Raw genomic sequence first — 71,362 nt, forward strand, 5'->3', positions numbered from 1 at the left:
TGTCCTTCTTTCGTGATATGCTTTTGTTGCGTGACGGATAAAGTCGCCATTTATAATTTAAAAGTTTTTTATTTTGTTTATTTATCAAATTGAAAATGACTATACACATCCTTTTCAAAACATTAAACGTAACTACTATACAAATCTTGGCTGACTATTAAACGTAACTATTTGCCTGCAAGGCCGCAAACACTTGCATGCATACAAAATCTATGTCATAATCAAGTTTTATAGGATTGAACGGTTGAAGAATAATTGAATGAAGCTTGTATACAGAGATTCGTACCGGGAAGAATAACAACACCATATGCAGGTGTATAAATTTATCAATAAAAACAAATTTGTAAAGAGCGGATCTCTCTAAAATCTTAATACTTCATCTATATTTTAACGGACACACCATATTTTTTGCTACTTTTCCATGAAATATCAACATCAATCAGCCAATCATATAAATTTAAATACACTTGACAAAAAATACTCTTGTCCCGTTTCCTCCATTTCTAAATCTTTAATTTCTATTATAATAATTTTCAATAAAATCGAGATCTAAATCATTTTGGGTGTGATCTTGTTACCGTACCCATATTTTGGGATTGTTGATTGTCCCAAATTTTTGGGTGTATGTCTTGTTGCGTTTTTGATTCGTTGTCATGTTGCATTAAGAATGATTTCTACGGTGTATTGAGAGATCCGGGCAACCCGCTTCAAATTTGGAATAGTGGTATTTATCGCGAGAGCTCACCTCGCACAACAAAGGATTGTTCAATATATGGGGCATGTGTACCCCAACCTCAGTTGGTGTAACTACTGGATATGAACACTGATCTATCACCGGTTTTTTTATGTGCGCGGGTCAATTGTGATTCTACTATTTTCAGTGATAGTGGTGTCGACTGGATTGCTCGAGAAACTTTTGTAATCATTTTTATTATCAAGAATATTTATATTCTATCTGTTAAGCAATCTGAAAAACAAAACGGCTATTTGTTTAGCTCGGTTTTTGTTTTACAATCAGGCTGTATCTGGGTTTGTCCCGACTGTGTTCTTATGTTTTATGTTCAATAAAATTTTATTGTTAGTAAAAAAAATACACTTGACAAAAACATTCATACATAATACTCAAGTAAACTCTAAAATAATCCAAATACAGATTATAGAGAAAATATTAATCAATCAAATAATTACCGTCCATAGTAATTTACTTTTTGTATTCATAGTAACTAACTTGATCACATGATCATAATCATTTATCTTACCCATTCATAATAACTATGAGAAATATTGAGGACGGAAGAGAGTCGGATATTCAAATGATAATATTCCAATGGCAAAGGCTCGGTAAAAATATCTTATTAAACATGTGATATAAATATTGGGCAAGTTTCTAAGGGCATTTGTTGATGCAATGATCCTATTTGAGGCAGATTATTCCAAATTCTCTTTCAACAATGATCCGGTGAATAGTACTGATCCAAATTTGGATCGTTCACTGATCCAAATTTACTTCAATATAAAATAATAATTTTATTACCTTTATAATTATAGTTTATTAGATTTAAAATTGATTTGTGATTAATTAATAAATGTTAATGATATTTTAGATATTAATTATTCAAATGAATACGGTTTTAGCTAATTAACTCTATAATTTTAATATTTTAAGTATAGTAAAAGAAACTATTTTTGATTTAACTAATTTATTAGATATAAGCCTGATTGTAAAAATCGGTAATCGGCACTAATCAGTTTAGGTATCGATTCAGGATTAATCCGCAAATCGGGGATTAATCGGAACAAAAATCGGATATATTTAAATATTTTAATAATATTTAATATATTTACCTTATTTATTATGAAATATATAATTCAAAAATAATTTATAAATATTAATCGGATTTAAAAAAGTAGATCGACCAAATATTTTTTAAGGATTAATCGGGGATTTTTTTAAAAATCGGGGATTTTTAGATAAATAGTTATTCATGTTTAAACATAATTTAAGAAAAAAGAGTTTAATATGATATTTGCTTATTATAATATATAAAAGTTAATTTGGATCTTGTTAAAACTCATCAGAAATTTGGATTAAAATTTAGATCAGTTAGTGATTCAAATTTAAATTTTTGTCTGTTGGGATGACTACTTCCCTCTGCAGCACCAGCAGGCTGTACTGGCCTTTGTTATCTCGGCTTTTCTTAATATCCTGCAACTGAAGCCTCATTCACCATTTGACACACATCCGAAACTCATGAAGATGGCCGTCATATTTTTCCTTCTGTACTGCTTCGGATGCATTGTCGAGTCCAGGATTATTGCTGGTACTGATAATCCTTTGGCTCGATTTTCGTTTCCAAATGTTCATGGTAAGGTAATTCAGCCATGTGTAAGACTGCTCGGTTACTTTTCACTTGCATCTTTGGGAGCCATTCTTATTTTCTCCGACTCTGTCTGGCCTCTTCTCTTTCTGATTTTCACCTTCTTTCTGATGGGAATGCTAACGCATTGGCTTCTAGTGCATTGCAAAGTACTCAACGAGAGATCAAACTGCAACCTTCGTGATAATATTCCAAGAACCGACTTTTTTCAAGTCCCTCTTTCCGTCATCAGTACCCATCCAGTTTGATACATTCACTGGTGTATAGGCTCCCGGACATTTTTGGCACGTTTGAACATAAAATTCATTTTTTTGGCACAGATGTTCAAAGTCTTCCAAAAATGGCACAGAACGCCACTACTTTTGGGGTTCTTTCTGTGTTTACATAGTTCAATTTCGGTGTCCCACTTGGTTTCCATTTTCTAAGAGGTGCAAGATTCTCAAGCCATTTCAGTGTCTAAATGGCCTGTCTGCTTGTTTCATGTCAAGTGTCCTAATAGTTGTTTGTTATCTGATATAACATATAGGTGTTCGTTTAAATAAAATAATCTGCCTACAAATTACAAATTAACTGATGATTTATTGAGTTGTAGACCTGTAGTTGACTGTTGAGACAGGTGATTTTTTTGGCAGTGACTTGTTATTTTTGTCGTGGTGGCTTCACAGACATTTGCTACTTGCTAGGCCGCGATTTCATCTATAAGTACAGCAACTCGTGTATATGGTACAGAGTTCCTCAGCACTCAGAGAGATCCGATCAACAAAACATCACATCCTATTTTCCGGGTTTTGAAAGAACAAATCATACCTCTCCAAGAATAGACCGATATATCATTTGGTCTTGCTCTATATATCATCATACCATTGTCTTCGTAAATGATTCACACTTTGTTATTGCAGTTACAGCCAGTTAGCCTTGGCCTTGCCAAGCAGGTTGTCTGAGTACACTACAGTGATAAAACAATCCTGATGTAAAAGTTATGCTGTTGATAAAAATGATCCCTCATAAAAATTATTACATTACTGAATTCAACTCAATAAGTTCAATTTCATTTGTAAGTTCTTTGTTATTACTTGGTCAAAAAATATTTGTCCTCGTTTTAAACTTGCTGAAAAATATGCAACTTTGCTGCAGACCTTTAATGAGATCAACTCGGGAGAAATGGAAACGATAAACGTCTTCTAAGGAATTTTGAAAAACTAGGTTTTTGTGGCCGTACTATCTTGCACAGTCATTTTCCAGATTATTATGGTTGAATTCCTGGGCACATATGCAAACACTTGCCCACTCAGTTTAGAGCAATGGTTTGCAAGCATTGTATTTGGATTTCTTAGTATGCCCATTGCTGCAGCTGTGAAGCTGATACCCGTGGGATCAAGATGAATTATGGGTGATAACTCAGTTTCTTCCGGGTCTTCTCTTTTCTCACACGTGCTGGGAACTGACTTCCGTAGCGCTTGGAGTGCGGTTAACCTGCTAAGTAGGGGTCTCTGCAAAACAGAACCGGAGGGGGGTTGTGACCCGCGGAAACTCCGGCGTGAGAATAAGAAATGGGCTTTCTTGAAGAAGAAGAAGAGGGAAGAATGAGCTATTTAAAAATATGTGAGGGTGTGTGTATATGTGTGCAGCAGTCAAATATTTTTCAACCCCTAAAACCCTCTTTTTGGGGCCTTTTATAGGTCCCAAGATTTAGGGTTTGTAACTCTTCATCCTGACCTTTGATCATTCTTGGCTGGTGACAGGTTGGACGGTCCAGATGAGCTGTGTGGTCAGGTGTCCTTTCTCCATCAGAGCTGTCTTGGGATGATTACCCGTGAATGGCTGAGATGCAATTGTTCCATTTTGGGTAACATGAGACAGTTGACTCTTTTGTCATGTGCCACGTGGCACCGGGGGCCACTCCGGCTTGGGCCTGGGGTGGCATCTCTTTTGGGCCTCTGTTATTCTATCTGGGCCTTATTATTTCTGGCCTATCATTTGCCTCCCACTCCCTCATGCGGGTTTTCCCGGATGGGGGAGTAGTTGGAAAACATTCACTTCTTTAATTTGTCTCATGACTCCGGGATGTCGTTAGGTACAAGTCCCCGGGTGGTGTTTCGGTAGGCTCTTTGGGTCTTGTCCTTGGAAAAGTTTTGTCATTTTTCCTTTGATTTGTGGCCCCTAACCCCGGGGTGTTGTTGGGTACAAGTCCCCGGGGTTGTATTTCGGTAGGCCTTTTAGTTCTTGTTACTTGGAAAGATTTTGTCGTTTTTCCTTTGATTTGTGGCCCCTAGCCCCGGGGTGTTGTTGGGTACAAGTCCCCGGGGTTGTGTTTGGGTAGGCCTTTTAATTCTTGGCACTTGGAAAATTTTTGTCATTTTTCCTTTGATTTGTGGCCCCTAACCCCGGGGTGTTGTTGGGTACAAGTCCCCGGGGTTGTGTTTGGGTAGGCCTTTTAATTCTTGGCACTTGGAAAAAATTTGTCATTTTCCCTTTGATTTGTGGCCCCTAACCCCGGGGTGTTGTTGGATACAAGTCCCCGGGGTTGTGTTTGGGTAGGTCTGGGTGCGGGTGCGACAGATGGGTAGTACTTTGGCGTTTTTCCCGGGGTGTCAGGCGGCGGTTGAGCTTCTTGTACAAATATATGTGTAAGTTTATGTACATGCACGAAACGCTACAGTTTTCCCCCCCTTTTTGCCTCAAAAGTCGCGCCTGTTAAATAATTACAGCGATGTAATCATTAACTGCAGCGGTTATTTTCTGGACGCTCAGGATTGCGCCACGTGTGCTCGATCAACGGACCGGATTGTCGGGTAGTTGAGGGGGTTAACACTCCTTCTGTGCCTATAAATACCCTCTCTTTCTCATTTCTTTTTCCTTTACGCAACTGCGAACACAAAATCTTTCAGCCATTTTTCTCCAAGTCGAATTTGGGAGCCTCTTTGCTTTTTGAAGCCGGTTTATTCTCCTGCTTTCTTGTAAGTTCTTGAACTTGCCATCATTCTTCTTTTTGTTTCTTCGTGATTGCTTAGTGAGTAATTGTAGTTTGGGTTTTTAGAATGCATGTGTACTCAAGTATTTGAATTTGTTTATCTTTGTTGTGTCGAGTTTTGGCGAGTCAAATAGGTTGTTTGCTGTTTAGATTTATAGTTTTTGTTTTGCGAAGAAAAAGTCGATGTTTGTAGAGAATCTGGGTTTGTGTTTTGGTATGCGTATGTGTGCGAATAAGGGTTTTAATCTGTGTAAAACTGGGCTTGATTTTTACTTTCGTGACTGTTCATAACATGTGTTATAGGCGTATATATGTATGTATAGGTTGCTTGATATAATTTGGTATTTTGATTTTGAGGTTAACTATTTCTGAGTAGCTTTTGTGTTTCTTTCTCTTCTTTTTTTTTTCCGAAATGGCATAGACTCCGGGGTTATATGGTTAGGAGGGGTAGAAAGAAACAATTAGCTAACCTGAAATATAGACCTGACCGTCCCCACTTTGGATTTCCCGAACATTCTTCCAGTGACTCTTCCCCGAAACTAGAATATATGTCTCCCCGTCGCCAAGCCATAGTTGAGGAGCTGCCTACCTTCCTGTTAAACCCCGGGCAGACTTTGGGTAGGAGAGACGGGTCTTGGATAAATATTGACCAATATTTCGTTCGGACTCGTGAGAACAGCCCTCCCCATGATTATTACTTTAGGGACCTTACCACTGCTTATAAGCCCGAGGGCTTAGAACCTTATGATGGGGCCCGTATGGATCAACTTTTTTATAATGCCCCCGGGACAAGATATGTTCCTGCCCCCCGTCATCCCGACCTCTCCGAGTACACCTTTCAGCAGGTAGATGATCTGGTGAAGGCCGTATTTCACTTCGGGGATGATATGGAGTGGAGGTGGCCCGAGCCTCACGAGAGAGTTTATCACCGTCCTGCTGGTGGTTGGGTAGGAATTCCCTTAGAGCATCTGCGTAGCATGAGACCCAATCTCCATCAGTTTACCAAGTCCCTGTGCCGTGACGTCTACGGGATACCGTTAACCCAGCGAGCTCCGAACTCTGTTAAGTGGGTTTCCTGGTTTCTGGCCTGTTGCCATGTGAAGAAGTACCTTCCGACGTTTAAGCTTTTTCACTATCTTTTTAAAATCAAAAAGTCCACCTTGCCTCCTCTTTTTGAGTTTACCTTTAATATAGATGGTTGTGGGCTCCCTTCTGATGCCAAAAAGGCTCCAGTCTTTATGTTGAACTCGCTCCGGGGCTAGCACCAGGAATTCATCTTCGTCCGGGGGTGGGACCTGAAGTTTATGCCTTTGTACAAAACTACTTTGAAAAATAATAGGTTCCCATCCGAGAGGCTTGGTGTAGATACCTTGACGAAGATGTACGACTTTGTGGTTACTCTTGGTGCCCAGTGGACCCGGGACACCTTTTTAGATAATCAAACATTGTATAATGTTGGCTGTAAGTGTTTTGCCTTAGTAGTTTTTCCCTTGTATTTTTCCTGTTGTATATCTTTGCCCTGTTCATTTTAATGACTTTTGTTCCTTGTGCAGGTCTTCCCCTCCTGAATCCCTTCCATTACGCCATATCGCATCAATTTAAGGATTTGGCATGGAGGTTCAAGAAGATTGGTGGTGCCGTGCAGTTGGACTCGGGGAAGAGGGTAGCTGGTGCAGGTAGTGGTTCGCAGACCCGGGATGTTGGTTCCTCGGGTAACAGTGTGAGGCAGAGTGCTCCCGTGATTACCCCACCTGCTGTCCCGGAGCGTGAGGAGGTTGAGGTGGTTGAGCTGGAGGAGGTGGAGGTCGGATCTTTGAATCAGCGGAAGAGGAAGGTTGTGACGGAGGCTGCTGGTGGGTCCGAAACCCCACAGCGTATGAGGGTTTTGGGATCGGGTCCTTCAGAAGAAGAGAGCCAAAAGTTGGTGGAGGAGGATGCGCTGAAGAACCTCCTGGCTCGGATGACCTTGGATGATTGCCGGAATTAAATGTTTGACAATTATGCTACCCCCGCTGACTTTGACTGCTATGCCACGAAGGATCTGGATACCTTCCTCGATCATCTAGTCCGGGACGTTTCGGAGGTAAGGTCGCTCCCTTAACATTTTCTTTTCTGTCCTTATGTTAGTACTTAGCCGTTTTATTTTCAGGCCAATGCTCGGATCAGCGGCTGCTCTACCATTCTTCACAACTTCCGCATAAGGGAGACCAAGACCAAGGCTACGCTGAAAGAGCTAAGTAAGGAGAAGGAGAACTTCGCCAAGTATCGGGAGGTGAAGGAGAAAGAATCTCGAGAGCATAAGCAAGCCGTTGCTGAGGCGGTGAAGTCTCGGGAGGCTGCAGAGCAGTTGGTCGGATCCCTCCGGGCGGAGGTGGAGAACCTGAAGAAGGAGCTTGCTGCTAGGCCCTCGGCAGAGGAGGTGCTGGAGTCTTTCCGGGGTACTCCTACTTACTACGAGGAGCTTAACAACAAGATCTTTGAGAAGGTCAATATCTGCTGGGACGTTGCTTCTGCCTATCTTGCTGAGAATCCAGGTGGTGATATGGACGGATTCATAGAGCTATACCTTGTTGAAGAGCTCCACCGTGAAGAAGCCCGAGCAGCTGAGGCGGGTACTTCCGGGACTCAGCCGCCTCCACCTCCCGAAGATGGTCGTGAGAAGACCCCTCCTCCTCCCGAAAATTGTGGCTTTTAGACTTCGCTAAACTTGTTTTCGTATTATTTTGATTTGGATTTGTTCCGGGGCCTGGTTTGCCTCGGGAACGTATGTAAATATATTTCCCTTTCGTATTTTCTTTTGTTTCCTTTTCTCAAAATCTTACCAAGTACACGTGGTTCGCGTTGTAGTTCCCGGGAGAGGTTTTAGTTTAAAATTTTAAAATTTTGACTGAATAAAATTTTCTAAGTACACATGGGTTGTGTAATGGTCCCCGGGTAGGGGTTTAGTTTAAAATTTTAACTGAATAAATTTTTTTAAGTACACATGGGTTGTGTAATGGTCCCCGCGTAGGGGTTTAGTTTAAAATTTTAACTGAATAAAATTTTCTAAGTACACATGAGTTGTGTAATGGTCTCCGGGTGGGGGTTTGTTAAAATTTTAACTGAATAAAATTTTCTAAGTACACATGGGTTGTGTAATGGTCCCCGGGTAGGGGTTTGGTTTAAAATTTTAACTGAATAAAATGTTCTAAGTACACATGGGTTGTGTAATGGTCCCCGGGTAGGGGTTTGGTTTAAAATTTTAACTGAATAAAATTTTCTAAGTACACATGGGTTGTGTAATGGTCCCCGGGTAGGGGTTTAGTTTGAAATTTTAACTGAATAAAATTTTCTAAGTACGATAGCGACAATGATCGAATGATAGTAGAATGATTTTGAGCTATGGGGTGTTCCAAATCGGATTTTTCATTTAAATTATTAGAACAAAAGTACATTCTGGGGAAAACGTTGAAAATTACATCAAGCTGCTATAGCCTAAAAGTAGAGGAGATCCCGGAATGTGCGACCTACTTTTACTGGTAGAATTTCCTTAGGCGGGCTCCGTGCCAAGTGTTTGGGACTTCGGTCCCCCCGAGGTAGCTTAGCTTGTAAGTTCCTGGTCGGAGTACTTCTTTAACCCTGTAGGGGCCTTCCCAGTTGGATTGGAGCTTTCCCGGATTAGTTGGGTCCGAGGCCTCGGTGTGTCGGAGTACCAAGTCTCCTTCTTCATATTCTCTGATTTTGGCCTTCTTCCCAAAGTAGAGTCTTGTCTTTTCTTTGTAGCCTTCCATCTTTCTTACTGCTTCGTCTCTTATCTCATCTAGGAGTTCCAGGTTGGTCTTAAGTCCTTCAATATTTGAGATCTCGTCAAAGTTGACGACCCTGTGGGAAGGGGACCCGGTTTCGACTGGTATCTAGGCTTCGGTACCGTATGCCAGCTTGAAGGGGGTCTCATTCGTTCCCGTTCTAGGGGTGGTTCTGTAGGATCACAAGACTATTGGAAGCTCATCAGGCCAATATTCTTGGTTTCTTCTAGTCTTTTTTCAAGGCCCCGAAGTATGGTTCTGTTAGTTACTTCGACCTGTCCATTTCCCTGAGGGTGTGCAACCGACGCTCTTTTGTGCTTGATTCCGAGCTCTGTCAGATATGTTTCAAATTCGGACCCGACGAACTGCGGGCCATTGTCGGAGACGAGGACTGCAAGGATCCCAAACCTCATGACGATTGCGTCCATGAACTTGATACAATCTTGTTGATTGATTGTCCTCATGGCTTTAGCTTTTACCCACTTCGTCATGTAATCAATGGCTATCAGGACGTAGCGGAGGTCGCCTTTTGCTCGGGGGAAGGGGCCCATGATATCTATGCCCCATACAGCGACGGGATAGGAGATAACACCGAAGCCGGCAGGGTCGGGTTTTGTCTGGGAACATTGCTGAATTTCTGGCACTGGGGGCACTTTCTAACGTAAGTGACAGAGTCGGAGTGTATTGTGGGCCAGTAATACCCCTGTCTGATGATTTTGTAAGCCAGAGCTTTGGCTGCCAGATGGTCTCCGCAGATGCCTTCATGAACCTCTCGGAGGCAATAATTGGCCTCCTCGGGGTCCACACATTTCAAGGTGGGTGCGGAAAAGGTTCTTCTGTATAGCTGACCCTCTTCCAGGAAGAAACGAGCAGCTTTGTGTTTTAAGTATCTGGCCTTGTTCTGATCTTCCGGGAGCGTCCCATCTCTTAAGTAAGCTATGTAGCTAGTCATCCAATTGTCAGGGCTCCCGATGCACAGGACCTCAGCTTGTTCTATGCTGGGTACTTTAAGTTCTTCGAAGTAAACCGAGCTAACGAGGTCCGAGGCGTTCTGCACCAACTTGGACAGCTCATCTGCTTTGGAGTTCTCTTCTCTGTTGATCTGAAGTATGGTGATATCGGGAGTGGCTTCCAAGATGTTCCGTACCATTGCCTGGTACTGTGCTAGTGTTGGATCTTTCGCAATATATTCCCCGCTGGTTTGCTTGACTACAATCTGGGAATCACTGTGGATGGTCATTTTTGAAATACCAAGAGATTTTTCCAATTTGAGCCGGGCAACGAGTGCTTCATATTCGGCCTGATTATTCGTCGCCTTGAAAGCGAAAGTTATTGCCTGTTAAATGGTAAAGCCCTCCGGGCTAATCAGGATGAGGCCCGCTCCGGACCTTTCGGCCGTGGAGGATCTGTCGACATAGAGCTTCCAGGAATCCGTCCCCGAGTTGGTTCTCTGCAGGGATATCTCTTGGGGTAAAGGTTGATTACGTTCCGGGAAGGTGCATTCCATCACAAATTCAGCTAAGGCCTGAGCCTTTATTGCCGTGCGTGGCACGAATTTGATGTTGAATTAACTTAGTTCAATGGCCCATTTAACTAACCTTCCGGAGGCATCTGGCTTGTGTATGACCTTCCTGAGCTGCTGGTCCGTGACCACTCTGATCTCTCGACCTTGGAAGTATTGTCTCAGCTTCCTGCCGGAGTATACAAGGGCCATTGCAAATTTTTCCAAGTTTGGGTACTGAGTATCGGCATCCTTGAGGACTTGGATGACATAGTAGACGGGGATCTGCGTTCCTCCTTCCTCCCGGACCAGTGCCGAAGAGACAGCTTTGGGGCCAGCGGCGATGTAGAGAGATAGAGGTTCTCCGGGCTTGGCTTTGGAGAGAACCGAGGGGTCCATCAGGTGCCTCTTGATTTCCTCAAAAGTTGTATGACATTCTGGTGTCTAATCCACTAACTTCTTGTTCCGGGCACCTTTCAGCAACTCGAAGAATGGGAGACATCTCTCCGCCAGTTTCGGGATAAATCTTCGCAAGGCTGCTAGGCATCCTGCCAACTTCTGGATGTCCCTCTGTGTTTGGGGTATCTTCATTTCTATGATGGCGTTGATTTTCTCTGGGTTTTCTTCTATTCCTCTTTCGCTGACCAAGAATCCCAGGAATTTGCCTGAAGGTACCCCGAATGCACATTTCTCCGGATTCAGCTTCATGTTGTACCTCCTCAGGTTGTCAAAACACTCCTTGAGGTCTTTTATGTGATCTGGGGTGGTGAGTGACTTGGAGATCATATCGTCTACATAAGATTCCATATTCCTCCCCAACTGGCTCTTGAAAATTGTGTTCATCATTTTCTGGTAGGTGGCTCCAGCGTTGATGAGTCCGAAAGGCGTCATGATGAAGGCGTAAACTGCCCTATGAGTAATGAAGGCCGTTTTGGCGATGTCTTCGGGATTCATGCGAACCTGGTTGTATCCCGAAAAGGCGTCCATGAAGCTGAGCATGGTATGGCCCGAAGTCGCGTCGATTAGCTGGTCAATATTTGGGAGGGGATAGGAATCTTTAGGGCACGCAGCATTGAGGCTCGTGTAGTCGACACACATTCTCCACTTTCCATTCGGCTTCTTGACTAGCACCACGTTGGCGAGCCAGTCGGGATACTTGATCTCGCAGATGATGTCGGCCCTGAGCAGCTTTTCTATCTCCACGTCTATTGCTTGCTGTCGTTCGGGAGAAAAATTTCTCCTTTTCTGTTTGATCGGTTTTTTCTTCGGGTCTACATCCAGGTTGTGCATTGCTACTGACTAATCGATCCCGGGCATATCTTCTGGCGTCCATGCGAATACATCTGCATATTCTTTTAACAGCGAGATGAGCTCTTCCTGAAAGGATATCTCTAGGCCTTTTCCAATTTTCAACTTCCGGGTGGGGTTCCCGGGGTCCAATTCTATCTCTAACGTCTGGGCGGCAGGCTCTACCTTGGTTTTCTCTCTTACTTCCACAAATTTCTGTATCCGGGTGTCGGCGTTGGTTACGCTGTATCCCGAGTCCTCTATCATGTTGACATCCAGCTTTAGCCTTTTGTTGAAATGTTCGCGATGTTTCTTGCGGCTTTGGCCTTTGGGTAAGGCCATTGCCTTCTTTCTGTTTTCTGGATCAGTTTCAGCCATGACCAGCGCCTGTCTATAGCATCTTCCCGAAGTGCCCCGGTCCCCCCTAAGTTCTCCAATGCCTCCCGGGGTGGGAAACTTCAGCTTCAGGTGAATTGTAGACGGGATGGACCGGAGCTTGGTGATGGTAGGTCTTCCCAGGATCATGTTATAAGAGGATGCAACACTTATCACGTAGAATTTCATGACATGAGATACCTGTCGGGGAGCGGTACCAAAGACCATGGGGAGGTATATTACCCCGCGGATCGGGATCATATTGTTCCTGAATCCGTAGAGAGGGTCTTCGAGGCATGGATCCATGCGGAGGTGTCTCAACTTCATCCTGTTAAGGGTGTGTTCGAAAACAATGTTAGCTGAGGAACCATTATCAACCAAAATTCTTTGTACCTCATTGCCGGTGATGTCGAGAGTCACGACCAGGGCTTGGTTGTGCTCGGGATCCAGGCCTTCATAATCTGCATTGGAGAAATGTATGCGCTCATCTTCAGCCGGCTGGATCATCAAGACATCGCTGCCCTCATCTGGACTCCGGGGCGGGGAGGAGGTTCCCCCAAAAATCATGTTGACCACATGTTTCCCTCCACCAGAGGGTTTATCTCTGTCATCAAGTCTTCTCTGTAGGTACTGGATCATGTTGCCCTTTTTGATCTGATCTTCGATGAACATCTTGAATGAGAAGCAGTTCTCTGTGGTGTGGCCATGATCTTCGTGGTACCCGCAATGCTTGTCTCGGGCCCTGTTCCCGGGTGGTGCCAACAGCGGCTTCGGGGGGTAATAAAAGGGCTTTCCCTTGATTTCTCTCAAGATGTCGGCCCGGGGCCGATTGAGCGGAGTCCATTCGGGCTCTGGTTTTGGTTCTCTCTTAGGCTTGGGCTTCCTTTCGCTCTTCTGGGGCCTGGAGTAGTCATCCCGGGGTGGGGTCCCCCTGGATTGCTGTACATAATTGGTCTGTCTGTCTGTCCTGTGCCTCTTTTCTTTTCCGTAGGCGCGGCGGTGTTCCGGGGATTCATCATCGTCCCGGATTCTCCTATTCATTTTCATGAAGGTGAGGAAGTCATTTTCTTTGATAAACTTGGACGCCATTGCATAGGCCGAAGCGAGGCTTTGGGGTTCCCTATGGATTAGGTCCTTCACATGAAACTGGGTGGAGGTTACGCCGAAAGATATTCACAGCTTCCTTTTCTTCAAGGTTGGAGAGCTGGTTGACTGATTCTTGAAATCTTTTGATGAACTCCGGAAGGGTTTCTCTGCTTCTCTGTTGTATGGTTTCCAGGTGGCACATCTGGAGCTCGTTTATACGGTTCGCCCTGAACCTCTTGAGAAATAACTCCCGGAAGTCCTTCCAAGAGTCGATGCTCCGGGAGGAGATTCGACAGAACCATTTCTGTGCCCCACCTTTTAGTGTTGAGACGAAGAAGCGGCACTTGGTGAGGTCATTGTAGTCATATATGTTTGAGATCTGCTCAAAGTAGTTGAGATGTGCTTCGTGGTCGGCAAGCCCGTCAAATGAGTCGAAGTTGAAGTGTTTGAGTGTCGACTCTCTAGGGGTGGATTCCAGCTTTCTGGAGAAGGGCGTGGTCGCTGCCCCAACTTCCACGTCTCCTTCCACTTTTCTCTTGAGATCCCGGAGAACACGGGCCATTTGTTCCTACTTGGATTCCTTTTCAGGTTCAGAATCCGAAGAGACATGGATTCGGCGTGCCTTCTTCTTTAGTTTGGCTTCTTCCTCTTGGACCCTCTTTTCGATGTTGGCTTTGGCCTTGGTCTCTTCTTCCTTTCGGATGCGGTCCCGGAGCGTGGTCCTCTTGATTTCGTCCCTGGCGTCCTCTGACGGCCTCTTGGTTTTACCGATCCGATCCAAGACTGAACCCTGGGATTCTTCTGAGTGTTCTTCCTGATCCTCCGGGCGGGTTCCAGGAGCCTTGTTCTTTTCTTTCCACAGGCTCATGGCCGCTTGAATCTGCTCCGGGGTCATATTTCCCCAAGGGTTTGTAGAGGTTTCAGCATACTTGTGGGCTGTTGTTTCTATGGTTAATCTCTGGTCTCCGGGTTGAAGCTGAGATGAAGCACGAGCTGTGGGGGGCTCTTCATCTATATCTTCCATCTCGCCGTCCCTGGGCGGGGCGACCGTGGGCTGAATGGTTCCGGAGATCGAGGTTTTGCTTTTTCGCGTGGTCATTATTTTCAGGACAGATTACGGATGATGGTACTATGATGTGTGATTGTTCTGGAGAAAGAATAAGGAAAGTGAGCTGTAAAGAGAGTGAGGGTTTTCGTTCTTACCAGAGAGGGTTTCTTTGGTTTTGTAGCTGTGTAACGTAGCTGGAGATGACACCACGTCACCGGAGGTTCGAGCCCTCCTTCTAGCGCCAATAATAACTCGGTTTTTTCTCAGGTCTTCTCCTTTCTCACACGTGCTGGGACCTGACTTCCGTAGCGGTTGGAGTGCAGTTAACCTGCTAAGTAGGGGTCTCTGCAAAACAGAACCGGAGGGGGGGTTGTGACCCGCGGCAACTCCGGCGTGAGAATAAGAAATGAGTTTTCTTGAAGAAGAAGAAGAGGGAAGAATGAGCTATTCAAAAATATGTGAGGGTGTGTGTATATGTGTGGAGCAGTCAAATATTTTTCAACCCCTAAAACCCTCTTTTTGGGGCCTTTTATAGGTCCCAAGATTTAGGGTTTTTGGGGTTTGTACCTCTTCATCCTGGCCTTTGATGATTCTTGGCTGGTGACAGGTTGGACGGTCTAGATGGGCTGTGTGGTCAGGTGTCCTTTCTCCATCAGAGCTGTCTTGGGATGATTACCCGTGAATGGCTGGGATGCAATTGTTCCATTTTGGGTAACATGAGACAGTTGACTCTTTTGTCCTGTGCCACGTGGCACCGGGGGGCCACTCCGGCTTGGGCCTGGGGTGACATCTTTTTTGGGCCTCTGTTCTTCTATCTGGGTCTGATAATCTGGTCTATCAATGGGAACAGAGGGATCTTTAGTTCAAATATATTTTAATAGCTATATTAAGGATTATAATTTTATATCTTATTAATATTTCTATTTAAAAGTTCACCATGCGCGACTCGCACAACAGGGAATTTTGCTCCCAAGCACTTGCATGCTTACACAATCATGTGATAAATTCTAGTTTTAGTTTAATGGTTCTAGCATGTTGACAGAATCGTACCAGGGAAAGTGTTATCATGTTGGGGTTTTGTTTTCTCTGAGAGAGGTCAATGATTCGTACGTGAGTTTAACAATAAGAAAAAAAAACAAATTGTGTGTAATGATTGATGCTTATAGTGTTTGATCTTCTTTGAAAGAGCTTTTGGAAACTCGTTTAATTACTCAAAATTATTAAGGAATGAACGAAAAATGATCATTCAAAGTTAGACCCTTGAGAGTAAAGAATTTGTTTTAATGTTTATATCCTTTCGTTCTTACTAATCACTGTTATTTATATCATAAAGTTCATCTGTGAAAAAATGATCTCAATGGCCACTGATGGTTCTCCTCAGTCGATCACATTCAATAATTTTCCGGGCCAATTTAACGTTGTAATTGCGTCTATGAAATCGGAGTACATTAGCTACTCGCCTCTGCAGCACCAACAGGCTATTCTCGCCTTTGTTATCTCAGCTCTTCTTAATATCCTACAACTGAAGCCTCATTCTCCATTTGACACACACCCGAAACTCATGAAGATGGCTGCCATATTTTTTCTTCTCTATTGTTTCGGTTGCATTGTCGAGTCCAGGATTATTGCTGGTACTGATAATCCTTTGGCTCGACGTTCGTTTCCAAATGTTCATGGTAAGGTAATTCAGCCATGTGTAAGACTGGTTGGTTACTTTTCACTCGCATCTTTGGCCTCCATTCTTCTCTTCTCCGACTCTGTCTGGCCTCTTCTCTTTCTGATTTTCACCTTCTTTCTGATGGGAATGCTAACGCATTGGCTTCTAGTGCATTGCAAAGTACTCAACGAGAGATCAAACTGCAACCTTCGTGATAATATTCCAAGAACCGACTTTTTTCAAGTCCCTCTTGCCGTCATCAGTACCCATCCAGTTTGATACATTCATTGGTGTATAGGCTCCCGGATATTTTTGGCACGTTTGAACATAAAATTCATTTTTTTGGCACAGGTGTTCAAACTCTTTTAAAAATGGACGCCACTACTGTTATTTTATGTGATACATACATAAAGGTGTTCGTTTGAATAAAAATAATTTGCCTGCAAATTAAAAATCAGATTTATTCATGAGTTGTAGACTTGTAGTGTTAAGACAGATGATTTGTAGTACAGTGACTTGTTAGTTTTTCTCGTGATTAGTTAAGTTTGTTAGCTTGTATTGCTCTGTAGGTGATTTTTAGACCGCGTAGCTTGTAGTGCTCAGACAGGTGATTTTTAGACCGTGTAGTGAATCTAGACCGTGTTAGCTTGTAGTGGGCAGACAGGTGATTTTTAGACCGCGTAGTGGATCTGGACCGTGTTAGCTTCTAGTGCTCAGACAGGTGATTTTCAGACCGCGTAGTGGATCTGGACCGTGTTAGCTTGTAGTGCTCAGAAAGATGATTTTCAGACCGCGTAGTGAATCTAGACCGTGTTAACTTGTAGTGCTCAGCCAGGTGATTTTTAGACCGCGCAGCAAATGAAAAGTCTTACTTTCTTTCACAGACCAGCCCTTACAAATTCGATCAGTTAGTGAACATGAGAAAGTGGAAAGGCTTACAAGAAAGCAATCAGACTATCAGATTACATGTATTATGCATACTTCAGTTCCATTGAAACTTAATTCCATTCCATAAGCATCACAAGTCCATATAGTAAAAGAAAGTCACAAGTCTTCATAGTAAGAGAAACAGAAAAACAGAGAGCCACTTATAAAAAAGGCAAATGTTCTCCCAAACATTCACAAATCCAATCAAAAACTCACCTTTACACACCTTTTATTATCAAGGCCAACATGCAACTCAAATGACCCAAACATATGAAAAATAGCTTCACACTCTCTGCAAAAGAAACTCAAAAGCCTCTTATTGCTTTCCTTTTCACAGCATTTCCAAAGCCTAGAAAGTAAGCATCCTAGGCACACCCATCAAAAGTTAGGGTTGCAAGAATGGTTGTGTAGGGTTATGACACCTAATCTAAATGAAAAGAAACAAAAAATTTATCAAAAAATTAATATAAGCCAGGAACTAAGAAAGAATAGCTAGCTCTCCTGGGCAACTCCAAAGCTTTGTTGTCTTATATTTCTGCTTTCATTTCCTCTCCTAATTTTGATGATCAAACAGTAAACCGGATCTTAGATACGATACCATTCCAAATAAGAGATTAGAATCGGTAATCTCATTTGCTAAACTCGTAGAATAACTATAGAAATCCTTATTGTCGTTCTTTCCCAGATGGCATTACATTGTCCTGATCTCAATCATCAAATTCAAGCCTCTTTCGTTTAGTGTTAACGACAGGAGTAAACGAAGAATTTGCATCAACATCGTCCCCTATGCATTGAACCGGTGTCAAGTTAGTTCTATCCAGACTGAGTTCCTGCATTTGAGTATAACAACGAAACACATCCTCCTGTTGCATCAAAACGCCATTAGGAGAGCTCCAAATTCAATTCATCGACATATACACAAGTACATAATCGAAAGAACTGGTGATCTTAAAGTACAGATAGCGAATGAATACAACACTCACAGTCTCAAAAACTCCAGAATCAAAAGTCTTGATCTTAGTTTCTAAACTCTGCCTTGTGAGTTTTTCATCCACTGTCAGCAATGTGGCTGCTGCTGCTATAACCGAACATCGATAACTCATTAACTTTGCATCTGCCAACAAAATTAAAACATTAGAGGTATCTCAATCCAAACAATATACAATGATGAATGAATCAATCTAAATCATACATTCTACATTCCACTCGGAAGTAGGGTATACGAAGGTACGATAAGATGCATACCTAACGTATCCCTACGAGTAGAGAAGCTGTTTCCGCGAAAAACAAATAGATATCTACAAATGTAATCAAACAAGCAATGCATAATCACCTTTGATTATTGCAAACACGAGATCCATCGGCACCACATCTCCGGGGGGATTCTCGTTCCAAAACTTCGAAACGAGATAATCAAAATAGTGAAAAGGGGTGATTAAATTCATTTCCCATTCCAATGTATTCAACACCAGAACCTCCATCCTCTGTATCACTTTCCCCTCAAAACAATAATCTTTCATCGGAAAATCGACAAGTAAAGGAACCTCACATTCCTCCATCTTCGCCGCTAAAGATAAGCAAGCCACTGATAGTAATCGAACCGCCCAGTACTTCTCGTTCTTCAATTACAAAAATACTGTTAAGTAACCGATCACTCTAAAACTCAACAAATACCGCAATCATCAATAACATTTTTCAAATGTACTACTTACATCGATCATTCTCCGCGAAAGAAATTTATCGAAATAAATCACCGATAAATAAGCCGTACGGAGTTGAAATCCCATTAATCTCATTGCCTGTAACAACAATACGTTCAACAGAACTGATGACTTAACATGATATCATATTATATTGTAACACGACGCGATGAAAAAACATTAATGGATGAATAAAGATTCGAAAACTAACATTAAAGATCCATTTGATGGAATCCAAACGAGCATTCACAATCCATTGACTAGTGATCATCGATAAAGAAGAACTCGTAAGCTCTCGACTAATTAAAACTCGAAAAAATTCATCATCTTCATCCGGTGTGTATTTGAATGCATTAAAATCATCTCCATCTTCTTCACCTTGCTTCTCATTCTCCATTGAAATGTGTAAAATTATTTAATGTGACATTAACAAAGAAAATGCAGGATAATGTGACAAGAATTTAGCAGCGATTTTCATGGCGCCAGAATAAGTGGAGATATCATCTCGTTCTTGTTTGTTATTACAAATTTACTTAAAAAAAATTAGCAAAAAAAAAAACTTAAATTTTTTAATAAAATTAAGTTGAGTGAGAGTGTTTGGAGAGGTGTTTGAAGAGAGCATGACAGGAGGGTAATGTAGTTATTATGGGACTCTGAGGATAGTCACGTGAGGGTCACGGACCTGTCAATCATTTATTGACTAGTCAAACATCAGTAGTCTACTCAACTGTATGAGTATGAATGGCAACTGTGCCTGCATGAGTTACAAGGTTTTACCAACCTCATTCTAGTTTTCCGTTTTTTTAAATTTTACAAGCTAATTTAATTTACCAACGATCCTATTCGGTCCCGACTCAACTATTTTGGTGATTCGGGGCTAAATAAACGAGTATGAGGTTTAATTTACCAACCATCCGATTTCGTTCGGTCTCAACTATTTTAATTTACCAACGAACCTACTTCGTCCGGACTCAACTATTTTGATGATTCTGATCTAAATAAAAGAGCATGAGCTTTAATTTACCAACGATCCGACTCCGTCTGATAAGGGGTGGCTCTGGTTATAGGCGATCAAAACTTGCGCCTAGGGCCCCCGACACTTAAGGATCCCAAAAATTTCTAACTTTTTCAAAAAAAATATATATGAATTTTCATGATATATGTATATTAGAGCCCCATAAACTGATTTCGACTAGGACCCCTCAAATCTCAGGATCAGCCCTGGTCCGATCTCAACTATTTTAATTTACCAACAATCCTACTCCATTCGGTTTCAACTATTTTAATTTACCAACGATCCTACTCCGTCCGGTCTCAACTATTTTGATGCTCATGGACTAAATAAAAGAATATGAGCTTTACCAAAGTGAAATAAACAATTTTTTCATATATAAAAAAGTTTAACATAAATCAATTACCGAAACAATTTTAACACAAGTAAATACTCTCTAGATCCCAAATTAGTAGTCATACTTGACTTTTGATCGTAATTTAACGTGTCTTGACCACGTATCTCCGTTACTTATTTTTCATTTTTTGTGAATAAAATTTTAAAATTTAAATTTTTATTCATAAAAACATTAAAAAAAACTGTCAAAGCAACTTAAAATACGCGTAAAAGTCAAACTATCGCTTACCATGTACACAGGGGTGAGCATAAAAATCCGAAAACCGGATTATCCGAATTTCCGATCAGGTATCCGATTTAAAAAATTCGATAATTAGGATATCTGATCCGAATAATTCGGACCGGATATCCGATCTGGTTTATTTGTATAGATTCGGATCACATTTTTTCATAAAACCGGATATCCGGATCCGAGCCGGTTTTACTTTTTTTAATAAAAATCAAATTATATATATAAATACATGATAAATTATATTTATTTTAGATTTTTTTAAAAAAATATTAAGCGATATTATGACGGTTTCTCTCTGGGGCTTTCAAAATTTCAGCTTAATATCTAATTTATTCATCATTCCTTCATTAATATCATCAAAAAATTTGATATAAGTGTGTAATATCAATATTAACAAGTTTATATTGACCATGCTTGCAAATTTAACATAAGTGATGGTAAGAAAATATAATTTATATTTGACGAGTATTCTAAAAAATAAATATGAACAAATTTAATATAAGTGTATAATTAGAAATATGTTTATATTGATCATGTTCGCTAATTTACAATCAATATTTATATTGAATTAATTTACGTGTCACTATTTTTCCCAACTAATAATATGATGACAAAAGTATAGTTTCATGCATCATCAGTTTCAGAACTCGAATATGTATTACTTATCACATAAATAATATGTTTTTAAAAAAATGGAAGTTTTAAATGGATCCGGATAATCCAATTTCCGGTCCGGTTTAATCGGATATCCGAATATCTGGATATCCGGTTAAATCGGATCTGGATACAGAATGTAATTTTAGCAATCCGAAAAATCGGATATCCGATTTTGCTCACCCTGCTATGTACATGTGCATGTAAAGAAAGACAGCTGAAATAGAAAATGTACGTGCAATATTATTAATAAACATTCAATACATGATTAAACCTTCCATCGACCGCCTTTAATTAACCTGTGAACTGTCTTCCTCTTTCTCAATAACTTGCTCACGAATTAATTTGCTGTATGTTAAATTTTAGGTTACTAACAAGATTTGATAGGTGTCAAAGTTTCAACCTCAAGACTTGAAATATTCTCTGCCATGTGATTTACAAAACTTCAACTTTTTTGTTTACCAACAATGAGGAATTAATTATTTAGTTGCTATAATTTTCCACAATAAAATATTAAAAAAGTTCTATTAAATATGAATAGATGATGTAAATTCACAAAATATTTAGAAATTAATCATATTCATAGAAATACTATAAATTGGTGATGATTTCAACCATCGCTAATCACTACATATATAAATACATATTTGCAACAATCGCTAATCATGATGTAGGTAAAACCTGAATATAAATGTAATTATAGTAAATGTTTATACTTAGCTAGTTAAAGTCTAAATATATATTTAGCAAAAAAAAAAAAAAAAAAAAAAAAAAAGTCTAAATATAAATGTAACTACTTAGTGGCATTATTTTAAAAAGCGAAAATCGGTATTATTCGGTAGGACAACTTTTTAGTGATTAATCAGATAATTGATGATTAATTGGATGTTTTTAATAAAATATAGAAAAATATATTAAACTAAATTTATAATTTTTTTAAAAAATACAATGATTAGTATGATTATAAAATCGAGTCGGCATAGTATATTAAAATAATTAATCGATAAAATCGGTGATTTTTAGAATAAAGGTTAGTGGTGTTATACCGTGTCTTTACTACAAGAAAATAGGGTAAAACCGACCAGCATAACCGACCGACGTCGATTTGGTCACCTTAAAACCGACACCGTATCGATGACGTCGGTCGGTTATATGCCAACTAAACGACACCGTATCGATGACGTGGCACACATAAAACCGACCATCCACTGGTGGTCGGTTTTATTGAAAAAAAACGACACCGTTTTACTAATGTGTCACTTTTAAAACCGACCACCTACATGTGGTCGGTTATATCCACAAATTCTGCAGGTTAAAACCGACCATATATGGTGGTCGGTTTTGTAGAATAATAAAAAATTAATTTATGACTCAGTGACGTGGTGACACGTGTGCACACGTGTTATCACGTGTACACAGTGACCCCACATTTTAGTAAAATGCCCTGACACTTAACCGACCACTCTGTTGGTTGATTATGAGGCTTAAACCCGACCAAAAGTCATAACCGGTCAGGTTAAAACCGACCACGTCCTATGGTCGGTTATGAATCTTTTAACCGACCGTTTTACCGCTTAACCTACCGTTTTTTACGGTCGGTTTTGTCATGTTTTCTTGTAATGCTTTCTAATTAAACATCTCTATCTCTAATGACTAATATATAAATATTATGAGGGGTGTTAATCCCCAACAATCGTGTGTTATATAAGTTATATCTAACACACTGCTCCGGAATTTTTAGATCATTATTTGAAGTGCCCAGATCTAACAATTGTTTTTACCTTTTAGCGATATTTTCCGGGGAAAGACGCCCTTCCGCGAAAAATATTCGAGAAAAGGTAAAAAAAAAATCCTTACATCGGGTCTTTGAAATATAGATTCGACACACATGAAGTAATATGTTAAATAAAGTTTAACTAGCACACGATTGTTAAAGAACATGATTCTTTTATGAGTAGTATCAAATTATAATTTAATCACTCAAAATTAAAAAAAAAATTGTCATTTTAAAGAAATGTAAATCTTACCATCACTTTATTAGTTATATTCGCCTAGGTTGTTAGAAAGAGACAAGATCAGATGTCCCATTAACAAAACCTGCATCTAAGTAGTAACAATTTGACCTTAACACAATTAATAATATTTTATAATACATGTACGTTAATAGGGTGATACTACAGTTTTTGCATAAGCCTTCCACTAACAAAAATGAAAAAGAACAAAAAGATTAATATTTGACACTAGATCCAAAATCAAAAAGATTAATGGAACATGGCCTTCATATTATAAGGATCACTTCCTGTTTTAATTCTGTCTTCTTCTCATAAATTGTCTTGTAATTTTTTTAATAATAGCCTCAGCATAATTCCCACTGGCCTTCCTCTTTCTTGGGACTAGGGTTTTATCTGCTGTACTACTTTATTCCACCCACATACCTTTTTGTTTAGTCCTCTTAATTTATTATCTCATGTTTCTGTTTTAAAAATCGGCCAATTTTTCAAAAATCGCCGATAAATCACTTAAAAATCAGTTAAAAATATTTGTCCGATCTGACCGATTTTTGATAAATCGTCGATAAATCATCCGATTTTTTAAAAATTATCCAATAAATCGTAAATCAGTATCTCAACTAAATAGTTCCGATTTCCGAAATCTATAACACTGTCTCATGCCAATATATTTTACTTTATAATTAATTAATTAAGTTATTTACTTCATTTTAGGATACAAATTGTATTTAGAGGATGAATTGTTTAATTAACTGGCTTTTAACCAGTTTGAGGCAGCTTGATTTGAATGCCCTTGTAATCTAGGAATAATTTTTTTGTTTGTTTAATTCTAATTAAATCTTGATTAAGTTGACGTTATTTAAATATATGGGCTCGTGCTCGAATAAAAATTAGAATTAAAATCGAATAATTATAATTATATACTCTATGAATGAGTATGTGGATTAATAACTTTGATAATAAACGAGAACATAAGAGATAATTCCTTATTAATTGAGTTATGTGCTCAATAAAAGTTATATACTACTTAATTAAAATGTTAGATGCCCAAAAAGTTATTACAATTTTTTCTCAATAATAATATAATTGGTAACTTTTATAATAATAATATGGGACTTTACGTAAATAATTATTTTTCACGTCATTTTATAACTAATTTCGAAAAAAATTTAGGATATTTTAATTTACAAAAAAATTAAAAAAAATAAATTTCTAACTAATTATCGGTCAAAACATATTAAAATATGTTGTCTATTAAAGGGTGATGGCCAAAAATACCTTTTTTTAGAAGTTTTAACAAGAATACCACTTTTTGGAGTTTATGGCCAAAAAAAACCCTTCTAATACGCATTTTAGAAATGGGTAAATCTATTACGCATCTGAAAAATGGGTATTACATAAAAAAAAAAAAGAAAAAGAGAAGAACATGTGATACGCATGTCGTATCACCAGAATCAAATGGGTGATACGCATTTTGTGAATGCGTATCTTATTTTTTATTTATTTATTTATTTTTTTTCAATTTATTTTAATACGAATTACCCATTTTAAAAATGGGTATTAGTATACCCAACTAAAAAATGCATATTAGACGGGTATTTTTGGCCAAAATTTTAAAAAGAGGTATTTTTGTCACGAACTCTAAAAAAAAGGTATTTTTGTCATTTTTTCTCTATTAAAACATATTAAAAGAATAACCTATTTCGCTACATTTTATGTTGTCTATTTGTCCACAAACATATGTCCCTGTCATCGATTATTTGTTGTTATTAACTTTTTTTTGTCAGGTATTTGTTGTTATTTTTTATGTATTCTTTGAATAAATGTTTTTATATATAGATGATTTTCTTTGCGGAAATTCATAGTTGTCTTTACCGTGATTCTCTCTCTGTATTTTAAATTTTAGCATATTGGCGGTAAGCAAACTAATTATATATAATTATTAATTATTATAAAACACTTTTACATATTAATTTCGACATCCGTTTTAAAGACAATAAGTCCGCTATGTTTCAATTTCCTATTATAAATTATTTTTATGTACTAATTCCGATTTCCGTCTTTAAATATGTCCACTATGCATATACAGTTATGGATAGAGTTAGAGTTGTAAACGAACCGAACTCGGACGAATTTTTAACGAATTCAGACAAAATCTTAACGAACCGAATAATGTTCGATAAACTTATCGGACAAAATTTCTTGTTCGAACTCGAGTTCGGTAATCTTCGAACTGAACACGAACTGTTCGCGAACATATCGAGCCGAACCGAACACGAACGAATACAAACTGTTCGCGAACTTCATTTGTATTTTTTTTAAAATATAATTTTAAATCTTATTTTAGGTAAAAAATTGTATCAAACTATTAATTATATATTTTTCACAAATAAAATATTTATTTAAAATAACTATAAATATAATTAATATATATTATTTATGCATATAATATTATAAATATACTATTTTTTTCAAACCGAACTCGAGCTTTATGAATGAACCGACCTTGAACCGAACACGAACCGAACTCGAGTCGAACACCTTAAAAGTTCGGTTCAGATCGTTAAGATTATCGAACAAGAAATGTTGTTCGAATTCGAGTTCGATAAACTTATCAGACGAGTTTATCGAGCTCGAACCAGACGAGCTTAACGAATAGCTCGGTTCGTTTACAACCCTAACGGAGGTCCAATCTAGGGACCATGAAAACATAGGCTCCTATAATTTCGTAGCCCACAGAAATTCACAAAAATTAGACTAGGAGGTAGGGCAGATATATAAGCACATACACTTATAGGTCCATTACAAACTCCAGTGAGCATATATTTCAGCAAAAAAGGCAAGTGCTAGGCACAGGCAGCAGCTAGCTAGCTACCTTCTACTAATAATGATAATAATACTACCCCTCTCCTGGGGTTTGCAGGCTGCAAGGGGCAATGATAAACTAAAGAATTGATGGTGATTCTGATTCCTGGGGTGGGGTTGTGTTTCCCAATGCTTTGACTGCCATTTGGACTTGACCATATCTCTAGCTGCTGCTGCTTCTTTTCATTTCAGTTTAACTCCCCTTGTTTTGCTATTTCCCATAACTCTGTGCCCCCAGTGCTTCACATGGTGGGGTGTGGGGGTGGGCTGCCTTCGATTTCTTCCTTCCATTTTACCCTACCATTTCTCATTTACAATATCTCAGTATTTGTGTTTTATTCAAGTCCATGTATATATGTTGTTTATCAATGGAGATGCTTAGTTGCTTACAGTGACCCGAATCATGGTGTCGTGTACAATAGTTTCGTATATTTTCATAATATGATGTTACAAATTTTTAATATATTCGTGCACTGTTTGTTTGACACCGTCGAAGATAAATATTTTCGTGTGTGCCGGAAAAGTATACGGATTACATATATTATATATGAAATTTTTTTTATTAAAAAATGCATTAACTAATTAGAATGATCTTAAAGGGGGGAAAATGTGTAAATACATAAAGGAGTGGAAATGTTCACGAAAATAACATCTTACGAACACAATTAAATACAAATTGCTCAAAATCAAAATAAAAATTCAAGACTGAAAATTCATGTGTCGACCGCTTGATCTTACTTTGTATAGATAGATAAGTGATTTATATCCGTTATTTTATAAATAATATATATATATTTAAAATTATTTATTTATCTATTTAACATATGCTTTCGTTACATATTTACTTATATCGAAAGATCAAATCCGACAATAATATATATTTTTCATGTTCGTATACTTTCGTGCTTGTGTTTCGTACTCCGATATTAAATATTCATCGAATTACGTGTTATTCACCATATAAAATTTAGAGAATGATGAATATTATGTGAAATATACCAACACATACGCGTATATATATATGGTGTGTGTGGAAGTACAAAAGTACTCGAATTTTATGTCAACCACAATTTTTATTTGAACGATATTATTATTGTCATAAATGTAATATTGCCGCAGGCTTGCCAGACAACAATTATCCAAAACATTACTAGGCCCAAAACATATAAACTCCAACATAGAAATTTATATTACTTGAATTTTACACTAATTAATATATGTTGACTAATGACCATCACAAGTCATGAAAGAATAATAATCACTTTTTTTTTATTCTTTATAGCTCTCTCTTGTTTAATTAAATTTCCAACATGAATATCTTATTGGTTTACAAATTAATAATCAAGTACTAAAGGAATTGGCATCCACATAATTGAAGATCATGGAGAAATGTTCTGGTAGAGGCCCATATCCAGCCCATTGTAAGCAATTGGTGCATACATCCATGTTTCATCAGAACTCAGCAACTGCAAGCCAATAACAAATATGTATTTAGTCATCTGTTACGTGCGGAATCAGGATTTCAAAATGTTCGGAGTTAACAAAATTTAATATTGCTAGTTCTGAATATCCTTCCAGCATTAAAAATATATTTAAATTTAGATACTCTCTTCCAATTTATCTCTATACATTTTCCTTTTTGAGATATCTCGTTTAATTCTGTACAGTTCAAAACTTACCTAAAATAGTAAAAGTTTTATAATCTAAAAATTAACTACATTTACTTACATCCAATGTTTTATTCCACTACACTAATTTAAATATTTAAAATTTAAATATTGATTGTTCCCATTACTTTACCCACTTTTCTTACTTATCTTAAAATCATTCCATTTTTTTCTTAACCTCGTGCCCATATCAAATGTATATATCCCAATAGGACGGAGGGAGTATTAGGGAAGAATCTCTATTCAATTTTGAAGTTCATACCTTAATTTGGAGCTGCAAAAACTTAACATACTGGACTGCTTCTTCAAGCATAGTGCTAATGTCAACCTTTGTGCCATTAGGAACAAGGTGTTGTAGAGTTTTCAATCTCTCATTGATTCTCTCTCTTCTTTTCTGCAAATCAGTTCAGAAATACACCATCAATTCAATTTGCATTTGATTAATTAATCATACTTTGACTTTAGATTAATTTCCATTTAAGTACCCTTGCATAAAGGCTCTGAGGGTCAGTTGCAGCCCCTCTTCCAGCTCTGGCTTTGCCGCTTGAGTTAAGAGCAACAGAGTCTTTCGTGTCCGATCCTCCATTAGGTTCTTGAGAACCATTGGAATCATCCTCCGAGATGCAACTACTACCCGAGCTAATAAGCACATTTGGACTCTCTTCATCATTCTTGTTGATTTGAACTAGTTGCTGCTGATTCTTCTTACCTTGTGCATTCTTCTTACTTTTCGGTGTCTGCATATAAGTTAGTAATCAGAATAATGAGATAATGATAATTTACGGTTAGAGTTGAATCAATTTGATCACAAAAAGTGAAACACTCAGACAAAACAGATAAATTGGGATAAAGGGAGTAATAATCTTATTTGACAGTGTTGTACTTACATCTCTTGGAATCCGAGATTTTTTCTTGGGATTTGTGTTATTTTTGACAGCTTCAGATTGTTGCTGCTCTTCAAACTTCCTCTTGATGACTAAATCAGTACTTATACTACGGCCATCTGCATTATCATGCATGCCATTGCCTAGCGCATTCAGGTTAAGATTTTGTTCATGATCACTAATTGCAGGATCGAAAAACTCGTGAGGGATCATCTCATTCATCGTTAGCGGAGTCAAATAATTGAAGTTGGAAAAATGATTAGGATCAAAACAAACACTAGTACTGTAATTACTAGCACTAGTGCTGCTATCAGCTGTTATTTCTGGAGAAAGATAAAAATTAGGGTTAGGGTTTTCTGAAGAATTATAATAACGTGCTTCCTCTTCATACATTGCTACATTTCCATGAGTAGCTTCACCAGTGGCTAAAAAATCTGATGGAGTACCAAAATTTTGCAAGAAATGCAGCATGCAGTCGGCTTCTTCTTCGTCATTCGAGAACATTTTCGACAAAGAATTATACTCCCACTCGTCTTTAAGCGAAACTCCAACGGACTCCATTCACTACAAGAAAAACGGATAATTCTCAATGAACAGTATTGTTGATATAACTTTAAAGAAAGCTAGGAAGTTCTTGAAAATGCTGTAGAAGTAATAGTGCAAAGAGAAGCTTTGATACAATTGACTTAAAATGAGATTTATTGGAGGTCCTGTATTTATAGTGAAAACAAGTACTACATTATAAAGAATTGAACTGTCAGACGAAAAGTATAAAGAATTGGAGGAGTATGACTTAGAGTTGTATATTCGAATTGTTAATACCTAATTATTGTTCTTGATTCTCTGTTTCAAAACTAACGAGTCCAATATGTGGGGCCAACACCAGGCAACAAACAACTCATACAAGACCATTTCATGCATTAACATTAACATTAAAATAAAAATATACTCATATGTCACATTCAATTATATACAGTTTTTTTCAATACTTGACACACTTTAGGATAAATATAAAATATATCTGTATAATTTATTTTTTAATTTTTCTTTTTTTTATATTAAAATTCAAACATCAATTTTTATTCAGAAAGAAAAAAATTAAAAACTATTTACAGAATTATACTTTACACTACAAGAAAAAAGAGTAAAAACGGCCAAACAAAAGCGACCAACAATAAATTCCACCAAAAACGGGAAGCCATTTTTGGTTAAATATTTGACCATATAAAAACCACCGACTTTGGTGTCTTTAGTCTAAAAGCGGGAAGTTTAAATTTCAACTAAAATTAAGAGCGGGAGGTTCAAATTTTCACCAAAATATTGAAGGGAAAAACTGGAAAGTTGACCTGAAATAAAAGCCATCAAAAATGTGGTCGCTTTTATATAAATTCCACCGCTGAACACAATTTCGACCAGGTTACAAGCCACCGACAGGGAACGGTGGATTTTATAACAAAATCCACCGATTACGGCCGTTTATAGCTAAAAGCAACCGATTTTTGACCGGTAACTTTTAGCCTTTTTTCTTGTAGTGTTAGAGGAGTATTAAAATATGTGTCGAGCTCCGTCCCCCAATATATACAACCTAGGGGGACAGAGGGAGTAACATTTTATATACATTTCATTTCACTATTCTATGACCTTAATTAAAAAATATAGTAATACTTAACTGTCATTATCTCGATCACCTGGACATGGCTAAGCAATAATATTAAGTTGATGTTTGGACTTAATTGAAAAGGGAACTATAATTATAATTAGGTACGTAAGACTTATTTGAAGAGGAGACAAATTGAAGTACTAAGAGAATCGAGAGAACGTGGGAAGCTTTTCCTCTGTCACGCTCATCCGACACGCGTATATGTTAGTATATAAAACTCATTCTATATTTTTAATTAAGAATTCTTATATAGTTAGAGATCGCAATGAAGATAAATGATCTAATTTAATTAGCAAAAAAGAAAAAGAAATGATCTATTACGAACCTCACACAACTGCTATGCATAGTACTAATTCTAATTTGGGTAGGATTTAGGCTCTGTTTGGGATTACTGTTAAAAATTGTTATGCTTTTAAGAAAAGTGCTGGTGAAAAAAGTGTTGTGTGAAAAATCAGATGACTGTTTGGTAATATTTTTAATATGTATATGTTTTGATATATAAAATTTAAAAAATAATGTTTTTGATGAGATTTGATGTTGAAACCTATATCCGACTCGAAATGATTTCGTGTACCCATATGTGAAACTCATATCCGATTTGAATCGTGTTGTGTACTTTCCGTGTATATTACATAAAAAATTAATATAATATATACATATAATATATAAAAAAATCTATTTTAATGTATAATTTAATGAAATATGGAGAGTGTATATATAAATATATATATTTTTTACATAGTATTCTATAAAGACTTGTAAATATTTATATTATATTTATATTATATACATGAATATATGCATGTGTTATATATATTAATTTATAAATATATTTATCTCGTGTAATTTCGTGTACCTAAATCGAAACTTATATCCAACACTAAATCTATCGTGTAATTTCGTGTTCGTGTACATTCGTGTTTCGTGTACCAAAAATTAAAACCCATATCCATATTTTTCGTGTCATTTCGTATCGTGTTGAGGTGTCGTGTATCAAATTGTCCGCTCTAATTTTGATCATAATACAGTGAATATGTATTTTGCCCCCGCCTAGTATTTGCATAGCTTATTTTGATAGTTAAATTTTTTTGTTTAACGCGATGATTTTATGATGCAGTTTGTTATCTATTTGTTTTTTTATATTTATAATGTAGATTAATGATTCATGGCCCTATTTGCAAGTTAGTTTTATGGTCAAAAAATAGCTTATTTTGAACTAAGTTAGAGATTTGATCAAATAAACAGTCTAACAGTAGTATTTGGTAACAGTAGTATTTTTTTTAATAAAAAAAATGTATATATAATTAAAATACTTATTTATCAAAAAATATTATTCAAAATTCACGTTATTCACAACACCTTACTCAATCAGATAATTAGCTAAATATGTAATTCAACGAATATAGTTTACAGCTAATTGTCAAAATCGGGTCAAATAAAATATCTTTTTAATAAAAAAATAGATATAAAATTACTTTTAAACTATATACCTCATGAGTCATGAGTAATTTTGACCCCGCTCGTAAAAACTAATGGATCACAAGGCCGGCTTTCACATCGTGGTGATGAGTCTGACGACGGCAACATAAAAAAGAAACTCAAAAAAATGATCACGATCGACAAGGTAAGCTTACAGCTGGTTCTCATGTCCCCCCCATTAACCTAATTAACCTAACGCTGCTCCGCTCATCACTACAATAAAACGGGGCATAAAGTTCGAAATTTCGTCACAAATTTATAATGCGTCGTAAGTTAAAACACTGGGACCCACTTCCGAAATTAAATAATAATAAAAACTTACGACGGAATATTGCGTCGTATGTTGTTAACTTCCGACAGAAATATCGTCGGATGTTATGATGTGGGACCCACCAGTAATAAATTTGAGCATATGTTACGACGAAATTATACGTCGTGAGTTGTTAACTTCCAACAATAAAAATATCGTATTTGGTTTTTAAAAAAAATAAATTACGACGAAAAATGTTATGAACAGTCGTCGTAAGTTTGTATTTTTAGAAAATCATTTATTCTGACCTTTTAATTTTCAGCCATTTTTGGCTTCCAAATTAAATTCTAAACCGGCCTTTCAATTATGTAACCAAGCACTACCAACATATATAATTAACACTACAAGTCAAAATACTAAAATAATATTAATGTGACCGTAAATCCGTACTCGTTCACAAGCAAAAATCTAGAGTATCATACGCAAACTTATACGTACAAACATCCAAAAACCCAAATTCAGTTTACAAACATAATTTGGATTATCTTACAAACATCCATATCAGATATATTAACGCTAACTAACACGCATTCCCTAATAACTAGACCGCCACGGGGACATGATCATAAGCCGAAGCACTCATATCACGATCATCTTCTCAATAACTGGACCGCTACGGGGACAAGCATTTTATCACTCTAGTCTCATCTTCTTAAGTCATCCTTTTTATAATTAGTTGGCTAGCCATTAAGTTAATTGTGATTTAATATATTCTGCAAATCACGCAAATAAACACACATATCGTACTTACCATGAAAATGTGCACGCAACCACATTCTAAGAAGTATGAAAATATCGGTCGCATGCCGAGCACCCGTATCGGATATTTGAATACATGTATTCCGATATAAGATATGCAAATTCTTTCGCCATACTAATAAGAAATTTTATCTTCAAAAATTGAGTCAAAATCTATTTTAGCAAATTAAATTCACAAAATTAAGTATTAATGTTTGTTTAGTTACTACAAAAGTAATAATTATCATATTCAATTCTGCATAAAATATAAGATTTTACTTGTAATTTTATGTTTTAAATTAATAAATGATACATTTTAGGGGTGAGCGCGGTGCGGGCGGTGCGGTTTTTTCCTCAAACCGCACATGCGGTTTGCTCAAATTTCCAAACCGCAACTGCACCGCGTACCCTCGAAAATCGCATAAACCACACCACGAAAATGTGGTGCGGTGTCGTTCGGTTCACTGTGGTTTATACTTTACAAGTTCAAAAAAATTAAATAAATACAAAACTTAAATTTAATCAAATTTCCGAAAATAGTTTTAGTCAATCAGAATGCAACATCTTTGTTCACTAGTATAAATACTTGGATTTTGGTTTTCCTAGTGAAGAAATACAAACAAGAGATTGTGTAGTCTCTTTTTTATTTGACAGAAGATCGTGTGGTCCATTTGAATTCCTTAATGAATTTAACATATAATTCTAACTCAATAAGGATGATATGACCATGTGGTGAAATTCAGTTTAACTAAGAATATAAAATGGTTGTTTATGTTACCCGATAGGAATATAAGTGTATGTATATATATATATACATACACTTATATTTCTGAAATGCGGTTCAAACCGCACCGTACCGCAATATTTAATATATTATATATATATATATAAAACTACAACCCGCACCGCACCGCGCGGTTTATTAAAAATTCAAACCGCAACACGAAAATTAAAAACCGCGTTTTGCGGTGTGGTTTGGTGCGGTGCGGGCGGGTTTTGCGGTTTGTGCGGGTTTGTGCGGTTTTCTGCTTACCCTAATACATTTAATTCATTTTTAATGCAATTTTCGGTTTTGTTTACTGGTTTTATTATGATTAACATGAAATAAATATGACTTTTCGTTTATTTTTCCTGTGTCCCCACACTCATATCCCCGTACTACTATATTTGTCGAATTCTTATATCCACGCATTACGCACTCGTACTCTCGCAATGCGTGTTCTTGCTTCCTATTCTTGCTTCCTAGCACACATTGTATTCATAATTAGTTACTTCTTTTTTCTTTTTTTCTTTTGTTATGAATTTGTAATCGGCAATGCATGATTTACTACTATACTAGTAAAATCTTTATCTTGACACGAATGATTTAGTAATATCAGTAAGTAATAATAGTAAGTCTTCCTCTAATGAGAATAATATCTATGAGCTAGCTAGCACCAATATTGTTGCACAGCTGTTGATATCTTGGTTTTAAGATAAATCGATGAAGATCCATCGAAACTAAAAGTAAACCCTGAAAGTAGTGGATCTGGAAGCCATGTGCAGTAATGCACTTAAAAAAAACGGCTAAATACAACCGGTTCAAAACCGGTTGTATTTGTGCGGTTGTATTTAGCCTTATTTTCTTGTAGTGAATGGGATTCAGATTACATGAACTAATTAACCATCCCAACTACCAGAAACACACCATAGATTGCGCCGATTCTTAAGGTTAAGATCCCTACGCGTCTGAATATGACTAGCTTATGTTATATTAAATGGAGTATATAATTTAATTAATTAATTAACTAGTACATGATTTAGAATACTTGCCCAATCTCAAATAAAATTTAAAACTTTTACTCAAGACTGATGATCAATGTAGTGTAAAAGTAAATTAATTAATAATGTTTATTAGCAAATTAATGACTTAAATTTTCTTTTTTTTTGGATGATAAGTTCAAATTAACTTGTTAATAAAATTATATAAGTTAATGAGATAGGCATACGCGAATAACAAACTGCGTCATAATACCTACTTAAAAAGAGGAAAAGTATCCTCTTGGTTACATGTTCGAATCCATGGGAGGAGAATTTATGATTATGCTTCCTGAGTCAGAGTGTGTCGCTTAAATTCGGTTTATCTTGGTTCACGTGATTTGCAGGCTATTGCATGAGCCCGTAGGGTTTACACATTGCGCACCCGAAGGGTAGCGGCTGCGGGTTACCTACGATAAAAAAATATATATATTCAACAAAAAACTTATTATGCAGATCAAAACACTTATATTGATTATCTTTTGTATTCTCCTGAAAACTCAACCGCTTCATAAATTAGGTATCCCCTTCGAATTTCGAATGTCAAAATCATCGAATGACATATATAAACATGTGTTGATTATATATTATTAAGATGCATTTGATTTTTTGACAAAAAAATAGATACACTTGATTTAAAAAAATTATTAATGGATAACTAATTAGTTTTATTACTGGATAAGTAATTTACATTTTTCTATAAAATGGCGCGCATCCGAATTACTTCTAAAGATAAGTATAGATAAGTATATATGTGATTGTGTTCAAGAGTTTAATTCATTTCTAACAATATAAAAACATGCAATAAAATATAGTGTCTGATGTGTTTAAAATCCCGAATGCAACACCGCCCATGGCACGATCACCATTGCTGAAACTAAAAAACCTACAGCGCTGAAATTTCATTGATGGAATATTGGGGACAACAAGGGATCACCAGTTCTAAATTATTAGATTTTGTTGGGGGTTTAAATAATTAAATAAATAATTTTACGAGACTTCACATAGAGTTGCTAGGGTTAGGGCTTCCGAGTCTTTTGCAGCTCTTGAGCATAAACAAGAGTTCTGATCAGATGAACTAATTAACTGACAGCTACTTGAAACTACCAAAGGACACGTAGAGTACGTACAATATATGAGCACACGTTTTCAACTTCTTATTCCTTTTTATTTCTTAATTAATTAAATAAAATAATTCAACAAGTATACCAGTAGTACTATTTATGTTTATATGAACTCACCTAGTACAAGATTAAAAGTTGGGGAGATAATTAGGTTGTACTAGAAGAATACAAACATTTTTTGCTATCAAATTTGATAAAAATGATAGAGGTTTTATTGTATATATTAAGATTTTAGTTGCAATATTAGTCAAAATGTATTTATTTATTTTTTTATCGTAGCTAACCCGCAGCCGCTACCCTTCGGACGCGGGTGCGCATTGAGTAAATTTTACGGGCTCACGCAACTCCGTAAGCTGTAAAACTACAACTGTGGTTCACCTGGAGTGTGGAAAGAATTCCCCAGGCCCAAAAATCGAACCTAAAAATATGCATGGTTTGTGATTAAATAATACTTGATGATAAAGAGGATTTTACGTTAAAGCTGAAATATTAAAAATTCTAGTCTAGTCATTTCATAATTCGATTATTCAGTTCACAACAGTTAAATATATAAAATTAAAATGAGTAAAAATGTTAGATACACTACAAGAAAAAGCGGTATTTTTTCACGGGAATTTTAATTCTACCGAATTCTGTCGATTAAAACATCCGTTGCAATTACATCCGTGAGATTAAGTTTTACAACTGAAATCCGTAATATTAAATATCCGTCGAACTAAATTTGAAATATACCACGGATTTTGTCCCGTGAAAATAACCCGTTTTTCTTGTAGTGATATAATATCCTAGAATTTAATATTGTAAGAGATGTAAATTTTGAATCATAGTACAGCTAACTAGTGTTTAATCCTGAATTGATGTTTCGATTATTTTAAAAATATTTTTCCAAGATCCAACCGTATGGATGTCAATAGATATATGTATATAAGTGATATAACCAAAATTTCATATCAAAATAATTTTATTTGGTTTGTCATTTTAACAGTCAAGCATCAGTTTGACTTGTACAACTAACTAGTATTTAATCCTGAATTGATATTTCGATTATTTTAAAAATATTTTTCAACGATCCAACCATATGGATTTCAATAGATATATATTAGTGATATAACCAAAATTTCTATCAAAATAAATTTATTTGGTTTGTCATTTCAAGTATCAGTTTGACTTGTGCATCTAACTAGTGTTTATTCCTGAATTGGTGTTTTTGGGGTGAAGGACAAATTTAGCTTATTTTTACATAAAATTGACAAAAATAACCAATTTCTGAAAAGTTGGCCAACTTTAGCCGATTGGATACCCAACTGTCAGTGTCAGTGGAGTATCCACTTTATACAAGATACCCAACTGGCAGTGGAGTATCCCATATATGAAATACCCAACTACCAGTGGAGTATCTTATACAAATTGGGATACCCAACTGACAGTGGAGTATTCAATCGGCCAAAATTGGCCACTTTTTTCAGAATGACTATTTTTGTTAAATTTTTTCAAAAATCGGCTATTTTTGTCATTTTTTCATGTTTTTGATTATTTTAAAAATATTTTATAACGATCCAACCGTATGGATTTTAATAGATATATATTAGTGATCCTAGAATTTAATATCGTAAGAGATGTAAATTTGAGTACTATATCAATAATAACATATTAAAATATCATTTACGATGTATAATAATAAAAATAACATCACATAGATCATAGACTAGCAAATATTTCAAATTTAGTTAGAGAATTAAAATTATTGGCACTCATGACACATGCATGAGATATTTAATATTTTGACGGAACAGAAATATATAACTCATGGCATTGGTTTTTCAAATTCCATTGTCATATAAAAATAATTAAAAGTGGAGACATTAAAGACCTAGTCATATATGATGCCTCCAACATAATTTATTTTTTTGTTGACTTAAAAATGAATTATTATCTGTATATATTATATATAAAATATGGAGAGGGGAAGAGGTATATGAAGTCTAAACTATTAAATTTTTATAATTATTAAATAATAATAATTTATAGTTTATTTGTAACATAATTTTGGAGACAATTGGTTGATTATATTATTTGTTGGATTGGCAGTGAGTTAAATATAGTGTTTTGGAAAGCATGCATTACAAAAATAATAGTTTAGTGTACGTCAACAAATATAGTATTTTTATACTGCATAATCGGTCAACATCGAGTTATAATAACGAGCAAAAATAAATTATAATGTTTTTTTAAATTTATATGAATGAGAGCCACTATGGGAAGAGAAAGAAATCATCAACATGCCAACCGAGATCAACTTTGACAATTTGAGAGGTTCTGTTTTTTATTTAACTACTCCTCGTACCCATTTATCTGTCATATTTGACTTTTTGCGGTTAAATTGACCCAACTTTGACTGAAAATTGCACATATTATATTATCAAAATATTTATAAAAATTATATCATTAGAAAGTATGTTCAATTTATTTTAATATATATTTTTCAGTTTTTAAAATAATAAAAATAATGAGTTTATATTTATGATCAAAGTTGAATCAATTTGATTATCAAAAGTTCGACAGATAAATTGGATCGGAGGGAGTAATAATTAGCATATCAAGAAACTGAAAGCGTTCGACAGACTCGGAAACCAACATCTTAAAGCAATACTGTAAACGGGATGGAATTGAAAAAAAAAGTACGGAAAAAAGAAATGAATGATTCTAAATTATTTTAGCGGATGGATTTTGATGCACAAACAGATTCAAGAATAATATTATTATAATATCAAAAATATTTTTATATATAAAACCTAAATTCGATTATCCCCTAATTTATATAATCCAAATTCGATCTCATTTCACGTACAAAAGGAAAATGCTAGAGCCCCAATTATTATTATAAAGATTGTTCCCAAATGTTTTATAACTTTCCTAATAATAATATGGCACAAGTATTGTTATACAAATTGTTCCCAAATGTTATATAACTTTCCTAATAATAATATGACGCACATTTATGCGCCCACGAATTCGATTTCGACAGTGTTACATCATTTTGTAACTATTTTGGTACAAATTTGAACAACTTTGCATATATTCCTCTTCATTCTGTATACCCAGCATGTCAAGTATACCGAAATTCATTCTAACTAATATTTCTTCTGACCATTGTTGTTTTCAAAATATAGATAAAAGTCGGTTGCTAAGAAATTTTAATTTGATAAAATTAGATCAAGATTAGCTTGTAGACACAGGTGATACTAGGGTTGAAATCCCAAACATACAGATATATACACATTTTTTGGAACCTATGAAGCACATACTTGTGCAATCTGATACATAATCACAAGACAGCTTTCCTACCATCTATCGATACAGAGTACTTACTGTATACGACCCTTGCCTTTTGATCCAGCAGCAATCAGTAATTAACTACCAAAAAACCAAAACTATTTGACGTCGAGTATCTTGGCTTGTGTTGATTCAATGGCTCGGGAAATAAAGGAATCTGACGTGATGTTAGAACTTCGAGTAAGTAGTCATTACATCTCTCCTGTAAAGGTTTAGGGAACTCCTTTTAGTTGAAGTATATGCGTTCTCAGGCTGCAATCTTTCACCTGTTCAATACAGGAAGGAGTTAGTGTAGTTAGCTAAGTAGTACGGTAAACCTTTCTAAGTCATCTTTTAACAATCAGACGAGCACTCTTCTAAAACTAGAATCAAACCACATTTTGAAGTCTGATGATTGCGCTTCAGACTGGGTGTTTAAACCAAGGAGGGGAGAGGAGGTGGAGAGGGGGGAGGTATTAAAGACACTCAGAATCTACATTATGTTAATCAGTTTGTTTTCTAGCTTAGATGTCTCCAACAAATTTAAAATTTTAGATTGCAGACTACTTTTCACCAAAAATTAATCACAATGCAGAGCGCAAGCATAAACCTAACTTTCCTATGGACATTCATAAACCTAACTTAGTAACAGAAGAATCCTATCAATCGCACGCGCGCACACAAAAAAGAACATAGAGGGTCGAAGTTCATTTCAAATTTGATCATGCATCTTGAAAGCCATATACAGAGAATTACAAAAGCCATATACAGAGAGTAGAGTTGGTAAAACGTAAGCTAAATCGAACAAGGAACTTCATTATACTTGAACACTTAATTATAACTGAATCATCATATATAAATGGTATGTTAAATTCTTAAAGACACATGTAGTTGCCTAAAATAGTATAAATGGTATTTTCTCCCCTAATTTCCTCTTACCAGATTCAACTAAAGCATTATGTGAAAAAATAACTTATTGCAACTTATTTTGCAAAACACGAAAGAAAATATTTTTACCTGCATGGCTGTCAATGTAGACAACAAATCTCTGCACTGATCGAGTGAAGCACGCTCATCAGAGGTTACACTCGCGAGTTCTGATGCCAACGAGTTAGCATGTTCAACCTGCTAATCACAAACAGCAACGGATTTAATTATAGCTAATAAAATATTTCTGAGGTGAAACTAAATTCTATAACATTAATCATTATTTTATTTAATACATGGATTATGCTCATCATCCCAAAGCTAAAAATGTTTGCAATAATTTCTTAAATATAGCATAAGAACTTACAGCACAAAAACAAAAGATACAATTCCAAACTATATTAAATGTATGCAAGAAATTATATTTTCTTCCAAGGCAAGATTTAAATAGCTGCAATTTTGGCCTGATGGAAAGACATGTCCAAGACGAACCAAAAACTTTGTACTGGCTAAACTGACATATAGCTCTAGTTCAGATGGGGAAACAGGACTGCAGCTTTCTGACCACACTTCACAGTAATTGAGCTTCTAGAAAGAATGCTAAAGTGACCCTGGGCAACATCAACATTTACTTACAATAAACTAATGCAGATACCACACTAGCAGGACATGCAATCTAATCATTCTCAGAATATTAATACAGGTAACAGTGAATACCCATTAACCCTAACGATGTTTATGTTACTTTTTAACATGGAACTAGAGAGAAGAGAAGTTGACAAAAAAATGATTTTATACAAGTCTGAAAAAAAACTCACACAACTCTCAGCCCCATCCTTTCTCTTTCCTTCACATTAAAACTTACAAACACAGCAAAGTACATGAAAAGTTTTGAAAACTTTAAAGGTAGGACAAGATAAGAATTAAGAAGTATGAAGGAAACTACAGGGGAGAGCAAAATGAAGGACATGCAAGGAGGCAAAAGTGAAGATAAAATATAAAATTAAGATAACAAAATGTGTAAACGACTAAACGATATGAACCCTGGTAAGATATAAACATCTATGTTGGCACATTTGGAGGAATGAAACTTGGCTTGAATTGTGGAATGGGAAAAATTAAAAATGGATTGTACGCATATATATCAACATGGTAGCACAAATTTCGTTACATTCCAACCCCAAAGATATGCAACCTTAGCCTTGCAATCTTCTATTTTTTGCGGGTTCCAACAAGCCTCCAGTCTCTTCATCAGCTTTTCTAGCATTTTTAAGCCTGTCATGAATCATTTTTCCCACTCCACAAATTAAGGTTTTCTCATAATTTGACTCAGGTCATGATTGGTCTCGCTATTCTGTCTCTAATATTCTTCTCAAAAGCACCATGTGATCCTCCATTTACATCAATTTCAGAGAGTACACAAAAGAAATCATGACAGAATACTTGCCTTTTGTCTATTACAACACAAGAATAACTAGGTGTGCTCCTGCATGTTATATCTAGGAGTCATTATGATCTACGACCTACGTCTAACTTCCAAGTGGGATGAGTTACTTTTGCTCTTCCTAATTTTTTTGCAATATGTTGACCCTTCTGGTTTAAGAGTAACATCATCACAGGATACTTTCCTATCCTCCTCAAACAATACAAAACCTTAGCTCCATATTATGCATTTCTACTACAAAATTCCAATACAAACTACGGTCCACAACTCTACGGTTGAAGGTAAGTTATGGAAAATGCATAAAACAGGTGCACTTTAGGATTTTATCAGAGTAGGAAGGACAACGCGGAGCACTGACATCAAAATATAAAATCAAGCTTCATGGGTTGCTGAAAACTCTCTGCTGCATACTTTTGAACATATAATGGTGAGTTGGTGAGTTACATTCTTCCTATTTTCATATATTGATTAGTCAACTTCAATATATTACCAAAAAATAATTATTTTTTAGCCTCAAAATGATTTTTACAACTATAACAATGAATAATAATAAAATATAATATACATAGATATATATAACCTTTGTTTGTAAATGGCAGATCGAAGATGCCATCCGTTGCATTACATCAACTGCTGAACAGATTGCATCTTCCAAATTGTAAATATCTGCCTGCAGAGAAGGGAAAAAATAAATCAGCGTTTATATGGGAAGCTAAAAATGCATCATAGATGTCAATCACTTAGCATATTAGTGCATACCTTTGCGCCACCAACTATGGGAAGGCGGAGAGTACCGGCCTCCAGAGCTTCAATAGCCCCACAAAGGGAACTAGAATGATCCTCCTCTGTAAGATCCCAGTTCTCCAAACATGGCATCTGCATTCATTAGATGGTCGTGTAAAGAATCTCTCATTTTTGGTAGTTGGCATATATTATATAACTGGGGTTTTGGGGGGGGGAACAAATTCTAGACCTCTTCTAGCACTACCATGGTCACCACTCGGGAATCCTTGATTTTCAAATTTCTAATACTGATAACACATTTTCCTAGTAAATATAGGAAAGGTAGTCCGTCTGGGCCGGTTCTCGTGAGACTACTGGTATATTATACATTTTCACACTGTAAGAAAACTTGGCTTGACACTACATGTGTATCATACATATAACATTGCAAATCAAAAGTCTATTAATGTTTTTTTATCTTTACATGTCTTTGCCAGTCCTAACAAATTCAATTTAGCTACAGACTTTTATCCCAATCAAATTTTGTTGAAAAACCTAAGATAGTACATGGATGCATTTAATTCAGTTACCCAAATTTTTTAAGCCTAAAAAACACCTGTAATTGTAAAGAGTAATACATTTCAGCTCAACATATTTATAAAATCGTTTTTAAAACTAAGAATTATACAAAAAGCACTGTCCTATTTAAGCCAGGTGTTCATGCACTGCGGAAGGGACATTGAAGCCAGTAAACAATAAAACTAATAATCAGCTGCACTCTCCTGTTTAATAAGAAAAAGATGATCTATGGTTGACCTCGCGAAACTTACATGAGGTTATGTGTTTCTTGCATATAAAATATACGATATTATATTTGTAAATTCACACTCAGATGTGGAATTACAAGTGTACCCTTATATTGTTGCACTTCAAATGCTTATAACCTCAGTAATTACCTGAGGATGACCTCAGGCACATCAAACTCTTTAATAAATTTAGGCCTTTACTCTTTATACAATTAAAATGTACAAGGATAACAAAACAGTGCAAGGAAAAACATCAACTTGTATTTAAGAATAAAATTAAGGAAGCAAGCTACAAATAGTATAATGCAAAAGAAGCTTAAATAAGAAAATCATAATCTTACCTGTCCTTTAAGGATGGAATGCGTCTTTAGATTTTGCCGTAGCAGTTGTAACTCATTTCTTTTGGATTTGACAGAATTCCGCATTCTAGCAGTGGTCAACCACGCATTATATAAGCTTTTCTGATACAAAGAAAACACTTTTTAGATGACATCTATGTCCACAAGTCAATATGATCCACTTCGTTTGTGTTACCACCAGACTACTGAAACTCCTGAAAAGATAGAAACTAGCGATTCTCCCCAATTATTTTGGAAATAGAACTTATCTATACATCAAAAAAAAAAAATTATTTCTGGTACATTGTTACTATTTCTCTTACATGGTGCATTTGCATTTTTAATATCAGTTACAGAGCTTCCTGATTTCATGGATGTTTTGATTGCAAAAATCTTCATCTTAGTTTTTTTTGGATTTTATTGTTTTGAATCATAGTATGGCAGCTGACCACAAGTCAAACCGCAATTATGCAGTTTATTGTTTGGCTATGGTCGGAAGTTATAAAAAAACCACAAGTTGTGGTTCGGTTTTTATCTTTCACCCTCCAACTGTATAAAACCAAACCGTTCACATCCTTTGAGCAACTCCAATTCTAGATGTAAAATGGATATAATCATTGCTATAAAATGGCACCCAAAAACATTTTTTGTTTGCTAATATAGGACTAGAACTATAGTAATAGTTTCATTTTGCAACCAAATAATTCAAAATATAACTAATTTTCTGTCTCTCTCTCTCACACACTCTCCCAAGTTTCATTTTAAGTACACCAACTTGCATCTCATTTATGGTTAACTAAAGATGTGGCTACATTCACATATATATCCTTTGTTGTGAATTTAGAACCAATTACGATTTACACATTAATGCATATCTGCATCCAATTATGCAACTCCTATAGAGTTGTGTTTTTCTACAATTGATTCCAAATTATAGCATTGCAACTAAATTTGGCAATGCGACTTGCTCTTGAATAAATATTTAAAAAGTAGTTTTAGTTTGAAGACCAATGACATCACTTATCATGGTCCTATACCCCGTGTTTAATCAATCATTAATGATGTATGTTAATTTACATTACCTTTTGCTATCATTCTTAATTCTAGAATTGCTAGTTTGTATAATAATATTATCTTTTCCTATTGGATTAATAATTTTCAAAAGTTAAACAATTATTAAATTTATGCTATTTTTTAAAATTATACAAGTATACAGATGATACTGATGTGGACAGAACATGGAAGCCCCCCACGAGCGACCAAATTCATGGATGGCCTAGGTATACGTATAGAGTGAAAATTGGTTGAGAAATCAAAATAATCCATTAAACCTTCACAAAAAAGTTACAAGTAGAAGATGCATAGTCTATTTTCTCTCATCTAGTTCACAAATACCGCAATCAACACAACAAAAATACTGCTATCGACACAACAAAAGCAATAACTACTGATTTTCAGATGAAGGGGTCAATTACCAGCTCCTCAAAATTGTCAACTGAGTCTGTACACTCGTACATGTTATGAGCTTCAGAACTATAACTCCAGATCGTAAGTAAATACTAAGGCTGTGTCCAATTTGAAAGAATGGAAGGAATAAAAAATTATGAACAAAATTTATGGAGAACAAAGGAGTTAGGGAAGAATAGTGAGCATACGTAAGACAGTAAAAAATTTCTATGATGAAGATTGTAGGAAAAATGAGGAAGATGGGGAATGGAGTATTCCTTCCAAAAATGGTGAGTTAGGGTTATATTTAAAATTGCTTGAAAAGGAATGAATGAAGGAATAAAAAATATTATAATATTCCAAAATAGGTACAAATCTCATTCTATTCTCCCCAATTTTATTCCATTCAAGTCACAGCCATATAAGAATATAAGTACACAACAATATTAAAGCAAACGTCTTGTCAAAAGGCGAAGAAAGAGCAAATGTGAATGGTACAAAGTGAATTTGATTGCTGCATCAATATATCAATAATTCAATATCCATTCATATAAAAAAACAAGCTATATATATCCAAGTTATCTGCAGAATATAATAGTTTGGACAACTGAAGATGGAGAATCAAATCCAAAGCATGCTATGGAATATGCATCAAACATAAACATTTTTGTTGATTTATAACAGAGACAAGAATATATATAAAAATTTAGTTAAAAGTTTAAATACAAACTGTACCTCAGCTATTCCTTTCTTGACCACCATGACAGCATCTGCTCTAGCATTTGCAAACCTCCACTGCAGCTGCTGATTGTATAGAAGCCTCAGCTGGTGTGCATCAACTATACGATTTTCACCCACCTTCCCTCTTCGTGCATCAGCAGCAAAGCTGAGAATTGAAGATGTGGAGCTCAAGCTAGACAATGGTGTGCTTGCTACTCCATTTCTCACTCGAGACGGACTTGTCCCCCTCATTGGAGATGAGTTGGAAGATGCCATGCTTCTACTTGGGGAGGCAGGCCGAACAGCACCTCTAAGAGGAGATGATAATCCCCTGCTAGCCGATACTCCTCTGGGCGATGATAATGGACTATCAATCATCAGTTTCTTTGTTCCATGTAACTTAGGAGGGACAGGAGGTACCATGCCCACAGTCCTCAATCCCGAATTCTTGCGTGCAGGGGAACCTGGTTGCTCAGGAAACCGCCTAATACGGCTAGCAGTCTCCTGCCATACCCTAGCAGGGACAACTATACCACGTTGCACTCCCCTTTCACATTCCTGTACACCACCTACATTCTCTGAAGAAACACTCGAACCATCCGAAACAACATGATCACAAATCTCCTCAGTTGATCTACTACTACCTAGATCAACACTTTCACCCATTCTCAAATGCATCAATTTTGATTCCGCACTAACTTTACTAAACCTCTCATCCGGCATCGATTTCTGCAAAGCCCTAACCACACTCCCAGATCCACCCAATTTCGCCCTCTCACTCGTAAAATCCACACTCCTACTCAGCATATTCTCATTCGTCAACCTCCCCGGCCATCTCCGCTTCTCACTCGCCTTCGAATTCTCCCTCTGATCCCTCACAGGCGTAACCCCTCCCTTCCTCCTCTCCGGAGTCCCTTTCCTCACACTACTCAAATTCGCCATCACCGGACTCTCCTTTGTCCTACCAACACTTCTTAAAGCCGAATCGCCTTGAACCGGACTCTCCTTTGTCCTACCAACACTTCTCAAAGCCGAATCGCCTTGAAAGGATACCGACAAGCTCCGTTTCGAATTCACCAGCATCTTCGCAGCCTGCGAAATCTCTCTACCGGGCGTCACAGGCCTCGGAGTCGCTACTCTCCTAACTCTCTCAACCGACTGAGACCTCGGCGTACTCACAACATTTCCATTTCTCGGTACCATCGGCGATGGAAATCGCCGCGGTGTCGAATTAGTCGAATACGAAGACGAATACGATGAATTAGACGACGACGTAGTAGATGTAGTAGTAGTAGTAGTAGATGAAGAAACAGACGATAGATACCTCGACGAGACTTCACGTGATTTCGGCCGGCGAACTCCATTGTTATCGGCTTCCGACGGTAACAACGGCGGTCTCTTAGGGTTCTGCGGTGCCGGAATCTTCGAATTAACCTTCCGATTAGGTGTCGTCACTGTACCGACCATCATATTTCACATCTCTTCCTCGATTTCTGTAATTTTAACCCTAATTTTCCCCAATATAACACAATCATATGTGTATAGATAGAGAGCGAGAGAGAGATTATTCGTAGAGAGAGAAGTGAAGGACTTGTAAGAAATTGGAGTGTGTAGAGAGGGGAGAGAGAGGGAGGGAGGGAAAGAGAGAGAGAGATTTAGCGAGAGAGATGATTTGTAGAGAGAGAAAAGAAGGAATAATAGGAAACTGGAGTGCGGAGAGAGGAGAGAGGAGAGAGAGACGCCGGAATTGTAACGGTCGCGAAATTCCGGCGGTGAAAAGCGGCGGAGGAGAGAGATTTGTAGGCGAGATTTGGGAGTACAAAGCAAGTAAGAGACTACTGGAATTTATTTTATTATTTTATATATATTCATATTCATGATCTTTTATAAAGCATATACATGCACTTTCTTTCAAAAATATTAATTATATATACAGTAAAAATGTAAAATTATTATATTTATTTATTAAATTTAACAATATAAAATTATGCTATATAAAAAAATTTGAAATTATCTGACAGATGTTATGCATTTTTCAAATACTTATTTGAACGAAATTTTTTCACAAATACACAAATGTATTTACCCAATAAGGGGATTTATCAAGCATATCGATATTTTCAAATTTAACTTTAAAATACGGTAAAAGTACAAATTTATTTTAAAAATATGATAAATATTGCATATGAGGGTGTGGATGAGATTATTTGAAATTACATATAAGAAGGTTGTAAATAGTATATTTTATGTTACATATGATATTGCACTGTATTTGTGAAAATATTTTCTAAAATTTTATATATTTTTGAAAAAACTCTCTCATATTGTGTCAAAAAATATATTAAAATAAACAAAATTAATATATTCTTTTGTCGAAATAAAATATTTTGAAGTATCCAGTGAATAGAAAAGTATAGACCGGTAGAGTATTAATTTTTTTAAGTTGATGAGGTGTTATAAATTGGTAATAAATCTAAGTTGAGAAATTTGAATTTAGATTTTAAATTTTGTTTTAGATTTTAAATTTTGTTTTGTGATGACGTGGGTGGTTGGGAGTGGATTTTGGAAGAGTAACACGCGCGAGGGGAGGAGAGTGAAGTGCACGTAGAAATGTTTTGTACGAAAAGGTGGCCCATGAAACGGGGAAGACATGCGATGCGAAACAAGGAACGGGATGTTGGCTTTTTTATCATTCGTGATTATTAAATTTAATCGATTTTTTAAAATCGTCGATAAATTACTCAAAAATTAGTTAAAAAAAATTCTAAATTGATTAATTCCTGATAAATCACAAATTAATATATCTACCAAATAATTTTAATTTCCGAAATTTATAATCACGATACTATCTCGTTTTTAGTAGATTTGAATTAAATTCTTCTTAAGTTGATTCAACGCTTCATTTATGAAAAAATCTTTCTTAATCCAAAAGAAGTTATCAAAAACTTTTAAGAATAAAAGAGAAAATATCATTCTGAAAAAATAAGAGAAAATATCATATTCATAAATTTGAGACTGAAATATATACCCATGAAAACTACAAATTGAATAAAAAATGTGCACCGTGTAACGTGTGAAAAAGTTATGATGGTTAAAAATAGGACCACAATAAATCATAATTGCAACATATCACATATTATGGATAATTATAATATGAATATTCATTTTTTAATTATTGATTTAATTTTGTTTTAAACAAGATATGAGCCAATATTTAATTTTTCTTTTTCTAACGGGATAGTTTGTGATCTACCGAATCGAATTAAATATGTTCCACTAATATTATAATATATATATATATATAATTTCTATTATATAATGATCATTATTCAAAATATATATATATCATATTATAAATACACTAAATTATCAAGAATTACAAACTTAGGTATACCGTATATGATATATAATAAATATAATTCTTTGAAAATAAATAAAATTCGCATTGAAAATAGTTGACCACTTCTCACTTGTGACTAATAAAACATTTGATTTTAACTAAATGTAAAAAACATTAGAAAAATATTTTGTTTAATTATAAAACCAAAATACTTTAAAATATAATATATGCGCAAAAACCAAACTAAATTACTATTGTGAAAAGGAAAATACATTAACAATTTTTATTTGGTTCATGAATTGATATGAGATGAAAATCACGAATCGAGTAACATATATAGTATGAAATTAGATTATTATTGTTCTTATTTGGTTTATGAACTGATATAAGGTGAAAATCAATCGAGTTAACGTATATAGTATGAAGTTATCATTCTTGATATCTATTTTTGGTTAATGGGTGATATAAATATGTTAATTTAAATATTTTTTAGTTATTATTTTTAAATAGTTCAAATAATAATATTTCTAATAATTTTATATACTTTTATTAGTAATTTAATTATGTATCAAACATGTTTCATACCTTAGGGATTTAAAGTATGTGTTTGGAAGATAAATTTTATAACCAAACTGCATATTAAGGATGAATTTAGAAGAGCACGGTTGGATATCTCAATTGGTTAAGAGTTTATCCTCTGTCGTCCCAGATACTGGGTTTGATCCTTACTTACCCCGAGAATTTATGACAATAGATACTCATTTATAAGATTATAAGTCATATTTATCAAAAAAAAAGATATATTTAGAATGAATAAAACTCCAAGATGCTTGAACCATTTAATCAAATAATTAGATTTCGATATGTAATCCGAAAAAGATTCAAACCAAATTTTGGACCTTTAACATTACTTGACCGCATTAGACTCACGGACGAAGATATAATATTTTAATTGATTTTTTGTTTTATCATGTTGACAAAAGATATGTTTTTTTCGTTTGGAACAAAAGAAAGTTATACGCAAATAAATGTGTAACGTATTTTTGAAGAGGAAAAAATATGTTAGACACATAACACACGAAGTCATTAAGATGTGGGCTGAATATTTAATTCAGCACGCGTCCAAAGCAAACCTATATTCCCTCCGTACCTTTCAATTATTTACATTTTTTAGAAAGTGTCCGACACATATTTTAAGGTGCATATAAAGTATAGTTCTGTAATTTTTTTTATAATTTTATTTTTTTGAATAAAAATTAAAACATTCAACTTTTATTGAGAAAAAGAAAATTGTAAAAATAAGTTACATAACTATACTTTTTATGCACCTTAAAATGTGTGTCGCACACTTCCTAAAAAATGTAAACAATTGGAAGGGACTGAAGGAGTATATATTTTACATTTTATGCTAGTAGTATTTTAATCTTACACTTATCGACAATTTACATGCATTGCAAAATGTTAAACTCCCCTGTATTCAACTACTTATCTTTAGTTTAGAAACTATACCATTGTAAAATCAATTTTTCTAGCTAGTATTGTAAACCTACTAGCTTTTGGCTTCTATTCATAATAATCATGTTTTTTACTCGATAATCAATAGAAAAAATGCCCAGAATACCCCATTTTCCAGTCTCAACTGTCCAAAATACCCAGATGCGCGCGGACTGTTCAAAATACCGACGGATTACGCATTACATTATTGCGTATACAACCTCCAGTTTTTTTGTAAAGGATACGCATGTGTGCTGTGTATTCACTAAAAACAAAAAAACGAATATGCATTTCACACATGCGTATCTTTTATAAATTAAAAAAAAAACGAAATTCGCATGTTGGACATTCGTATTCAACCGGTAATTTGGACAATCCGTCCCGCCAAATGTTATTTTAGATACTAAGCCCCTAAATGGTGGGTATTTTGGTTTTTCACCCTAATCGATATCCCGTATCAAGAAAAAAAGTAGAGTAATTGAATTGATTTTGTACTCGAAAATTAAAAAATTTATACATGAAATAGATATTGTAAATCACATGATACGAAATTAAAATGAGTGAAATATACTTAAACTTCGTAATCAAACTTCGATCATTAATATTTCACTTGACTACATTCTACGTTATTTAAGAATTATATATACGAGTTAAATTTATAGAGTCAACTGTTTCACCGGAGTTTTTGGAATACATGTATTTTTTGCAAGTAAAATATAACTTAGAATATTACAAAATATATTATTTTTTGAAATATTTTCTACAAACATTACTAATATTTTATTGAAAAATCTTGTAAATTACATATATTTTACGAGTAAAACATTGCAAAATATGTTATTTTACAAAACATACTTAGTTTGCAGAATATAAATGTTAATGTTTTAAAATATACATACCGTACTTATGAAAATTGAAGTAATGATATTTGTAAAACATGTTTCACACGATAAAAACGTTTATTTGCATAATATAAATGGATTCCGAGAATTCAAATAAAAAAAAGTGAATTTTATAAAACTTTACTCCTATAGAGTTATATGTTTATGTTGAATTTTTTGTATAAGAAATAAAATTATTCTTCCATTAAATTTTATAAAAGTCGATTGTTAGGTGAATTCATTTTCCAATTTGTTGTTAGTAGGGTACCCATTTTTGAATTAGGACAAGAGACTGGTAGATTAGTTCAAGTTAGTTTCATCCAAATGACTTCGTTAATTACGATGTAAACCAAAACAATACTAACAACCTAATAAAGCTAGACACGTGAGCTAATGTCAATTAACAACTATATCAATTCTTACCAAGTTAACTCAATTTGTTGGCAACTAACTACTATTAGTCATAGCTTGCTTATGCATAAAGTTTTTTAAAGTTGAAAGACTACTTGATATGAAATTAATTAAAGTTGAAGCAAAACTTTAGCTACAATTAGCCTTCCAATATTGTATAGGGATCATGATTAGTAACAATTAGTTGGTTTACCCCTGCAATTTTAGGGCATAATTAAGAGGAATCATAACTATTTGTTCAAAGTGGGTGACTAGATATTCAATAAGTATGTAGGTGTAACTGTTTCAATGTAACATGCGGGTCCACGTTGAGGAGATTTGAGACTGGGTGAAGGACAAATTTAGTCTATTTTTATATAAAATTTACAAAAATGACCAATTTTCAAAAAGTTGACCAACTTAATCCGACTGGATATGCAACTGTCAGTGTCAGTGGAGTATTCACTTTATATGAGATACCCAACTGCTAGTGGAGTATCTCATATATGAAATATCCAACTGCTAGTGGAGTATCTCATATATGAAATATCCAACTACCAGCGGAATATCTTATATAAATTGAGATACCCAACTGACAGTGGAGTATTCAATCGGCTAAAATTGACCACTTTTTTCAGAATGACTATTTTTATTAAAAGTTTTAAAAAATTGGCTATTTTTGTCAATTTTTCTTTGAGACTTCTGTGTAGTTTATAAGGCAAACTAAGGCAAAATAAATAGTAGCATAAATAAATCATCATATGGTGGGCTAGTCATTAGCCAAGTTGGCCGTATTTGGGACAGTAGACTTCGGCTTATTTATCACTTGTCTGCTATTCCTAATCAATTTTCTTTCCTCCATTATGTTATCTGCTGGACCATTGTCTTACCAAATCAGATCAGGTTGTTTTTGTAAAGTTTCGGAGAGAATAAGATGCACGCATATTATGTCCGTACCTCGTAAAGGCTACTTCAGATAAATCTCGGAGAGATTAAGATACATGCATATTATGTTCGTAACTCGTAAAGGTTGAATCAAGGTTTTAGCATTGCAAGAGTAATAGTGATGAGGCTCATGAGGGATAACTAATTGTTCAAATCTTTTTCAGATTTTATTATAAAATATTTGTTTGCATAGATAAATTGGGCCTTAAACATCACAGCAGTGCATGAAACTGGTTCAAAGTTAACAAACATGCAACACAAGGTACAAACACCAGGATCAGTGTGTAAGCATAAAACATGAAGCTACAGACACCAGAATCAGAAAATATCCTGCGAATAATAAATTTAGATTTTCTTTGATCGCTGCGATTGCACGTAAAATACTACCTCAAATCAGGGCAGTGCACCTAGCTTCGGGTGACCTGGTGCCAGTGGTGCAGGTGGTGCTGCAGGTTGCGATGGCCTCGGGATATAAGGTATGAAAGGAGTGCCATGCTGGATAGGTCCAGGTCTTATGGAAGTTTTTGAACTTGGAGACGGATCGTTAGGCCCGTAATCTTCAAGATTCAAGGGATCATTACTCATCTGACCCCCACTATAGCCAAAATCCTGAAGATAATCGCGATAAAAGAGAAAAATAAGTAGACACTCTATCTAAAGAAACTAAGTTCTACTGAAAAGACGTGGCCTTCTGTTTCAGGATTGTTATTTACTAGGATTTTTGGGCTCGCGAACTTTGCACAACTATGTAACCTGTAAATTACCAGTAACGAATGCATTAATCGTGGATGTACCTTCAACTTCCTGCTTGTTGCAGTCACAGTTATGCCTTGCTTGTCCACGGCCAAAGCAGTATCTGAGATCATTTATCGATAAACTAATTAGCACTAAAATATGAAAATGTTTAAATGAAATCGTCTGCAGGTTTTGACAGTCTTTGACACGATATCAATTCTATAGAAAGCTAACTATTCATTAAAAACTATATGATATTAGACGATCAGTGGTTTGATAATCGCGGGACTGTGTTTTTGCAGGATAAAAGACAGAAAATGGTTAGACCAGACACTTTTGTTAGAGCATGCACTACAAACTGGCTCAGTTTCTTGCTTTAAGCTTCAATGCTTCATACATTTTAGAAGCTCAAGTGTTTTTAGGCTTTAGCAGTTCATACAAAGAGGTAATCTCGTCAAGTTACAACATAATTAAGTTAGCAGTGATCAATTGTATGCCAACCAGTTAAACACTAAGAGTAAAGGGTCTAAAATCTATACAACAGTTATCAGACCAAATATTCTTCCTTAAATAGCCTCTTTTCAGAACTTGACACCCTGCAATCCAGGAGAAAACCAAATTCGGAGACCTCAATCAACTGACTTCCGAAATTAAGACACAAGTTTGAATAACCTCGTTCGGTTGATTGTTGGAGACATTGAATGATGGACATATAATAACTCCAGGAGATAGATGAAGTATAGATTCTCCGGGTAAAAAAGAAGCAAAGAACAATATTTAGGGATTTTCCCACTATTTTCTTTATCTTTTCTGTTCTGTTCTACTCGTAAATTGATGAGAAGATTCGACAATAAACCAGAATTCCATTTACTCAGAGAAGAAGCAGTGTATTAAGCAATCTACATTGAGCTTCCTTAAAAATGCTTATTAAACTACTATGCTGATTTGACAAACATGCACCACTACAACTTCTACGACATTAAGGAACAGACAAAATTATAGATATCTCTCGAATTGTTAAGGCATGAAGCGTTCCTTCGTGTCCCTTTTCCACATATTTAGTTGTTTACAGATGAGTTAGAGCTTAGCTCCTTCCCTAATTAGTGTACATTGATGCACTCTTTAGATATGTAGACACAGTAATGTTCTCTGCAGAAATATTGATAACAATAAGTTCATACTATATCATCGAACGTGATTGTTATTACAGTTTCCTTCTGTTTCATCCTTGTTTCTTAGCTCCAAAAAGATAGACCTCAAATGTTTAGACATTAAAATCACCACTTAAACATATAATTAAATCGATGAAAGAGTTATCGACATATATCAGGAAAACAGGAAATGAAGGCACATACTTGATACTTCTACAGTTAATAACACAATATATGAAGTAAAAGAAGAAGGTGAAAAAATTACCAGGTGGGGAGCAAGTGATGGTCTCAGCAAGACAAACCAAAGTTGTCATAAACAGAAGCAACATAACACATAAACCAAAGCTCTTCATGATGCCAACTTCACAACAAACTAACAAACTTTATCTTCAAACCTTAACAGAATACTACTAATACACTCAGAAGCTTGTGCTTTATACAGCAGCAAATCACTTCAGAAAGTGGAGTTTGTCAAATCTTTGAAAAAAATATATTAGAAAAGATACTAATATCTCAGCCCATTGCAAGAAAACTCTTTTTCAAATTCCTTTAGTCAGCTTGCTCAGATTCAAAGCACCAAAATTTACCAGAAATTGGGGAAAGATGACAGGGAGAATGGCTAACAGCCCATGTCTCAGATACTTATTTATAAAAGATATGGAGTTTATGATAAAATATTTGAATCTTTGATAAACCAACAAACATGAGTTGGTAAATGAGAAATTTATTGTGCTGTGCTTTTTCATTTACTGTACCTCTCTATTTGGAAAGAGAAGAGAAGTAAATGAGAGAATTGAATGCTGTGGAAGAAGTGAAAAAACCAAGAAGTTTCTTTATAAATGTGCTGCAGCAGTGCAGACTCTTAGATTGGCCATTTAGCCTGTGCATTAACTTTTTATCTGTGATTTGACTGTAAAATTTGAAACAATAACTTTGTTTCCAATATTGTTCCCTTCTTGAAGATTTCCTGTGACCATTTTAGTATCAACAGATACTAGTACATAATTCTAAATGGGACATAAATTGTATCGTAATACAATATCCGTTAGGGATTTTTTTTCATTCAGGAAAGTTATCGTATGCTTTTTACATGTACATACCAGACTCTAAGCAGCCATGCTGAACACTTTGAAACTATCAGTTAAAAATTATTTGTGTACATGCTACATGTGCTTATTTTCTTGGTTGTTATTCGTACCCCTAGTAAGATTCAAGTGGCATGGGCACCTAACAAACAACAATTACAACTAAAAATCAATAGAACTGGGACTAGTTCCCTAACAGAAAGTTCTTGAGAAACTGCAGCTAAAGGGAAATGTTGGAGACGATTCTTCCAGCGGAAACCCAACCATTGCATGACTTTAGTGTTAAGTTACCAGTCGCACTAAAACCTTGAGGTGTTAGAAGAAGACCCGAACATGATCTTATACTCTTAACATTTAGGAGTTTAAGAGATTGTTGTCTTCATAGGGTATGAGTATAGACATTACATGACATCTGCAAATTATTTGTGTGCATGGATATAAGTATTCCTCAAGGTTCTTCGCGAACTATTTTGCTAACATACCACCAATCACCGGATCTTAAATAATCAGGAACTGCCTGAAGGAAAATTCGGTTATATGTTGGCCTAATGTAGCAAACCTAAAAGTCTAAACTTAAAACTGAGCATTATGAAAGTATGTAAACAATTATAAAATATAACTGCAACATGAAGTACAAAATCATGCAACTCTGGAAGTTGACAATATTGGAGATGAAGTACATGTGGAGATCATTGACATTTTAAGAGTCTGACAGATGAATCTTTCGAAAAGAGAAGCAACTACAAACTATACAAAAAGCTCCTCCCAGTAGGCATCTTTTTGTTTGTTCTCTTAAGTTTTTTGTGCTAATTACAGTAAGCGTTGTAACATAGGTCATAGGGCAGATGTAGAACATACTCAAGCACAGCAGCAGCATAATGTACCGCGCCTTGGCCAATTGAATACTTTTGTAGAATGTGGCTTTTTCCTGCCAGAAGCAGATGAGCTTGATCTCCCTGATTCAGTTTTCTTCAGTAACTCCCATAGCACATGCACGTCTTCGTACTCGCAAGTTCTCACATCCTGGTGCAGCTTCAGTAGGCCTGCAGGTAGTCCGAGGTTAAGCTCAGTGGTCTAATTAACATACTCAGTACACAAGATATAGGAAATTGTTAAAGAGTATATGATCCTGTTCAGGCCTTACTCTACAACCTTAAGGTTTTAGAACAATTGGTTACTTAACATGGTATTGGAGCTCGGGAGGGACTCGGGTTCGAGTCATCGTACGATCTATAAGATCTTGTTCGGGCTTTCTTTTACAACCTTAAGATTTTAGAGCGACTCATTACACAGAAATACTGAAATGCAAAAGTTCAGATAAAGCCTCGAAATATCTAAAACTATGTCTCGCAAATCTCATGACTACGATTCATCCATGTTAATGTTCCATCACGAAAATATTACATGTCTCCGATCCTTTCAAGGCCAAAATGATGTTGTTAATTTTTTCGGCAGGTACGATGTTGAAATAGGGAGTTCCGATACCATATTAGGTAACCAGCTCTCCAAAACCTTAACGATTTTAGAAAGATAATTAAACCGGATCATATACTATATTCTACGTACAGAATATGAAATAATGTGAAATCGAAATAACGAATTAAACGAGAAATGTGAGGGAAGCTAACCAGTTTTGCGAACCCCAAAACGCTTAGAAACATTATACCAAACTTTACGCACAGGAATTACGATCTTCCCAGCCATATAACGAAATAGTTATATCAACGTGTGCGTGAATACTTAAATTTATGCGGCAATATTCAGAGAGTTAAGGAGAACGTGATTTTTCTGCACCAAAATGAACATCAATGTTATATTATCATGTGTGTGTGCAATATACACACAACACAGATACATAAAAAAGTTTATTTGCAGTCAGATCTTATATTTCCGGATCAAAAACTAGCAAAAATTTTGATCAAGAAAAAAAAAGATGATGCATGAGGAAGAAGGCTTTAAAATGTGGCCAAATTTGACATATTTTTGGTTCGTATCACCCAGTGGTTGAAATGAATCCTGTGCTTACGTGGCCTTATTGGCAGGGTCCACATTTTTATTTTATATATATTTTTCAGTTTTTAAAAGTTATTAAAGCATATCAATCATATTAATCTGCACAAGTTAAAAGCTAATAAGTTTTAGTGCCCGTTTAGGAAATTTTAAAATAATTAATTTATGATTTAAAAATAAATAAGTGATTTATAAGTGATAAGTAGATAAAGTCAATTTATATAAGTAATTGGATAACCATATTTGTAAGTCGTAAATTTTTTCACTTAAACAAATCATAATAAGTAATTTTTAAATATAATTATCTTAATTCGTTGATTTTAGATTAGATCAATATTTAAAAATATATTTTTTAAATTAAAGTTGATAAAAAGATGAAAAATCAAAATAAATTGAAAAAAAGGAACGTTTTTTCTGACATTCAGCTTATCAGCTTAAAATTCGACTTATAAACTGAATCGACAAAAACTAATCGATAATTACCTACAGATTTATAAGTTAATAAGTACTTAGAGCAAGTCCAACAACTCCTTTATATTAAAAAAGGCACTCCAATAGTATCTCAGTACTTACTTGTATCACTAACATATAAACATATGAGTTTCATTCTTTATCTTTAAGGAACTTCTAGAGAATGAATGACAGTTTGAAAATTTAAATGTGTCGAAAAACAACATGGATGCATAAATTAAATGTAAATTATCGAGTGGTAAAGATTTTTATCTCTTGTTGTTGTGTTGAACTTTCGTTCATTCCTGAATTTATAAAAACGAATACTCAATTATAAAATAAATAAACCTAACTATTTTAAAAAATAAAATTGTAACTTGGCCACTCAACATTTGTTCTGCCATCTCCCTCGGATCAGTGTAGTCTGCAAAAGCCATATAGAATTCACATGTAACATTACACTTGTGAAAAATTAGTCTTTGTATTTGTGTTTTTTAGTACACGACACGAAAGTATATGAAAATACACGACCGAGATTTAGTATCGGTTTTGTATTATATAAATAAATATTAATATTTATAATGAATATATGTATATTTATAATAGATATATGCATATTTAATTTTAAAATAATTACTTAATTTTATAATATGTATATAAATGTGATCTAAATAGATATTGTTAATATATTTCATAAAAAATTTACCTAATTTTTTTTTATTTTTATATATATTTTAATTAATATTAATATTCAATTTTACACGAAAAGCACGACACAAAACGAATACGAACACAAAATTACATGAACCTTAAACATACCTTAAACATGAAGTCTTTCTCTATATAACCTGGTTTGTGTTCACTTTTTCAAAGTAACATACTTTGTTCAATTCTTCCCAAAATGACCTACTCTGTTCAACTCTTCCCAAAATGACCTGGTTTTTATATATTCTAACGTTTAGTTATAAATATAAATTATACAATATTATTAATTTATATATATGCTGAATTAATTATTAAATATAACATTTTCAATAATAAATAAAAATATTAAAATACAAAAATTCATTTATACTTGGCTAAATATAATGCATATTATAATTTTTTTCTATTAAGTTTGCAAATTGAACAGAAATACCAAAACATGTGTCGTTTCTATACAGTTGTCTTTTATTTTTAATACAAATTAATAATAGTTAAATACAACAAAAGTTTTCTTAACAAAATAACACACAGTAAAAAAAACGGTCCATCTTATTTAACAACAATCATAACGCATATGTTACCTACGTTTATCAAAAAAAAAGGCCTGGCCCAAAAGCACTATAAATACTTTCAGTTTTTTGGCTCATCAAAAACAAACTCAATTAATCACACACACCATTGAAGATCACACAAGAATTGTGATGGACCCTTCTATCATGAAGCTCTTTGAAGAAGATGAGGTCTTTTGTGTCTATCATATACATATGTATGTATGTTTGTGTGTATAATTATGTGAATTGTGATCTTACTTGAATTGATTGAATTGTGTTGATATAATGACAGGATGAAACAATGCATTCTGGGGCTGATGTTGAAGCTTTAACAGCTGCCCTTAATCGCGATATCGAAGGCGATAAGTCTGTATCGAATGCTGGTATTGATTCTTGATTTTGCTTAGTTTTTTTTTAGAAAAATTTGATTTTTTTTCACAATTTTGTTGTGTATTGCTATTTGGGATGCTGGTAGTTATGTTGGTGTGATTTTTTTTAATGTTGGGAATTTATGGTATTTGGCGCGATTTATGAGTTGGGGTTGAGAGGTTAGAATTGGAGGTAAAGTTTCGATTTTTATCAAGAAAATAAGTGTTGGGGAAGTTTGTATTTTGTATGAGTTTCTTTTTTGGTTGGTAGTGGATATTGTGGATGAAGGTGATGTGTTTTTCTTAGATTTTTTCTCGAGGAAGTTGAGGAAGTTGCGTTAAGATTTTCTCTTTGGAAGTGAAAAAGTGTGTTTGATTAGTATGTAGTTATGATATGACTCATGCATTAAAGATTACACAAGTAAACAAATCTCATTTAAAATTGTATGTATCGACAGTGGTAGTTAGGATTTGAGGCGTTCGAAGTAGGCTGTGTCAACCGATTCACAAAAGAGGAAAAGGAAAAAAATGCAAGTTGTATTACTAGTATATATGGCGTTGTAGAGGTCGAATATTTGTCGTAGCTTAAAAGTTTTGTATGAATCTCTTGCCTTTATCATTTGTATCTACTTATCTTAATACACACTGATTATTGCTTCCTGACTTATGATGGTATATGCAACTGGATTTTACAGCAGCTTTATCTCAAGGAAACAACCATAATTTGGGCCAGTTGCCGCTGTGGCAAACTCCCAACCATGATGAAAATGTCAATTGCCAAAATCAGCAGGATGTGAATGTTACCCAGCATCAAGAGCTAAATTCAGCTGTAAAAGCACTCAATAAGCATGCTTCTAGTTCAGAAAACCAGCTACTACAAACTGACTCCTCAAAGGAATTGAGTTCCGTTCCCTTGCAACAGAAACAGCCTCAAGATAAATTTTTACAACGGCAGCAGCAAAATAGTAATGTTATTGTTCAAGAACAAAATAGAACACAAGATCCAAGTACCTTATCTCAGTACCTGCGGTCGCAAAAGATGAATACTCATCAAACTGGGACAACAACACAGGCGAATAATGCCTCAAAAAATGGAAAACAAGTACCATTTGCAATGTTGTTTCCAGTTATAGAACCATTACTCGATAAAGACAAAGCCATGCAACTCAGAACTATCTATAGTAGACTAAAAGTAACACTATGACTCTGATATCGTTATAGCTACTACATTTTTGTATTTTTACCCTATTTACAATTTATGTCTTGCTGTTTCAGCAAAATGAAATCTCCAAAGATGCATTTGTTAAGCACATGAGAGGTCTTGTGGGAGATCACATGCTCAAGCTTGCAATAGTAAGGTTGCAGGAACAGGTAATGAAAAGAAAAATCAATTACTGTGCTCCAGAAATTGCAAATTTTATCTGTTTCATTTCTTCTTGTCATTCTCGTGGTCAAGTTGCAGTAAAAAATAAAATACAACCTTTTTTGATTAGAATTAAAGCTGGAGCATGTTCCAGTTGAGGACGATATCAGTACTCTTTGTTCCTTAAAACAACTTTTTTATTTTTCTTAAAAGCATTTTTACCGCAGCAAGGACATCTTATATAAATTTGAGGGAGTAATAATTAAATTTTTTTACGATTAATCGAAAAATGAATTATTACTAAACCTGAGCTGAATTGCAGGATCATCGCAGCTCATCAGTTCCTCCCAACCAATTTGCATCACACTCTCAGGTTCCAGCTCAACAACAGCAAATAAAAATGCCAGCTGTTGCTGCCAAATCTCATTCATTCGTACAACTTAATCAAAAGGGTCTCAACTCTCCAGTAGACCCATCTGGTCCCTCTTCTGCCGCACAAACGTTCAGTGATTCAAGTAACATGGCAATGGATAGTAATGCACATGTATTGCGTGATATTAAGCAAGAAAGGGAGCGCCCCTTTCCAATACAGGGACTTAATAAGCAGCAGCAACATATACAATTTCCTCCATCTTTTCCACCTTATGGAACCACAGGCAGTAACTATCACCAATATGGCGGAGGAAATATACATAGCTCAGCTCAATCTCTGAAACAACAGTCTCAAAATATGCAGGCAAGGCATGTTACGGCTCGTCCAGGCGCTGGAACGGTTCAATCCATGGGTTTGCCCAAGTATGAGAAGCAGAATTCTGTTACTGAACCCATGAGACTGCAGGGTGGTAAATTTTCTCACTCAGCAAATCTTTCAAAAGTGCTACAGAATTCAGTTCATAGACAATCATCGCTTAATCAAGAGCAGAGTAATAATGGTTTAATTTCAGGACATTATGTGAAACAAGAGCAAACTGATCAGGCAAATGAGCAACAGAAACCTCGTTTGTCTTCCTCGCAAGGGATATCCTCTGCACAGTTCGAACAAGGAAATGCTTCTAGGAACTTGGGTGATACATCCATTACTATGCAGCAATCTAGGATGGGGTTCTCTACATCGACAGATATCATTCCGTGCAATGGAAGTATATCATCTAGTAGAACTCAGCTGGACTCTAGTAGCTCGGTACTTTTCTTGATGCTTCTGCTATTTGATTTATTTGTTTTGCTTTGAATACATTGATGAGCGGTCTGCCAGCCAAATATTGACCTAAAAATACTCTAGTCAACCTTTTGCTCAAAAGAGAAGAGTTAAGCGTTTGGGAGCTCTAAGCATATAGATGATGTGATTTTTAATGTTGAATTTGGATTACAATTATAGCCATTTCATTGTTGTAGACTCGTAGTTAGACAGAAATTTAGTTAAACTGGATCACCAACCAGTAGGAGGAGTATAGGATCTCAGGGCAAATATCCTAATCCAGTAATATTCCATTATGGGAAAATACATGGCAGGCAATGTGCTTACATTAGGGTAATTAATAATGATGTAGGTGTACTAATATATAGTATTAATTCAATACTACGTGATTGGTTGTAATTCATGAAAGATACCTCTGTAGTATGTTTTCTGTAGTCATTTGAGTCAATATTTGCAGGAGTAATACTTACTAACTGTGGTATATTTGAACTTAGATCACTGACGGGGATCAAACTAGGAGAAGAGATAAACAGTTCCACTTTTTCATCTATTTTAAATCTTCATTATATTTCTTTAAGTAACCTATACCCCAAATGCTCCATATCTAAATCTGAAACCAACCGTTCTCTTATTTTCACCATCTGTCTCACTTTCATCTAAAGCCTTTACCTCTGAGCACTAATTCACTAAGTGCTTCTTACTTAAAGAAGAGAGGTTGGGTTAAGTTTTTATTTACTTCTGCAATGTAGATATAGGTAACTTGAGTTTGTTCCACGCAGATTTATCTAAGCTGACTAAAATTTCTTATACATTTTTTACTCCAATTTTTCCATAGTTTTTAAATGTAAGTGGGTTTGAGGTGACTAAAAATTAAAGAAATGATGCTCAAACTATAAATGGAAGTTGCATAGTTGCATGGATTTTTAACTAAAAAATCTGAAACCAGCCCTTTTCTTTTTTTCACTATTTGCCTTGCCTTCATCTAAAGCCTTTATTATGTCTCGTGAGATAACCTCTGAACACTAATCACTAAATGCTTCATGAAACTTTCAATTCAGAGAACAGATATGAAGATCCGAGAAAAAGAAAAATGCTTTCTTAAGAGTATTAAGTCTGTTCTTCATACTTAAAGAAGAGAGGTTGGGTCTTTATATGTTCATATGCTTTTTATTTACGTTGGCTGCAATGTAGTTATAGGTAACTCGAGTTTGTTTCACACAAATTTATCTAAGCTGACTAAATTTTTTTTATACATTCTGGCACCTATTTTTCCATAGTTTTTCAATGTACATGGGTTTGTAGTGACAAAAAATTAAAAATTCGATGTTCAAACTATAGGGTGACTTAAAAGTTGAAAGGGTTTATTGGCTAATAACACTCCCTAACCAAATAAGAACTAAAATAGGAACGATGATTAATAATCTCATTAATTAGCCTTAGTTGGAACTTACACTGCATGTATTATTGATTCATCCATGTTGTTGTCCTACATCAAGAACATCTGGATCTTTCAAAGTTGCTGACACAATTTTTAATAAATCTTTTTAGGGAGGTCAAAAAAGAAACACTGAAACACGCTTATGTTTTACTTTCATGCTATTTACTGTTATTCTTGCTCATCTAGCTTGTGTCTTGGTGATTCTGTACATGATATTACTCGCTTGCGTCTTGGTGATTCTGTAGATGATATTCACAGTCACACGCTTTTAATTTTTACACTTTCATTTTAATGATCGGGTGCTCAGTTATCGTCTGCTACCCCTTCAGTTGGTCCCGGAAATATTGCCAAAACACCAATGAAGAGGGCTAACATTGGCCTGGAAAAAACATCAGAGTCGCCTGGCGTGGAACCCTTGCAACAGAAGTAATAATTTATTCTATTCTCTAAGCAGCTTTGGAGATACCTTAGCCTTTAATTTCCATTATTTGTCTCTTATCTTTATTTTAACAGTAAAAAGCAAAAAGTTTCTCATTCTGATCAAAGTATAGAGCAACTTAATGATGTTACTGCTGTCAGCGGAGTAAATTTGCGGGTAGATACTTTTGTAGTCTCTATTTAATCACTTGTCGGATCATTCGAGGAACCAATTGAAGATTTGATGATGTTTACATTTTTTTATAATAGGAAGAGGAAGAACAATTATTTTCTGGGCCCAAGGAAGACAGTAGAGTCTCAGAAGCATCACGTAGGGTTGTGCAAGAAGAAGAAGAAAAGTTAATTTTTCAAATATTTCCACTTCAGAAAAAAATGGCTGAAATCAGTTAAGACTATGTTCGTCATATGTATCACAAAATCCTTGAGTTATATTAAGTGTGTTGCAAGATCTTTTGGCAGCTTGTAAGTTGACATTTTGGGCTTTGTATTACTGTCTTGCAGTGAGAAAATGGGGCCTAAAGAATATAGGCAATGACGTGGAACGATGCCTGTCACTGGTAGAGCTTCTCTGACTTTAGCTTTAGTAAAAGTATTTGTACACTTTGCTCATCGTACTATGTTTACAGAGTTTGGAGGAACGTTTGCGTGCACTGATAAGTAATTTGCTCAGGCTGTCTAAACAGGTTATTGGCGTATATCATCCATTTTTTAAAAAAATAATTAGAAAATGACATTTGAATAAGCGAGTTTAGTAACTCATCCCACATTTATCATCTGTAGCGGGCTGATATGGAGAAGCCAAGACATCGAACTATTGTCACCTCGGATGTACGCCAACAAATCATAGCAATAAACCGTAAAGCAAGGGAAGAATGGAATAAAAAACAAGGCGACTCAGAAAAAAGTCAGGGTGTAATTGATGTGAGTTTATTTGTCATTTGCTTAATTAGTCTAATGTATCATGATCGGGTTGGGTTTAGTTACGGAGAGCTATAACTTTCAATTTGGCAACTGCAGACAGAAGGTAATACTAGGGTTGAAGGAGACAAGGAGAAGGATTATACTCATGCAAGACCGCTCAAGGTTTTTATGCTTATTGACTGAGCATATACGTATTTATCACTTGGTAATAGGACAAAGTTGTTATTATTGTTATTATTATTATTATTATTATTAAGAAAAGTTATTCTATGTATATAAAGGCCAACAAGGAGGATGATGATAAGATGCGAACAACAGCTGCAAATGTTGCTGCGCGAGCTGCTGTAGGAGGAGATGACAAGATGTCAAAGTGGCAATTAATGGCTGAAGCCCGGCAGAAACGTGGAGGGGTTGATTCTGCTTTATCGTCTTATCCAGGTAAAGAAGTGAACCGCAAGCTTGTATCTACCCCTGTCAAAACTGCAAGGGACAAGCAAGATAGTGAGAAAAGGAGTCGAGCAACTACTCTTGCCACATCCGGTATGTGACTGTTGTTTATTTTCATGATTCTCATTCTAAAGTAAGCATCATGTTCTACCACCATTGATGCCATTATTTTCTTAATATTATTTTTAATGTTAGGAGTGATAAGGAAATATGGGAAGACTCAAGCCATGTCTCAACCAGGCGTTCCACATAATATCTCTGTCAAGGATGTTATTGCTGTCCTAGAAAGGGAGCCCCAGACATCCAAGTCAATGTTAATCCATCGGTTGTACGAAAAGGTGCACACAGATGCTATATGTAATTAGTCGAGGTTTATAAAATATTTATGTTCCCCAGCGCACCTTAGAGCGATAGGTCAAGTTTCAATTAGCGTTGCCGGATTTACATAAGGAACGGAGTAAATAGAGGATATATCATGTATCATTGCAGCTTGTTATGTTGATACATAGGTGCAGAATTGATAGAACTGAACATTCTTAATGGCCTAACACTTTCCATTCAATGTAAGAAAGTCCTGGTAGTATTTATACATAAATGTGTTTTTTGGCTTATTTACTGCTCTCTGTTCACCATAGAAAATTTGCACTTCTCATTACCCTGTGTTATTCATGAGTTTATATATATTTAGATTCGAGAGTATTAAAAATTATTTGTTTGTGTTTTATATATGGGGTTAATAGTTAATTAATTAAAAATGTTATTTATAATAAATCTCAATTGTTACGACTTCTAGTTTTTTAGGTTATTTATTAGGGATTTTATTCCTATATATACATTGTAATTCCCACATTATTATTAAATTTTGATTATATACTTTTATTGAAAATAATATATATTTTATTCTTGGGAATCGTATAATTCGTTGCTTTTTATATTTTGTTCTTGTTTTGTATTATAATTCATCTTTCTATAATCATGTCTTGCATCAATTGCTATCAGAGCTATCGACGGAATCATTCCCTACAAGTATAACTCACACGACTACCGAATGTCGACTTCAACATGTTTTCCCGCAAACGGGTTTTGGGACCTCTTTTCTTACTCAGGATGTGCCCCGTAGGGCTTAGAGCCCTCCGGAGTTTCCTCCAAAATCTCCCGAACAGGACAAACTTGCCCCGTAGGGCTTAGAGCCCTCCGGAGTTTCCTCCAAAATCTCCCGAACAGGACAAACGGTCAAATACAAAGACAAAACTCTCAATACACACATTAAAAGTAATCATTACTTGCTCTTTGTCGGTAATATCATTCTTCCTTGACTTCAAATTACCTTTTACTAATACTTATATTCTTCGTCGTCATCTTCTACTATGACAACCGTCATAGCGTTCTCGTCGTAGCGACAGTCATACGCTTCGCTCAATATGATCGTTACAAGTTTCCGTTGTAATGAACGTTGTAAATGTTTGCGCAGAACTCCATCAATCATCGTCATAATTTCTCATCGTTAATAATCGTCGCAAACGGCCGTCCTCCCGCCCCACAAGGTTAGCACCGTGTCGGGCACACGTAGGGCTATGAATACGCGTTTTCCGAAATTCGTCCTTTTTTCTTGACAAAGATCCGATCATTCAGTCGAAGACCCGATAAAATAGCAGTGATGATTTTATGGCATAACACTATGTTATTATTATTTTAATTTTGTTATAAATAAAATTTTATATTTCGATATGGTACAAATAATTTGGCATATTGTTACAGGTGTTCAGATGTCAATAAACTCTAGACAATACCTTTTCTGAATTATTTATACTTGAATCTTATTCGATACGTATGAGTTTTATTTTTATTTCGCAGTGCCAGAAAATATATTTGCAACAAGAACTATAACAGTTGCTGCCTTTGGCATCCTATCTTTGTAAAACAAAATCAGCTGTAAACTTGATCCCTAAACATACGGTTAAAATAGCTAGGAATATATAAGATCAAGTTATAATCCGAAGACATAATTTTTCCTGCATTTTTTCACCACTTTACAAGCTCTTCTTAATTGTTGTTTCAATGGATGATCACCTTAATTGCACCAAAATAACTACAAAAGAAGAAAAAAATTACACTTTATATACATTGATGAAACTGGTGCAACTCTAGCCTTGTCCTTGAATCCGTATATTAATGATGGAGCAAGCGATTGTGGATTGCCACCTGGCAACCGTCACATTGCACATTCCATCGTATTCATCCTAACATGATACAACAGACTAACCATTTCCAAACCAGACTCCTTGAACACAAGGAGACAAAAAAGGGGGGTTGAAGGTGCACTAGACCTTCTATAACTCGTTATACTGAGCATACTGTTGAGCATGCTGTATGAATATCAGCTATCCACTGAAGTGACAGGAAAACCCATATCCGCCTCAACTCAAAAGAACTTCTGAACCTTCCACACAATGTTTCCTTCCAATTTTTGAAGGATCCACAACTTTTCAGATACTGCGTAGAGTAACTAACACTGCAGTAAAAGCCAAACAATGAGCATCATTTAAAAATGCATTGGAACAATATGGATTATTGTTTGCAGAAAAATAAAACTTCCTGATGACAATATAAACAATGCTTAATGTTTAAGTCGACTAGAAAAAAAATAGATTGGTGAATAAAAATAATAAGATAGAACAAACAAAAAATGCAAAAAATAAAAATAAATTAGAAGGTTCACATGGTTCTAAAAATCCCCAATTTGACCGATTAATCCTCAGATTAATTCTTATAAGGCGCTCTCCCAATTCTCTATTTAAAATCTGATCAATCGGTACATATTTATCATAAACTAATGTCAAGGATAATCATTTAAATATTAAACATTATTTTAATCTTTCCGATTAATCCCCGATTAATCGCTACAAAATCATATTTCCGATTAGCGTCGATTACCGATTTCTATAACTTTGAGTTCACGTGTGCGTTTTCTTCTTTAATGCTCTTCAAAAACTTTTACTTTTTTTCCAAAAGCTCTGACTACCAGGGTTATATTTGATCACAAAATGAAGCCATAGCACCAAAGGAAATTCATCCAATTGACATGAATGAAATTAAATTAGTATGGAGAAGTCTTGGCCTTCAGTTTATATGTCAATAATGGGCTCTGGTTGAACTCTGATGTCAGCCCAGAAAGCCCCAGGAAGTGAATGTTATATCAAAACCAGACCAAATTTACTCGAAGTGTCGAGCTGTATAAGGGTCCAAGGAGGGTAAGATTTGTGATGTACACAGACCTTATGCCTATAACTTTAAGGAATAGGAAGCCGACGAGCCACAAATAACAGCATCCTGAGCACATGATAGTTATAGATAGTCTTTAGGTCTGTTGTCACACCAGCATGAGTCGCTTAGTCTGGTGATCTCGTGATCTCATGATGTGCAAATGCATCTCAAATTACAACCAGTGAAAGTTGGATTCCTATGGGTGTCACTAGTTTTAAGAAACACAATTACTATGCAAGACACAATCATAACCAGCCAACTTCCAACCAATCCTCAAGTCATTGGCAACAATGCAACTTCCAAATTTTGATACTTAATCTTTGTTTAGAACTGGTTGACCATAAGTTTTTGATTGATTTTTTTTTAACTGATTTGCACTAATAAGTCTAAAATACCAGAGTCAGAAACGAGTCTATACCTTACTAACAATGTTTATAATAAATCATTGTACACCATGCATTTTCAGCACCTACTATTTCAGTGAAATAGAGTGTGTGTGTGTGTGTGTGTGTGTGTGTTGAGAAGGAGGGGTGGGGGGTTAACACTTAACACTTCAGGACAGAGATGAAGGGAAGTGACAAGAGGGAGGAGACAAATGAAATTAAGCCCTGGGCTCAGAATACTTAGAACTCATATGCCAAGCACATTAAGAGCAAAATGGGCCTTTTAAATATGTGCTTCCTTAATTTACTTGCAACCACCTAAAGTCTCGGGGAAAAATTCAAATCCGCAGGGATTGGGTCAGGTGGTTATCCCGAGGAAGGGTTTTGGCAAGAGCCAAGAATAGGTTTGAAATCCACATTTCGATTTTCTGATTCTCTTTGTAGGTGCTCTGGATGGCAGGAGTTTACCTTTCCTAGAAAATAGAGGTTGGAATAACCAAATCAAGGTAAACCTTCAGCTATGATGCACTCGTTCTAATCCAAAGTGGGCGGGATTCCTGGTCTTGAGTCATAAAAAATTTGACAAGGAAAATTCCTGATTTCTATGGATGACTTTCGTGTTTTTTAAGCAGATAATTGTTGTTATATGCCATAGATATCTTCTTTCAGTCTCTCTGCGAGATGTGAAATCTCATATTATACAATAATAAGCAAACGTAAAAGTATGAGAGCAAATGTAAAAGTATGAGACTACACGAGACTGAAATATAGGAGAAGATAACTATAGTAAGAACTTTGGTTTATACGGACAAAGTAGAGAAAATTAGTCCAAATAGGGACAGAACAAAAACTGGTGGTCAAATCAAGAGGGTCCAACCACAAAATAATTTTTACCAAAAAACTGCAGACATTCCTGTATTAGAAAAGTATTTCCAGCTGATGGGGGTGAAAAAATTATGAAGAAACTCCTCTCAATAAAAATTTCTATTTCAAGGTAGGTAAACCTTGTGCCTGATTTTTTTTTAAAAAAAATAAAAACTTTTTACAGAATCAAGCATCGATCAATATAAGAACTCCCTAATTCAGTTCTCCTTTCTAAGAATATAATTAATTATTTGCACCATATAAAACCTTGAATATGCATTAGAAATACAAGTCCTACATGTCCTACATCCTGGACACAAAACAAGTGCTACCATAACCCCCATACCATCGACAATAAACAAGAAAATATAAATACTTTCGTATTAACAAGATCTTAAAAGCTTAATAATTGTAAATCTTAACAATGATTCAACACCGGACAAGAATTAATGGTTATGAAAGTACTGCAAATTTCAGGAAATTATTTTATAAAAATTTATATTATTAGGTAACAGAATAAGCCATTCTAATTTCTAATGACTGTTTATAGCACATGAAATTAGATAAATATTACACTCTCTTCATTAGGTCACCTAAAGATAATTTAAACTGTCTTTAAAATCTAAGATTGTTATCTCGTTTAGTATTATGACAATAATACTGGCTTTGCTCCAATAAAGAGTGCATCATTATGTTTCCCTATTCCTAGTTTACACTTGCATTAATGTATTCTTAAAACCTTATTTACTATCAAAAGTTATACGGAGAACCTGGTACTATTTGATTTTACCAAACTTCGGTTTCAATTTTCATAGGATTTCCACCCTTGAAGAACCTTGTAATCAGTCATACACTGTACATAAGATAACCAAACCACAACTGTGACACTGCCACATAAAGATGTATCAGGTCACCAAAATGTAACAAATTTTCACTTTTTATATTATAAATTTTAAAAAGTCTTGAAATAGATTTAGTGTTGTAAAAGCTTTTATAGCAGAAGTACATAAAAAAACCTATTGAAGCTCTATGTTAAAATATATAGCTACCAAGAAAACTACTGCGGCCTGGGTCTCTATACAGATTTAAATCATGTTACATATTTATAATTAAAGATGTCTTTTGTTCACTTCATCTCATTGTTAATCATGCCAAAATTCATGCAGAAAAACAGGCAGACCGGTAATCATAAATTTGTCACTATATTAATGCACATTATCCACTAAAAAGCTGTTGCGAAGAGCTAACTCGTCCAAAATTGATATTCAAGAACTATAAAATCAATCCACACACACTAAATATGCACAAGTAGGAGTTCTAGTAAGCTCACCAATGATGCAAAAGAAGAAGGTTATCCAGAAGACAACTTGAACTGGTCTTCTGTACTGCATATGATATTGCGACCTTTGTAGCTGCCTCTGAATGGCTCCATACCAACCATAGAGTTGCTTGTCACAACACCCATCACCATTTTCTAGGCAACTCTTACATCTCTCGTAGCATGCATTAATTCCCTGCCACATGATTACAATTTAAGACATAATCAGTAAAATTTCTAATCAAAATGCAGTAATTAAAGAGCACTTTCAATGACGGACAAAATATTAAAAGATCCTTATTGAAAGTAAACAGAATAAACACTCACTTTAGGCAAATTATTAGATTGCAATAATGCAGTGTCAACAT

The 71,362-nt window shown here is 35.3% G+C and overlaps 7 protein-coding genes across 15 annotated transcripts in view; 1 reads left to right on the top strand and 6 right to left on the bottom strand.

Moving 5' to 3' along the window:
• Window positions 1-9,690: 9,690 nt before the first annotated feature.
• Window positions 9,691-11,034, bottom strand: LOC141711256 (uncharacterized). The gene is made up of 2 exons (XM_074513658.1): window positions 10,733-11,034; window positions 9,691-10,360 (listed from the first exon to the last, which is right to left on the bottom strand). Exons 1-2 carry the CDS (start codon window positions 11,032-11,034, stop codon window positions 9,691-9,693), a joined length of 972 nt encoding a protein of 323 aa, XP_074369759.1.
• Window positions 11,035-17,159: 6,125 nt separating this feature from the next.
• On the bottom strand, window positions 17,160-19,309 carry LOC141710514 (cyclin-D5-1-like). Its single transcript, XM_074513080.1, has 5 exons — window positions 18,927-19,309; window positions 18,728-18,814; window positions 18,349-18,634; window positions 17,999-18,129; window positions 17,160-17,878 (listed from the first exon to the last, which is right to left on the bottom strand). The coding sequence occupies exons 1-5, from the start codon at window positions 19,110-19,112 to the stop codon at window positions 17,723-17,725; spliced, it is 846 nt and encodes a 281-aa protein (XP_074369181.1). The 5' UTR covers window positions 19,113-19,309; the 3' UTR covers window positions 17,160-17,722.
• A 7,953-nt stretch (window positions 19,310-27,262) lies between these two features.
• On the bottom strand, window positions 27,263-28,995 carry LOC141711257 (uncharacterized). Its single transcript, XM_074513659.1, has 4 exons — window positions 28,438-28,995; window positions 28,036-28,287; window positions 27,813-27,944; window positions 27,263-27,349 (listed from the first exon to the last, which is right to left on the bottom strand). The coding sequence occupies exons 1-4, from the start codon at window positions 28,993-28,995 to the stop codon at window positions 27,263-27,265; spliced, it is 1,029 nt and encodes a 342-aa protein (XP_074369760.1).
• A 9,732-nt stretch (window positions 28,996-38,727) lies between these two features.
• On the bottom strand, window positions 38,728-47,103 carry LOC141711405 (QWRF motif-containing protein 2-like). 4 transcript variants are annotated; one of them, XM_074513832.1, is made up of 6 exons: window positions 45,274-47,102; window positions 43,096-43,215; window positions 41,985-42,101; window positions 41,806-41,895; window positions 39,872-39,979; window positions 38,728-39,141 (listed from the first exon to the last, which is right to left on the bottom strand). In XM_074513832.1, exons 1-6 carry the CDS (start codon window positions 46,726-46,728, stop codon window positions 39,088-39,090), a joined length of 1,944 nt encoding a protein of 647 aa, XP_074369933.1. In that variant the 5' UTR covers window positions 46,729-47,102; the 3' UTR covers window positions 38,728-39,087. The 4 variants fall into 4 exon arrangements, with proteins under 4 accessions (XP_074369933.1, XP_074369932.1, XP_074369934.1 ...); XM_074513831.1 differs by having other exon boundaries at window positions 39,872-39,982; XM_074513833.1 differs by lacking the exon at window positions 38,728-39,141 and having other exon boundaries at window positions 41,806-41,891; window positions 45,274-47,103.
• Window positions 47,104-52,455: 5,352 nt separating this feature from the next.
• On the bottom strand, window positions 52,456-54,919 carry LOC141710515 (uncharacterized). Its single transcript, XM_074513081.1, has 3 exons — window positions 54,460-54,919; window positions 53,103-53,164; window positions 52,456-52,917 (listed from the first exon to the last, which is right to left on the bottom strand). Exons 1-3 carry the CDS (start codon window positions 54,545-54,547, stop codon window positions 52,702-52,704), a joined length of 366 nt encoding a protein of 121 aa, XP_074369182.1. The 5' UTR covers window positions 54,548-54,919; the 3' UTR covers window positions 52,456-52,701.
• A 4,143-nt stretch (window positions 54,920-59,062) lies between these two features.
• Window positions 59,063-65,767, top strand: LOC141711407 (transcription initiation factor TFIID subunit 4b-like). 6 transcript variants are annotated; one of them, XM_074513838.1, is made up of 15 exons: window positions 59,063-59,184; window positions 59,288-59,378; window positions 60,059-60,555; window positions 60,639-60,734; window positions 61,049-61,568; window positions 61,671-61,906; window positions 63,667-63,785; window positions 63,873-63,954; window positions 64,047-64,182; window positions 64,299-64,354; window positions 64,424-64,480; window positions 64,578-64,718; window positions 64,815-64,880; window positions 65,000-65,258; window positions 65,361-65,767. In XM_074513838.1, the coding sequence occupies exons 1-15, from the start codon at window positions 59,146-59,148 to the stop codon at window positions 65,528-65,530; spliced, it is 2,565 nt and encodes an 854-aa protein (XP_074369939.1). In that variant the 5' UTR covers window positions 59,063-59,145; the 3' UTR covers window positions 65,531-65,767. The 6 variants fall into 6 exon arrangements, with proteins under 6 accessions (XP_074369939.1, XP_074369936.1, XP_074369937.1 ...); XM_074513835.1 differs by having other exon boundaries at window positions 61,049-61,906; XM_074513836.1 differs by having other exon boundaries at window positions 60,062-60,555; window positions 61,049-61,906.
• A 1,350-nt stretch (window positions 65,768-67,117) lies between these two features.
• LOC141711408 (uncharacterized) overlaps window positions 67,118-71,362 on the bottom strand; it is a 5,985-nt gene continuing 1,740 nt past the window's right edge. The window contains exons 3-5 of the mRNA XM_074513843.1: window positions 71,322-71,362; window positions 71,007-71,190; window positions 67,118-67,677 (exon numbers count right to left, since the gene is read on the bottom strand). The exon at window positions 71,322-71,362 is cut by the window's right edge and continues 601 nt beyond it. Of these exons, the coding sequence (XP_074369944.1) occupies window positions 67,652-67,677; window positions 71,007-71,190; window positions 71,322-71,362 (251 nt within the window). The 3' untranslated portion in view covers window positions 67,118-67,651. The remainder of the gene's footprint in view (window positions 67,678-71,006; window positions 71,191-71,321) is intronic.

Source organism: Apium graveolens, chromosome 3 (assembly GCF_009905375.1).
Source record: "Apium graveolens cultivar Ventura chromosome 3, ASM990537v1, whole genome shotgun sequence".
In the NCBI taxonomy this organism is placed as follows: Eukaryota; Viridiplantae; Streptophyta; class Magnoliopsida; order Apiales; family Apiaceae; genus Apium; species Apium graveolens.

Excerpts from the sequence above, each read along its gene's own strand:
- LOC141711256 (XM_074513658.1), bottom strand. The coding sequence starts at position 11,034 with ATGGACCCCTCGGTTCTCTCCAAAGCCAAGCCCGGAGAACCTCTATCT. Across the intron at positions 10,361-10,732 it reads AAGCCAGATGCCTCCGGAAG|TGATTCCCAGATTGTAGTCA; the intron begins GTTAGTTAAATG and ends GACCATCCACAG.
- LOC141710514 (XM_074513080.1), bottom strand. The coding sequence starts at position 19,112 with ATGGAGAATGAGAAGCAAGGTGAAGAAGATGGAGATGATTTTAATGCA. Across the intron at positions 18,815-18,926 it reads CCATCAAATGGATCTTTAAT|GCAATGAGATTAATGGGATT; the intron begins GTTAGTTTTCGA and ends TTGTTGTTACAG. Across the intron at positions 18,635-18,727 it reads TTTCGCGGAGAATGATCGAT|AACGAGAAGTACTGGGCGGT; the intron begins GTAAGTAGTACA and ends TTGTAATTGAAG.
- LOC141711257 (XM_074513659.1), bottom strand. The coding sequence starts at position 28,995 with ATGGAGTCCGTTGGAGTTTCGCTTAAAGACGAGTGGGAGTATAATTCT. Across the intron at positions 28,288-28,437 it reads AATCTCGGATTCCAAGAGAT|ACACCGAAAAGTAAGAAGAA; the intron begins GTAAGTACAACA and ends ACTTATATGCAG. Across the intron at positions 27,945-28,035 it reads CTCAGAGCCTTTATGCAAGG|AAAAGAAGAGAGAGAATCAA; the intron begins GTACTTAAATGG and ends ACTGATTTGCAG.
- LOC141711405 (XM_074513831.1), bottom strand. The coding sequence starts at position 46,728 with ATGATGGTCGGTACAGTGACGACACCTAATCGGAAGGTTAATTCGAAG. Across the intron at positions 43,216-45,273 it reads TCAAGAAAGGAATAGCTGAG|AAAAGCTTATATAATGCGTG; the intron begins GTACAGTTTGTA and ends TCTTTGTATCAG. Across the intron at positions 42,102-43,095 it reads ATTCCATCCTTAAAGGACAG|ATGCCATGTTTGGAGAACTG; the intron begins GTAAGATTATGA and ends TAATGAATGCAG.
- LOC141710515 (XM_074513081.1), bottom strand. The coding sequence starts at position 54,547 with ATGAAGAGCTTTGGTTTATGTGTTATGTTGCTTCTGTTTATGACAACT. Across the intron at positions 53,165-54,459 it reads CATCACTTGCTCCCCACCTG|ATACTGCTTTGGCCGTGGAC; the intron begins GTAATTTTTTCA and ends AAATGATCTCAG. Across the intron at positions 52,918-53,102 it reads CAACAAGCAGGAAGTTGAAG|GATTTTGGCTATAGTGGGGG; the intron begins GTACATCCACGA and ends GATTATCTTCAG.
- LOC141711407 (XM_074513835.1), top strand. The coding sequence starts at position 59,146 with ATGGACCCTTCTATCATGAAGCTCTTTGAAGAAGATGAG. Across the intron at positions 59,379-60,058 it reads TAAGTCTGTATCGAATGCTG|CAGCTTTATCTCAAGGAAAC; the intron begins GTATTGATTCTT and ends TGGATTTTACAG. Across the intron at positions 63,786-63,872 it reads GTGGAACCCTTGCAACAGAA|TAAAAAGCAAAAAGTTTCTC; the intron begins GTAATAATTTAT and ends TTATTTTAACAG.